General features: G+C 39.8%; 2 protein-coding genes across 2 annotated transcripts; both read right to left on the reverse strand.

Moving 5' to 3' along the window:
• Positions 1-7,180: 7,180 nt before the first annotated feature.
• Positions 7,181-33,180, reverse strand: P3H3 (prolyl 3-hydroxylase 3). The gene is made up of 15 exons (XM_070935342.1): positions 32,740-33,180; positions 30,702-30,854; positions 29,433-29,619; positions 27,741-27,872; positions 27,503-27,636; positions 24,072-24,161; positions 23,286-23,338; positions 23,020-23,078; positions 21,088-21,212; positions 20,882-20,977; positions 18,707-18,857; positions 16,264-16,381; positions 8,687-8,762; positions 8,252-8,392; positions 7,181-7,980 (listed from the first exon to the last, which is right to left on the reverse strand). The coding sequence occupies exons 1-15, from the start codon at positions 33,163-33,165 to the stop codon at positions 7,762-7,764; spliced, it is 2,160 nt and encodes a 719-aa protein (XP_070791443.1). The 5' UTR covers positions 33,166-33,180; the 3' UTR covers positions 7,181-7,761.
• A 7,129-nt stretch (positions 33,181-40,309) lies between these two features.
• On the reverse strand, positions 40,310-49,366 carry GPR162 (G protein-coupled receptor 162). Its single transcript, XM_070935343.1, has 4 exons — positions 48,503-49,366; positions 45,027-45,216; positions 43,182-43,333; positions 40,310-40,882 (listed from the first exon to the last, which is right to left on the reverse strand). Exons 1-4 carry the CDS (start codon positions 49,364-49,366, stop codon positions 40,310-40,312), a joined length of 1,779 nt encoding a protein of 592 aa, XP_070791444.1.
• Between the last annotated feature and the right edge of the window lie 22,723 nt (positions 49,367-72,089).

Below are 72,089 nucleotides of genomic sequence, written 5' to 3' on the forward strand. Positions count from 1 at the left end.
GAGTTCCATCAGTACACTGATGACACCCAGCTGTACATCTCCACCCCAGGCCACCCCAACGATGCCCTTGAAGTGATGTCCCAGTGCCTGGAGGCTGTGCGGGCCTGGATGGGGAGAAACAGGCTCCGACTCAACCCCTCCAAGACCGAGTGGCTGTGGCTTCCGGCGTCCCGATATAGCCAGCTGACGCCATCGCTGGATATTGGGGGTGAATCACTCGCCCCCACAGAGAGGGCTTGTAACTTGGGCATCCTCCTGGACGCACGGCTGTCTTTAGAATATCATTTGGTGGCCGTGGCCAGGGGGGCTTTTTATCAGGTTCATCTGATACGCCAGTTACGCCCCTTTCTAGATCGGGACTCCCTACGCACAGTCACTCAGGCACTCGTCACTTCCCGCCTGGACTACTGCAACGCTCTCTACATGGGGCTCCCCCTGGTCCAGAATGCGGCCGCGCGGGGGATTATGGGGGCGATGGGGCACTCCCATGTGACACCTCTCCTGCGTGAGCTGCACTGGCTCCCAGTGGTCTTCCGGGTGCGCTTCAAGGTGTTGGTGACCACCTTTAAAGCGCTCCATGGCTTAGGGCCGGGGTATTTACAAGACCGCCTTCTGCCACCAATAGCCTCCCACCGGCCAGTACGCTCGCACAGAGTGGGCTTCCTCAGGGTGCCGTCCGCCAGACAATGTCGGCTAGCAACCCCCAGGGGGAGAGCCTTCTCTGTGGCAGTGCCCACCCTCTGAAACAACCTCCCCCCAGAGATACGTGCAATAACAGACCTCCGGATTTTTCGTCGGGCCCTGAAAATTTATTTATTTCAACTAGCTGGGCTGGCTTGAGTTAAATTTTAAACTGATTTTAAATTGGGTTGTTTTTAAATTACGGCCAAAAATATTTAATCATTTTAAACTGTTTTTTAAATTTTGTATGTTCTGTTTTTTACTCTGGCTGTTCACCGCCCTGAGTCCTATTGGAGAAGGGCGGTATTGAAATGGAAACAAACAAACAAACAAACAAACAAATAAATAAATAAAATATACAGGCACCCGTTTCTTTTAGTTTGGATCCCCAGGTCCAACCGCGAAGACTAAAGCCACGCCGTGTTCCCTTGGCGTTGCGTCCAAAGGTAGATGCAGAATTGGACAAACTCATTGCACAGGGCGTCCTAGAACCTGTTGATTATGCCCCCTGGGAGACCCCAACCGTCATCGCCATTAAGGCGGATGGTTCAATCCGAATCTGTGCAGACTACCGGGCTACTATTAATCAGGCATTGTTGTCACATGCTTATCCCGTTCCGGTAGTGCAGCATTTGCTACATTCCTTGGGAAGCGGATCAGTCTTTGCCAAGTTAGATTTAGTACAGGCATACCAGCAGTTGCCTGTGGATGATGAGACGGCCACTGCACAGACCATTGTCACGCATCAGGGAGCCTTCCGATGCTGCCGCTTGCAATTTGGCGTGAGCGTAGCCCCGGGAATTTTCCAAAGTTTAATGGAGAGGCTCCTCCATGGAATTCCCGGAGTGCTACCATATTTTGACGATGTGCTGGTCTCTGCAACCAGCACATCTCAGCTGATGGACCGCCTTCGTTGTGTCCTGTCCAAATTTAGGAGTGTAGGACTCAAAGTTAAGAAGTCTAAGTGTAGCATTGCTGTACCTCAAGTTGGGGTTCTTAATTGATAGCAAAGGAATTCATCCTATGGAAGCAAAAACTAAAGCTATCCTGGACGCTCCCGTTCCTACGTGCAAATCTGAACTTCAAGCCTTCCTCGGCCTTTTAAACTTTTATGCTGTTTTTCTACCCCATAAGGCATCCATGGCAGAGCCCCTCCACCGGCTGTTGGACCGGGGTGCTCCATGGAACTGGACCGCGAAAGCCGCTGCTGCCTTTCGAGCGGTCAAACAATTGCTTGTGTCAAATTCTGTTCTAACTCAGTATTGTGAAAATCTTCCACTTATTCTAGCTTGTGATGCCTCCCCGTATGGGGTCGGCGCCGTCCTTAGCCACAGGTTTCCGAATGGGTCCGAAGCCCCTGTGGCATTTTTTCCCGTACCTTGGGTCCCACTGAACGGAATTACTCACAACTGGACAAGGAGGCTTTGGCACTTGTGGCGGGGGTAAAGCGTTTTCATTACTACCTTTATGGTCACCCGTTTACCTTAGCTACGGACCATCAGCCTTTACTAGGTTTGCTTGCGGGTAATCGACAAACCCCCCAAATCCTGTCCCCCAGGTTTACCCGTTGGTCCGTTTTTTTTGGCTGCTTACCAATATACACTTACCTACGTGCCTGGGAAGCATCTGGCCCATGCAGACGCTCTGAGTCGTTGCCCCGTGACCACCTTCTTATGTGACCCAGCACCTGCTTCGGCTGTGTTTTTGATTGACAGTTCTTCTTTTGCCTTAACTGCTGCTGACATTGCCCGCCACTCTGCTCGTGACCCTGAACTCTCTCAAGTCCTGGACTGGGTTAAAAGGGGGTGGCCTTCAGGGAAATTGGGGTCCCTCTGGCAACCGTATGTTTCCAGGAAACTGGAATTAACAGCCCAAGGGGGTTGTTTACTCTGGAGTCACCGGATGGTGGTCCCACAGCCACTTCAAAAGACTGTCCTTGTCTCGCTACACGCCGGTCACCCCGGTATTGTCTGGATGAAAGCTATGGGAAGGAGTGACGTCTGGTGGCCCGGCCTAGATAAAAGCATCACAGATTGGGTGGCCTCTTGTCAGTGTTGTCAGGAGTCACGACCACTGCCCCCTAAAGAAGAAGCCCGTGAGTGGGAGGAACCTATGGGTCTGTGGTCCCGCATACATTTAGATTTTGCTGGCCCTTTCCATGGGGAGATGTTTTTAGTGGTTGTAGATGCATATTCGAAATGGGTGGAATTGGTGCTAATACACTCCACCACATCCGACGCTGTCATAAGGGTTTTGCGCGCACTTTTTGCCACACATGGGTTGCCCGACCTTCTGGTGTCGGATAATGGTCCTCAACTGACGGCATCAGTGTTCGAGCTGTTCCTGGCAAGGCTGGGCATTCGGCATTGCCTCATCTTGCCTTACCACCCAGCGGCTAACGGCCTTGTAGAAAGGGCTGTTCGCTCAGCAAAGGACACGCTTGGCCGTATGGGCCCGGGTGCGTGGCCGGAGCGTTTGGTTGAGTAAGTAAGTAAGTGCAGCACACGACACCCTGCCCGGTCACGAACCGGAGCCCCGCAGAGTTACTTATGGGCCGGCGTTTAAGGACCGTTTTGGATCGTTTGCATCCTCTTTATGCCCCTAGTAAACCTCTGGACTCCCATAGTACAACCAGACCCTTCGGGGTGGGGGATTCAGTTTATGCCAGGAATTATGGGGGTTCCCCTTGTGGATTCCTGGACGGGTGATAGATGTAACCGGGCCGTGTTCTTATAAAATAGATATGGGTCAAGGTAGAGTCTGGCTTCGGCACCAGGATCAAATCAGGGCTAGGAAGGTGCCGCCTACCGAGCTTAGTGAACAGACGGACAGGGGTATGGATAGGGTTGAGCCGGGGTTTGGGGACACCCATTCTCCCAATCGGAATAACGAACCGTGCAATCCAACACCTACCAGTAGCAGAGGGGCAGTTCAAGAATACTCACCCAGGTTACAGGAAGACAGTCCAGGGCCGGCGCATGTTGATCCAGTTGAAGATCGGTCTGTGGAAAGTCCTAGGGGTAGGAATGTCCCTGTCCAGCCAGAACACCTGCCTAGGGCGAGCCCGAGGCGCTCAGGGCATCTCCGACATCGACCCGCATACCTCGAGGATTATGCATGCACCATTCCAGGGGAAAGGGGTGTTGTGTTCTGAGCATGCTCAAGAGAATTGGCCCCTGTTGGGATCCTTTGTAACGTTGGATGTTCCTATTAGTTAAGCCGTCTGACAGTTGGTATAAAAAGAGCTGTCAGGCTGAATTCGAGGTTCTTCGTATTGTACTTCTTCTGAATTGTGTTAGAGCTGTAGCTGTGAGGTAAATAAATACTTACTGTTATAATCCACCTCTGTAATTCATCATCTGCTCGAGAACACACCACCTGCATAAGCCTCTATGGTGTCCACCAGTTTATTCACCAACCTGGCATCTGTATTCCTACCTTTGGAGCCTGATAGTTTACCCTTGCAGGGTTTTCATATGACTTAGGGTCCTTCTCCATTTGTATCTAAAAATGGCACAAACATGCCCTGGCAACATCTTTTTTCTAATGTATACCTTTGATGTTGCATTCTTCTTGTCCCAACCCTTTGAGTGAGTCTAAAGTCATCTTTACCTCTTCTTGGTTTGACACAGTATTTTCCACCTTATTTTGACACATTCCAAGGATAGCTTTGAAACTGGATTAAATCTTTGAGACTTGGGTGTGTTTAAGTAAGAGGGATTGCAACATCTGGAACAGAAGCAATAGAAGCAAGATAGGCTACAGGGATAACCAATCCATTATAGCCCAGTTTACCTGCCATTCAAGCATGGGTGGAGATAACTTCAACTAAATAATGGGGAAAATTCCTTTGTATGTTATGTGTTCAATATATTTTCTGAACTTAGAAAAATAGGTCAGTTCAGTAACTAAGCACATTACAGAAACATAGCCATTATCTCTACTGCCACAGACCAATACAGGTAGTCCTTGACTTACGATCAATTGCTTAGCAACTGTTCAAAGTTACAATGGACATCCCTGGGGAGTACTTACAACCAATATTCGAGGTTCCTTCCCTTCACACCCATGGTCATGTGACCACATTTCAGGTGCTGGGCAACAGGCCCATATTAATAGCTGTTTGTAGCATCCTGCAGTTGCCTGACCTTGTTTTATGATGGTTCTGCTGAAAATTGGCATTTACTTCTGGTTTTTGGCAAAACCAGTCTGTAACGAACTATTGATTCACTTAACAACCATCGCAAAAAGGGTCACAAAATTGGGTTGGTGATGTGGGTGACCTGATTTATGACCATCATGACTTACAAGTGTAATGGGTAGACTCTATTATGGTCATAACTGAAAGACTACCTATTATAGTTTTTCAGTGTAAAAATAGTGTGCAGGGGATCTGTACATTTATATTGTTTTTGCAATCTTTAAACGCTTTTGTGCTGTTTCAAAAAACATACATTATAGCAAGGAAAAAATGCCAAGCCACTTCAGTTCAATACAAATGACAGAACTATTCATTCTTCTATATCTACTAGATGTTTTATACATTTTAATTAATTTTATATTTGATTATTATTACTCATGATTTTGCCATTTGCTCTTTAAACTGCTCAAAGCATCAGGATCTTCCAGTCATGCCACTGTCTTCCTTACAGTGGCATCTGAAACAAGCAAGCTCTTTTTTCTAAAGAAGTTTTGCTGATCAGTACTCTGATGTCCCTACCTTACAGGTATTCAGTGTTTCTATTCCATGGTCATTAATCCCCCACAGTAAGATGGGTGGCAAATAAATTAACAAATAAACTGTGGGTTTGCTTCCTCCCTACTTTCTGCCCCTCACTCTTATTCCTACCAAATTTTCCTTTTAAAACTTAGTGAGATCAGCTGTTCAGAAGCAAGCCTGGATCTGGGAACTGGTTCACCAGTCGCCTGAAATGGCAGGCTAGGGAATATTATAATAGAAAAATGGCAGGAGTGGTGTGAGATCCTTAACACTCTTCTTCTCAACCTTTCTCTCACTTCCACCGCCAATCTTCCCAATTCCTCACTCTCTGCTGTGTTGCCAGCTGCATGTTTTTCATCACAGAAGTCAATTAGTTCCAACGGAAAATGCAAAGAAAAAATAGCTGGAAAAGATAAAGTATCATCTCCAACCTGCTGTACCTCTGATCCAGACCACTACTTCCCAGAGTTTCACTGTTGCTCCCTTCAAAATATTTACTTTGACCTCAGTTTCACTTGCATCCTATTTACTTTTTGACTTAAAAAAAAAAAATTAGAAAAAAAAAACATCTACTTCCAAAATAAAAACTGAACAATGCAAATATATCCAAATTTCTGGAGTCTGTGTTTCTGTTACTTTCTATTAACCCAAGCAATTGCAGGGGGGGAAAAAAAGAATATAGTACTGGGTGCTGAATTCTACCTTCTAAGAAAAAAGGTTTTAAAAAGCATATTATTAGACTATCTAGAACAGGGTTGTCAAACTCAAGGCCTGGAGGCCAGATCCGGCCTGCGGGGTGCTTAGATCTGGCCTGTGGGGCCACCCTAGAAACAGCAAAGGACCGGCCCGTGGTGCCTCTGCCAGTGAAAATGGAGTTCGGGAGGGCCACATGTAGCCCTCCCAGGCTCTGTTTTTGGCTGCGACGGCCTCCTACCGCCCTCTGCCAGTGAAAATGGAGCCAGTGAAGGGCAGCCTCCCTGAGCTTTGTTTTCATTGGCAGAGGGCGTAACGGCTGAAAACAGAGGTCGAGAGCCCATTTTCCCTGGCAGAGTGCTTGGGTCACCACAGATGCCGACACAAGAATTGTCAAGCTGGCCACGCCCACCCTGGCCTCTGAGGTCAAACACAACCCTGATGCAGCCCTCAATAAAATTGAGTTTGACACCCTTGATCTAGAACCTGAGTATGAATCTGTTTTGGAATACATTGCTTGAATAAAGAACTCGTAGTAATTCTGTTTCTTAACATTGTTTTTTGTTTTTTTTAATTAGATTTATATGCCGCCCTTCTCCGGAGACTCAGGGCGGCTTACAATGTGTTAAGCCTTCATACTTTTGTATATTTTTTACAAAGTCAGCTTATTGCCCTCACAAACTGGGTCCTCAATTTACCTACCTTAGAAAGGATGGAAGGCTGAGTCAACCTTGAGCCTGGGGAGATTCCAACATGCAATAATTGCAGACAGCTGAATGTTAATAACAGGCTTTTAGTCTTTTGAGCTATCCATTTCACTTGTTTTTCTGTGCTTTCTTGGATAATAATTGGATCACCCTGGGTTCTTTAACTGTACATTTCCCTTTTTGTAATCCAGATGTCTAGTATTTATTTATTTATTTATTTATTTATTTATTTATTTATTTATTTATTTATTTATTTATTTATTTATTAAATTTGTATACCTCCTTTCTCCCTGAGGACTCAGGGCGGTAAACAGCCAAGTAAAAACATAAACTACAAACATTAAAATACAATTAAAAAGATATATATAAATTTGGCCCCATGATTAAAAACAATAACAAACAATTAAAAACATTTTAAAATGTATGGCTTGTCTGTTTTCATGCATCCCATCCCAAAGTTCACACAAATTAATATTATTATTTTCCCAATTTTGATTCCTTCAAACGTGGAGGTGGAAGAAAGCTGGAAGGAAGGTATTTAAATTTAATATAGCACTTTAAAAGTAATACAAGTACATTTTATATTATCCCTGTTCCTCTCAGAAGAGCCCTGCAATCTAGGTAGATCTGTATTAACTGTGTCTGTATTGTAGATGAAGGCTTCTGAATGAGAGGGGCTAGTGCCCTCTGTGAATATGGCTGATCTGAACAGAAGATTTGCGTCTCAGTTTGTTTTAGCCATAATGTTACATTAGTTTACAAGCTTGGCATCTTTACTGGGATATCATTATATTCGGGTTTAAGTAGTAGCTGAAGTCCAGGAGTATCACTCTCTGATCCATACTTTGTGTGTCATAAAGAAGCAACTCTTTAACTCAGGAGCTGCAAAAGTTCTCAGGCTGGCCACTTGTACAAGTCACTTAAGAGTAGCTGCAAAAGACCAGGTTGCACTGAATGTGATCAGAATTCATCTCTGACTCTCAGCCTCCTGGACTTCACTCCAGACTTAGAGTCCAATTTAATATTTCGGCTTGTGGATCTAGCTCTTCCCTTTGGAGTAGGAGGCTCTGGTGAATCCCCACTTTTAGGTACAAAACTGCTATCCTTTGTGTCGTCTTCATGTGACTGTTCCTGTTCTGCCTCTTTCTGTCTCATCAGCTTTTCTGCTTGACCCCGTTCCTACAATCAGAAAGAACATAGGAAGTGGAAAAAGAATGGAGGAACCTGTTAGAAAAGCACTTTGCCATTTGATGGTCTTCTTCTTACTATCGCCTGTTCTCAATATTTGTATGAGAAGTAATGTAATTTCAAATCAAGACACTTGGAAATTTATCCAGTGATTCTGTTCTTACACTTCCTCGCGGTAGCCTTATTGGCAGCCCTTACTTTTTATTTTGCCTATGGACTTGGGTCCGTTTCCACCCCTTCTCCCTTTTCTTTGCTTGGTTACCTGCTCCGCATGCTCTTGAGAAAGGGTATACCAGAGGGCGATAGCGCAGCGCCTCCCACGGGTCACAGCCCACACTCCATGAGGATTATCTTCACCAGAGCTGAAGGCCACCAGCCTCCCGCATTTAGGGCGCACTTGAGCCTGCCAAAAAGAGAGGGGGAAAATGATAAATCAACAGTTCTCCCCTTCCTTGCCATAGAATTCTCTCGAGGTCATACGATGACTGTCAGTTATACTATAGATTTACATTTTCTTGTTTTGGAGACAAGACGAGAATTGCTCAAGCCCAGTACGGAGGAAGTTAATGTATCTTCCAACATAAAATTTGCCTGAATTTGCCTGATTACTGTTTGTTAGGGGCAAATACTGCGAATTCAATTCCAGTTGTCCTTCCTTCTCTCCTAATCCCATATCCAAGGCTTGAGGCAGACTCACTGTAAGGGTTACAGCATCCATCTCAGTGAAGAAGAGATTTCCCCCTTGGAAGTCTTCATTCAGGTAAAGGATTGCACTGTAGAGAAATGAGAAAATAAAGAAAGCAGTTTTCCATGAACCTTCCTTCGCCTTAAATAATCAAGCTTCATATTTAAATTGCCAGAGATGGACATTCTTTTAAGAGAATGCTTCCACAAAGTATGTTGCTAGAGCAGATTCAAAGGTTCACTTGGGAAAATGTTTCTAATTATGTTTCTAATAAGGATCAAACAAATTATTCAGGGAAATGTACAGGACCTGAAGCAGCCTTCTTCAAACTGTTCCCCTACAAATGTGTTGCGCTACAACAACCAACAATGTTGTCTGGATGCCAACACATTAGAAAAGGTTCATCTATATTCAGAGCCAGTGGCAACTGTCAAATCCACTTTCTTTTTCTGTTCTGTGTGCGCATTCTGTGTGTGCTCTTCATTTATTGTCAGCAGTTAGTTGAAAGCAAAGTTGGTCTATCTGTGAGCTGTCTTTGACATTCCATGTTTACTGTTCTGCTTGTTTGTTATTTGCAGAACTGCAACATGGATATTTTCCATACCACCCACTCCTTTTACATGTTTTATTGTAAAAAAAAAAATCCATTATATCTTGGATATAATGCCTGTACCAGCAGGCATTAATACAGGGGACTAATTTAAATTTGCATGCCTAAAAAGAAAGCATACTTAAAGAAATACATGGGAAATTGCATGGGAAGAAGAAAATATATACTGTTCTCCCTACCTTCCTACCGTGTCTCATTTCTCCAATGATTTTCCCTTTACTCTTCTAAGCTTTCACAGGGAGCTACCCAATCTCTCTCTTCCTCATTCTCTCCATCAAAACACTGTGAGCAAATGAGCATAGGTTCATTTTGGACATGTCTGAAGTTCTTCATCCATTTGCAGAAACAGCTTTAAAAAAACAATTAAAACCAGAATTCCAAAATTCAAAATATTCCAAGCATATGATCTTTTGGATGAGAGCCAACTGCAATGTGGAACTGATCCACTCTCAATCAATGACTGCAGGGATCATTTTCCTGCCATGTTTAACATTGTTCTCTTCCTCAGCAGCAGCAGCAGCACACATTAATTAAAGCATGGATCAGCTTGACATGAAAATCACTTCCATTCCCAGACTCCCTTCACACAGCCAATGGCTTCCATCCACATATTTTCATGCTGCTGTGTGGCATTCGGCAGAGATTCCCAACTTCTCCTTTAGCTATCCAATTAGAAACAAGAAGCAGTCCCAGGTATGGTCTTCACTTTGGTGTATTAGCTCCTTACGTTGAGAAAAGAAGGGAGAGAAAAAAGTTTCTTTTTTAGTTGTAGATCATTTCTAAAGATCTAAGTGTCTGAGCCCACTGTAACAACATTGCCAAAAAGGCATTAAGAGTTGTTAGCCTAATCTTGCGTATCTTCTTCTCTGGTAATGTTGTACTACTAACTAGAGCATACAAAACGTTTGCTAGATCAATTCTTGAATACAGCTCATCAGTCTGGAACCCGCACTGCATATCGGACATAAATACAATTGAGAGAGTCCAGAGATATTTTATGAGAAGAGTCCTCCATTCCTCTAACTGCAATAAAATACCTTATGCCACCAGACTCCAAATTTTGGGCTCAGACAACTTAAAACTATGCCAACTTCAGTCTGACCTAAGCATAGTACATAAAATTATCTGCCACAATGTCCTTCCTGTCAGTGACTACTTCAGCTTCAACCACAACAATACACGAGCAAATAATAGATGCAAACTCAAGGTAAACCGTTCCAAACTCGATTGCAGAAAATATGACTTCAGTAACAGAGTGGTCAATGCCTGGAATGCATTACCTGACTCTGTAGTTTCTTCCCCAAACCCCCAAAACTTTAACCTTAAACTGTCTATTGTTGACCTCACCCCATTCCTAAGAGGTCTGTAAGGGGCGTGCATAAGTGAACCAGCGTGCCTACTGTCCCTGTCCTAATATTCCTTTTTTACTTACTCTTTTCATGTATTCAAATTATGTTTATACTTTTACCTGTTATCTTATATATGCTTGACAAATAAACTTATGATTATGATTATGGGAGGAACCGAGCTATGTTTGATGAGGAAGAAGAGGAAGAATGAACCTGCAAGTCAATAAGAATCCCAGAACAGGGCTAGACAGAAGTTACTACCAACAGGGCACATCTCTTGCCCAGCAGCTCTAGAGGAAGAGCGCTAAAACAATAATCACAAAGCCATTCCTTCTTACACAGAAGCCAAATTAACTTGCAGAGTTAATCCGCTCAGTTTCCAATGAGCAGACAGTTTGATTAAGAATATACAAGGATGACACCAATCTTAAACTTGTTGCTCTCTTGAGCATGGAAAAAGCATCACTGTATACTTCTACTCTAATCATAAAACTATGAATGGTAAGCAAGAGGTCTCTTTGTAGTTTCAGACTAAGAAGCAAAATACATGGCAGCGATTCAGTTCTTTTCTTTTGCTAGTTTAATGAATTCCATGATAAAAGAATTGTTTGCCAGGAAGATTGTCAACTGATACATGCACAAAGCAGTGTTTCTTTTAGCTTGGATGAGTAAGATAGAAAGAAATGTCACGAAGAAAAGCTTAGAGTATTTTGAAATTCTAGAATTCTATTTTGAAAAATGATAAAAGGTTCATGAGGAGGAGAACAATGCCTCCTCAGAATAACTAAAGTTGGAGGGAGGGGTGAAGACTCCAGTCCCATATGACTAAAGCCTGTAAGAGCAAATAGGAAACACCCATACATTTGCCGATTAGAGTCATTATAACTAACTGAATTATTCCTACTAAGGGGAATAATATTTGGACTGATTACAAAAGAATAACATATCTGGATGCTTCCTGAAATTACATCAAACATTAAAATGGCTGTTTGGATGCCATGTAAAATTCTCCAGAATTCTCCTACCAATTTACTTACTGAAAATATTTCTATATACAGAACTGCAGGTAGTCCTCAAATTTTGACCACCATTGGGACCAAAATTACCATTGCTAAGCAAGGCAGTTGTTAAGTGAGCAAAACAATATGTACAGCTAGTAATTGGTTCAGAATTGAATTTAAAAATACTGAAATCCTCCTTAGATAGTGAAGTAAGTCACCTTTCCATCTCATGGCTCCAAATTAAGAATTATCAATGAACCTCAGTTGAATTTATGGCATCTGCTTCCCTTTCTATTCTGGTAGAAAGAAAGAGGGCGAGAGCAGGTATTGAATTTTTTCTATTAATAGCCAGAAATGATGTGGAATAGAAAATCTCTCTTCTTGGATAAATCATACTACGGTATTAGATAATTTTTTTCACTATTGGATTATAATGTATAGTTAAAATACATAATTTTTGTGACACAAAGTTATTACAATATGAATTTATCCAACAAAAATTTGGTAAGCCTTTTAAACATCCACAAAATTATTTTTGTTCAAATACTTTTTTTTTTTTTTACTAAAAATGGTTACCTTTTTTAAAAACATGCACAGAGATACTTTAAATACCATAAGCCAGAAAAATGCTTCAAATATGTTATTCTCATGTTATATTATAGCTTTATAAAATTGCACACAATCTGTGAAATTGTGCACCCTTTGAAGGAAAAAATGTTTTTTTGGTTTTCAATTTATTGTGATCCAAGTGTTCGGTCTAACTGTTTTAGGACTATAAATCCCAGTATGTGCCACCATTCCTACAAGGTTAGAGGGCAGCAGTTTATGCAAGGCTACTGCAGAGACACATACAAGGTAAACCTCTAAGTTCTGTAAAATATTGGTTTAATTTTGGTGTAAATCCTGCTCCAGGGGGCTCTTCTTTCTGCAAATTGCTTGATGTGGAAAAATCTGTATGGAACAGTTTCTATATTAAAAAAAGTCAAAACTTTTCTTTTGCTGGATTTGCAATAAATTAATTTGTACTTATTATTTAATTAATTTATATGAGCAGGAGTAAGGTAAATAATCTACTTATTAGCTTCATGTATAAAATAAACAGTAGGTTGTGAATAATATCAGATGATGTCTTCTTTTCAAAGCTGTGAGGGAATGGTCAGATGAAGAATTCACGGATCAACTTTCTCTATTGAGAAGGCAAAGCCAATTAGATAGATTTGTTGTTATAGAAATCGCTAGTTACTATTATTATGAAAAAGTAAAAAGTTGAGGGTAGATCTTAATGCTTTATTTTACTGCACCAAAGGAGTCGGAAGTCAATGCCTTTTTTTTCTTTTTTCCTTGCTTTCCCCTACTATTACTTCCCTTTTTCCTTTCCTAATTTCCCTAATATTTGCTTTTGTATTCTCTTTGTATGTCATATTATAAATTAATAAAACTATTCAAAGACAAAGAGAAGGCAAAGCAAGAGGACAAAGGTGCTCTACTGCCTTTGGACAATAGATGGCAGCACAAATTATTGGCAATAGCAGTTGGAACCAAAGCACTAGCACCACCCAGCACAAAGCCGAATGACAGAGTAATAGAGTTGGAAGGGACCTTGGAGGTCTTCTAGTCCAATCCCTGCTCAAGCAGGAGTCCCTATACCATTCTCCATTGTGGGTGGAGACAGCAGCCAGCATGGGTTGTACTCGCAGGTTCAGATTGATGGACTGAGTCTGTCATAGCTGTTAAGTCCCGCCCATGTTACTGGGCAGATCCAGCTTTTGACTCAGTCCGTCAATCTGGACAGGCGTGTGGGTCTCTTGCTCTGACTTTTAGTCAAATTATTATCTTCTTCCTCCTATCTCATGGTTGGATTTCTGGCTTTGACATCCAATCTCTTCTTAAAAACCTCCAGTAATGGAGCACGCACAATATTTTGAAATGTTTCTATCTTTCTTTAACAGTTTTATTATGGTAAATAAAAAGACAGAAACAGCAGTGAAAAACATGGGTTATAAATAGATAGGCATGTCAGTACCACCCATTGTATGGTCAAGCCAGGTTTTCAACACTGTAATGTCTCCTGCCCAGAATCTTCTCATGGTGGAAGAAACTGTGTAGAACAGTAGTAAGTAGATTCTTGACTATAATGATAAGTGACATCATACCAATGTCTGCAATGAGAGAGGCAATTGTGATGGAAGATTTAATTGGAGGAGAAGAAGGGGGGAAGTCTCAGCAAGAGCATTGTGGTTTTCCAGGGAGGAGACAATATATTCCATAAAGAGGCCCAAAATAAAAAACTGCAGTCCTGAACTGGGTGGGGGAGAGAGAAAGAGGTTCAGGGTAGCCACACTCTAGAACAGTGTTTCTCAACCCTGGCAATTTTAAACTGTACAGACTTCTAGGCGATCGCGCGCAAAGCACGCATACAAAGAGAACCGGTAGTAAAGCCGGTTAGAACCCACCCCTGGACCAGGTAGATGTAAATGAAGAAAGAAGGTCCTTCAAATGAATTTAAAATAAAAGAAATTCAAAATTCTTACTTTAGTACCCAAGCAACTGCTAATGACTACATTATTATAAACTGCCAGAAGCTTAAATAGTTTCAGTGGTATATTTATTTATTTATTTTATTTATTTATTGGTTCGATTTATATGCCGCCCTTTTCCGGAGACTCAGGGCAGTTTACAATGCATTAAGCAATAGCCTTCATACTTTTGTATATACCTGCTTAGTAGGGCTTTTTGGCCCCCCCAAACAGTGTTCTTTTTTTATACAAAGTCAGCTTATTGCCCCCACAATCTGGGTCCTCATTTTATCTACCTCGAAAGGATGGAAGGCTGAGTCAACCTTGAGCCTGGTGAGATTTGAATTTGCAATAATTGCAGGCAGCTGGTGTTACTTAACAGTGTTTTGGCTGCTGCACCACCAAGGCTCTTGGTCATATTGGTCACATCAACCAAACAGCATAAACTCCCTTCCTTCCAAATTGCTGAATGGGGTTTGCAAGTCTGTTTAAAATTTATCATCTTTAATTATAAATAAATACCGTATTTTCTGGCGTATAAGACGACTGGGCGTATAAGACGACCCCCAACTTTTCCTGTTAAAATATAGGGTTTGGGCTATACTCGCCATATAAGACTACCCCTCTTCCAATGCACACCAAATAAAAATTAAAAAACATCAACTGGCTCACCTACAATGTAAAAGCAGCTGTGCTAGTCCCAAAATGGCCTCTGCAACAAGCAGGAACCTCACACAGCCACAAAAAGCCCCCCAAAAAACTTTCACACTCTACACATACACAACTGGCTCACCCACAATGTAAAAGCAGCTGTGCTAGACCCAAAATGGCCCCTGCAACAAGCAGGAACCTCACACAGCCACAAAAAGCCCCCCCAAAAAACTTTCACACTCTAAACACACACAACACAACACAACACAACACAACTGGCTCAGCCACAATGTAAAAGCAGCTGTGCTAGACCCAAAATGGCCCCTGCAACAAGCAGGAACCTCACACAGCCACAAAAAGCCCCCCAAAAATCTTTCACACTCTACACATACACAACTGGCTCACCCACAATGTATAAGCAGCTGTGCTAGACCCAAAATGGCCCCTGCAACAAGTAGGAACCTCACACAGCCACAAAAAGTCCAAAAACCCAACTTTCACACTTTACACACACAAAATTCCACATACAGCTTTGTGAGATTTTGTGTGTTTGTGTAGTTAGAGTGAAACACTACAAAAACACACTAAATCTCAGAAAGCTGCACAAATATTATTTTATTTTATTTTATTTTTATTTTTATATGAAAGCTAAATTTAAAACTTCCTAAACTTTAAATGGCTAGGTCTAAAAAAGAACAACTAAAAAACCCCCCAATTGTAACCCCAATTGACTATTTTTTTTAAAGCTCCCAAAGGGGAAAAAAACTTACCCAATAGAACAGAGATCTTCAAACTTGGCAACTTTAAGACTTGTAGACTTCAACTCCCAGAATTCCTCAGCCAGCTTTGCTTTGCTGGCTGAGGAATTCTGGGAGTTGAAGTCCACAACTCCCTGCTTGCTTGATTGCAGGCAGGGAGTTGCTTGCTGATGGAATAGATTCAGGCAAGGAAGCAAGGCAAGCGTTGCGACTAGCAGCTGAGGTAAGCAAGCTGGAGGGGGAAAACTTTTTTCCTTTTACATGGTTTCTGGCGATCCCAGCTGAGTTGCAGGGAACTCAGCTGGGATCGTCAGAGTAAAAGGGAAAAAACTTTTTTCCTTTTACATGGTTTCTGGCGATCCCAGCTGAGTTGCAGGGAACTCAGCTGGGATGGGATTGACCGTCAGAGCTGGGACTGTCAGAGCCATGGTTCTGGCGATCCCAGCTGAGTTGCAGGGAACTCAGCTGGGATCGTCAGAGCCATTTAAGGCTCGTCAGAGCCTTTCGGGCTGCTCTGCCTGGTTACAGGAGAACGACATCCGGCGTATAAGACGACCCCCGACTTTTGAGAAGATTTTCATGTGTTAAAAAGTCGTCTTATACGCCGGAAAATACGGTAAACAAAATGTGTATCTAAATAATTTAAGTACGAGAGGCTCAGCATGAGATATACAGTATATCTGTTTTCACTCTGAAGCTATTACCTATAGTCTCTGTGTATGTAGGCAGGGGGTTCTCTCCAGCAAGTGTTTCCTTCCGGATCCAAGAGGCAATTATCAGCATGGACTGGATGGCTGAGATCCATGCGGCCTTCCTGTTCTCCTAAGGAAGAACAACAAAAGTCGTAACTGTTTTGTTCCCTTGAACTGCATTTTATTGCTCAATAGGCAAAAGAAACCCAAAGGCTGAGTCCTCATTTTTTTCAATAACTACAGAATTTACAGTACATAGTACTGGTAGTCCTTGACTTACAGCCATTCATTTAGTGACTGTTCAAAGTTACTATAGCACTGAAAAAAGTGCCTGCACACTTATAACCATTGCACCATCCTCAAAGTCAGGTGATCAAAATTCAGGCCCTTGACAACCAGCATGTGTTTATGCAGCTTCCTGGAGTTATCACCATTTACTGATTTCTGACAAAGTCAGTGGGAAAAGCTGGATTCACTCAACAACTGTGTAATTCACGTAATCAACTGCAGTGATTTGCTTAGCAATTATAGCAATAAAGGTCATAAAATTGGGTGCAACTTGGTAAACCGTCTTGTGAGCAATGGAAATACTGGTCCCAACAGTTAAGGACTGCCTTTATTTTCTGAAGAAACACACCCGGGTAATATCTGGTATAATTCTAGTAGGATGGAACTGGCTTGAGACTTTTTAAAAATGTATATTGCTATCCATTTCTCCTCCAGCAAAATTCCTCTCAATGTATCAACCGGGATGACTTAGGAGAGATAGCAAAATCCCAGTTTCAAGCAGAGCCCCAGTTTATCATAGGACTGCTTTATCTGACTTACACACATAGCAGTCTATATGTTTTCCCACTAGTTCTCGTTCTCGTTCTCTCTCTCTCTCTTCCCCTCCCTCCCTCTCTCCATGCTTTATTAGCAATAGTAATAGCATTTAGACTTATATTCCGCTTCACAGTGCTTTTACAGCTCTCTCTAAGCGGTTTACAGAGTCAGCATATTGCTCCCAACAGTCTGGGTCCTCATTTTACCAATCTTGGAAGGATGGAAATCTGAGTCAACCTTGAGCCATTCAGAATCAAACTGCTGGCTTGCAGTACTGCATTCTAATCACTGTGCCACCATAGCTCTTGAGTATTTCAGTGTGGTGGATTTAGTGTTTTCAAGATGGAGGATTAGTTTAGCAATCCTTTCTTCTATACTTTCCTTTGACCTTAGGATTTGATGGCAGAAAATACAGAGTTTTCTTATCTTTGTTTTAATGGAGACTACTTTTCGCTGTATATGTTCTGGGAAGCATCACTCTCATTGACCACATTATCTTTATTTTTAAACCTGCCTTCCTTCACTGATATCTATGTGCATGTACAATTAGCAGAATTTAAGCTTATAAAAATGAAATTTTGAAATAGCACCGTAACTTTTCACTTCCATTCCAATTGGAAAACTAAACTATAGTCTCTATTAGGCACCCAGCCTATAAATTCAAAGGATAAAACATTTATGACCGTACACTTTTGCACCAATTTCTCTTGCAATTAAATGTTATACATAGTTATATGTGGCACATTTTCATCAACACAGCCTGTATTGTACTGAATTCACGAATATGCCTATTAAGAATAACCCCAGTTGTAAAATATACAGACATTGTGATACCAAATAAATAAATGGGATCCAATCTAGAACACAGCCCACACTGACAATTCAATATTATTTTATACAGCATATGTATGAGTTTCTCTTCCTGGATTGAAAAAGGATAGTGGATATGAGTTTATGGGACTTTGTATTTGATATATAATACTTACCAATAACACTTAGAATTATATACTGCTTCACAGTGCTTTTCAGCCCTCTCTTAGCAATTTACTAAGTCAGCATATTGCCCCTGACAATCTGGGTCCTCATTTTACTGACCTCGGAAGGATGGAAGGCTGAGTCAACCTTGAACAGTTCAGAATCGAACTCCTGGAGTGAGCAGTGAGTTAGCCTGCAGTACTTCATTCTAACCACCATACCACTGTGTCACCATGGCTCTTTATACATTTAAAAATCAAATCATAATGTTAATCTTAATAAAACAGTGGATTTTTAATTTTCAGCTCTGAAACAGAATTCATATTTGAAATTTTGCTTATAAACTAAAGAATGAGAAAGTGGCATATTTTGAATATCCTTAGAACTGTTTTCGGCTCTGATATTTACTGCTTTATTAATAAACATGAGATGCATTTGCCAAAGTTATATAACCAAACCTATGTTCGCTACGCATTCCAACATGAATAGGTTGCATTATTTTCCTTTCCTATTTCTTCAATTGATTGATAATTTGTGCAATATATTTACCAGAAATACCATGTTACCTGTTAGTATGAGATGTATTACAAATTGTCATCATAAACATGAAACTCTTACATTGCAGGTCTCAAGAAAGTACTTAAGAGCTCCTTACCTTCTGTAGCTGTGCGACACACAAGATGTGTGAAAGAAAAATAGAGATTTTTCCCAGGGGTAAAATAGGATTCCACAATTTTCCGGGATTTCTCACTGGCTTGCAGGAGAAGTTTAATATCTTTCCAGTTCATACTACTCTCCTCAGCCAGCTATAAGAAAAAAACAAATCAGTGCAATACTTAATTTCTATTAAATCTCAGGAAGATCCAGGGATATTTATGAAAAAGAAAACTGATAAAGACTCATTATGTTCTTAACAAAATAGGGTGGAAGAAGTGGCTTCTTTTATATCAAATCAGAGAAGAAATTCAGATGGTGACAATTTTCTTATGGCCCTAGACCAGGGGTGTCATACTGGCGGCCCGCGGGCCAGATGCGTCATACACAGGCCACACCCACCCCAGCTCCGTGAAGGGAAAAAATGTCACGAAACATCATGTGACGGCAACATGACACCACAAGTTTGACACCCATGCCCTAGACCAGTGGTCCCCAACCTTTTTATCGCCGCGGCCCGCTGAGCGCGCGCAGGGGTGGGGGCACGGCCCAGGAGCTTTTGCGCACAGCCCATTGCGCACGGCCCAGGAGCCTTTGCGCTGCAGCGTTCATGTCCCCCGGCCGCTGTGCGGCCCGGTGCCAGGTACTCCACGGCCCGGCACCGGTCCGCGGACCGGGGGTTGGGGACCACTGCCCTAGACTGTCAGTTAATTGTGTATTTATTTTATAAGGGTATCAATAAAGTGAGAGACAAAAATATATATATACCTCCTTTCCTGGCTCTACTTTCTGCTTTTTGTTTACCTTGATACGTGATACTAAATACAAATGTTCATTTTTTTTTCAAAAAAATGAGAATTGAGCGAAGATTCCACCACTGGTCATAAAATGCCTTACATTTTTTTATCTCATCATCACTAAACTGTGTCTGCCTCTTTGTGACCAGCCCCTGCCCCCCCCCGTCTTCCACTGTCTCCCAAAGTTTGCTGAAATTCATATTCATTGCATCGATGACACTATCTAACTATCACATCCTCTCCCGTCCCTCTTCTTCTTTTGCCTTCAACCTTTCCCAACATCAGGGTCTTTTCCAAATGCATTCAGACTTGGAGATGCATGTTAATTCACTCATGGGAGCAAAGCAAAGGTAGTAATTGTTCTCCAGGTTTCTGTTGTAGGCAAACCAGGACTGCAAAATAGGCAGAAAACCCAGAAGCTAGACTGAAAGAGCTGTTTCTTCAACCCTCCTCCTCCTTCGTGCACCATACATTGTCCAGATGGAAAGTCTTGAGCTGGGATTAGAGAGAAAATACATCTTCTGGCAGGAAGGACCAGAAATTTTCCCTCCAGAAAATATATCTTCTGGAGGGAAGGACCATGCCTAACTAGGTGGCTCAGTTGCTAAAACACTAAGCTTGCCAATCAGAAAGGTCAACAGTTCAGTGGTTCGAATCCCTAGTACAGGTCACCTATGTGAGCAAGGGGGTTGGACTAGATGGCCTCCAAGGACCCTTCCAACTCTGTTACTGTTACTGTTACTAAAGGCTCTTCAGGCTTTAGGTTGATCTTGAGATATTCTTAGGTAAAGGATGAACGATATGGACTCTGGAAACAAGTGCTAAGGTATGTTTGTTGTATGGATATGGCCATACACGTTCCCAAGGTTTAATTTATTTTTTAATTTGCTTTTTTATTACTACCTTATTTCCCCTTTTAATTTTATATTTCTTAGTTTTTACCATATTTTGTTTAGTCAATAAAAGAAAAGTAAAAATAGAAAATGAAACAAGTTTTGTATTGTTTTACACGCTGCATATTTGCTCCTTCGTGATATCTTTTTCACCTTATTCTAATCCTATCTCCCATTCAAAGAGTCATTTTGTTTTGTTTCAGAAAGAAGGAAAAGTTAAGCATTTGTTTATCACTTCTCAGTTGAGACTTGCACTATCCTTTCCCCCAAAAAAACAGCATCTGGAAATCTTTTCACATTTATTTGCATAATACATACAGTTTAAATTTTAGGAAAAGGATGAGGAAGCTATGCATGTGTCCTACTCGTCTTTAATATTCACTTTGTAATATATATTTATGTCTAGAGTCTGTGAAACTGCGGAGGGTGGAGAGGGGGAAAGTCCTGCAGGACCAGGAACTTAGCTCATTCTAAAATCACTTTTACCTGCAAAGCTTTTGTCACTGTTAACCCTTCAAATCGCTCATGTGGAGTATGAGGGGAACGTCTGCCACGATAGCCATCTCCTGTTCCTCCAGCTGCCTGAAACACGCACAAACGTATGAGAGATCTGGTATTGTCCTTCACCAGTGAAAAGCTTCTCTTTCTGTCAGACGGGATCACGCAAAGCATTTGCCAGCTCCTATCCTTACCATGGACAGACGAAGGATGTCTTTGCATTCTGATTCAGTCAGGACTCTATCAAAGACGACCCTCTGGGTACCATTGAGTTGGTGAGAATCCATGGTGATGGTGATGTCCTCAAAAGGTAGTGGTTCTGGAAAAAACAAGGAGGGCAGAAGTGTATATAGAGATGCCATCAAACATTACTGTTCATCATGAGTACAAAAGAAGAAATAGGCCTCAATCTATGACCACAATTGAGCCCAAAATTGTTATTGATAAGTGAAACATTTGTTAAGTGAATTTTGCCCCGTTTTACAACCTTGTGTGCTACAATTGTTAAGTGAATCGCTGCAGTTGCTAAGTTAGTAACACAATTAAGCTACTTAATTAAACTACTTGTTGGAAGGTCGCAAAAGATGATCACATGACCCTGGGATGCTGCAATTGTCATAAATATGAGTCAGTTGCCAAGCATCTGTATTTTGATCACGTGAGCATGGGGATGCTGCAACAGTCATAAAGTGTGAAAAATGGTCATGTCACTTTTTTCAGTGCTGTTGTCACTAAACGAACTGTTGTAAATCGAGGACTACCTGTATGCTCTAATTTGCAATCTCTGAACATATGTGTGCCCTTCTTATAAGTTATAATTGGTATCTGCATAAGGGACTTTGAAAGACTCCATGCCACTAAACAATCCTCACTTGCAAATTATTCTTTGGAAGCTGATACCAAAAATCTACTGCTAGGCAGTCATTATCCATCAATTTCAGAATTCAGATGCAAGGTTACTGAAACGGTCTGATACAAAGCTTATAGCTGTGTTACTGACTCAACTGTTATCACAGGTACCTTGATATGTGTAGTCTTATTATTATACTGTATTATTTGTTTAAAATGTTGTTTCTTTTATGGCTGAACGCGATTTCCAATGGAAAATAAAAAGTAATATCTAAATTAAATTAAAAACAGATATCCATTTAATAGAATTAGCAGCAGCTATTACCCAGGGCCACTTAGCAACTATTGAAATTTCAAAATAGTTAGATGTTACATTTTAAAAATCACTGTAAAATCATAGCTGCTATAGTCTCATTAGTGATATAATTCCAAAGTCTTGGGAAAACAGAGGTAAAGGTCCTTACAGCACTCATCGTCCTTGACTCATGCACTATTACAGTTATAAATCAAGGACTACCTATAGCCAAATAGAGAATCTATCTCTGTCTGTTTGTCTGTCCCCCCTTGTCTTTTTGTTTATCTGCCTTTCTGCCTGTCACACACACGCAAAAACACACACAGCACACACCAACACATAAAGAGTTGACCAATGAATCTTTTGAATAGATACAATTTAGGAATCACTGTACTTATTCAAACAGAAATATAATGCATCTTATCATAGTGGGGTAGACTGTGACCCAGTGATATCTGGCTGTTCTCCAGCTTCAAAGTTATTTTCTCCTCTCTGCCTACCCAAGCCAATACTTCCAAATATGATGAATTAAAGCACCTACCATCCTTAATCAGCATGATGGAAGTTGTATATCAACGTATCTGAAGGGTAATAAAATGGGAAAGACTACACTTTATTTGAAGTAGGATTCATTGGCTGACATCCAAACTGAGGACAGTCCTCTGTGGAGAAGAAGCTGTGGCCATCCTATTGTTGATATGCCTCTATGCCCAATAGGCACTCTGAATACCTTTGGTGCTGAGGTAAGTTCTATAGCTTTTCTATCCCTTTGGGTCCCTGTGGCAGCTAGTAAACTGGAATCCCAAACAATGCCAGGCTTCAGCAAGTGAACTTCAGTACTGGGAAGGAGACTTACTCCATCTCCTCTTTAGGAGAAACTGTGGAGTCATCCTGCTGGAGTCTCCCTCTTCTCTCATTATGATAAGAAGAAGAAACATGGTAACCTTTCTTCCTATTTATCAATTCTTTTTCTGGTACTCACCATTTTGATCCCGTTGTTGCATATAGGAGGCCTTCAAGCTTCGTTTCTCCTGATCTTCTCTTGGGATTAATAAACAAATATAGAAAAGGCCATGAGATTGCCTCTTCAATTAAATAGCTCAGCAATAAATCAAATCTGTTATAATTTCTATTCTGTTACATTTAAGGACTCTTTAAAAAATCTTTCCTAACAGAGCTGAATCATTGCTTTTTATTAAGGTGCCCTAGAATTGCATCCATATCTTACATTTCTGCTCTGAAACTTACTTGTGTTTCTCCTTCATGCTTTCAGGGATCAGTTCCTCAGGAGTCCATAAATCCTAAAGAAACACATCCAGGATTTAGCACTACAAAATTAAGTTTATTGGCCCGTTTTCTTTTTTCACAGGATTGCACTAGAGCAGACACCTCCTCACCACAGCAGGCACATGTGTCCTACTTTCTGGCTATTCTACGCAGCAGAAATATTTGTGAAAGTCAGCAGACTGGGAAAAAAAATCATCTGTCCTGTTTCCTGTACTTCTACAGGCAATGTGCTCCTTCCCACACAATCAGTAACAGCTTTTTAGAAACACTTCCAACTATAATTAGCACTTTTACTGTGGTAGCACGCCACCTTTGAAACATTTTTTCTATAGATACTTGACCAGCATTAAAATGCTATCATTTTAAAGACCTCTAATTGACATATATTTTAAAATTCTATGCTGCTTTATGTTTACTTTGGTATATGATTAGCATTCTTCTGATTTATTTTTGTCTGGTATTGTTTTAGAATTTTGTTGTGTTGTTAAGATAGCATATCTGGGATGTTATGCTTCTTACATATTGCCCTGATAGTCTTAAGATGACATTGGCTGAAAAAGGCTTATAATAAATGAATATATGTCCTTAAAGCATAGCTTCTTTCAGTTCATTTTAGGCATCAGAAAAGGAAGCCAGAAAGAGGATCCTATGTACTATTTTATCAAGCAGTATTCGATAGATGAGATCAATGAATAGCTTTGTGGCAAGGAGGCCATGAAGAATCTTTGAAGAAAGACAACCACTTACTGGATCCTTAAAAGTTTCATCAAGGTGCTGTACTGCATAATAGATCAGTTTCTTTTCCATAAGGGATCTTTGCACATAACGGCGGATATTCTGTGGATTGAAAGCAGATGTTACAACATGGTAATATAAAACAATGTACAGAAATCATAAATGATTTGAGTGTTTCTTGTTCAAGAAAACAAGACACAAAATATACACAACCATCTCTGCTGCAGGCAATCTACCTTGCCTTCAGGTCAAACAAGATGTTATATTCAATATTAGCTTCACATTTCTGTCTTGTTGTCCCCGTCATGGCAGAGACAGGGATTAATGCCACCCCATGCTGCAACCATCCTTGGAGTTGTTACTTTTCCCTGAAGGGAAGCTGCTAGTCAACAGCAATTTAGGGCAAACAGCAGTGATAGCACTTCTAAAGGACAAGAGAGAAAAAAATATCCACAACTTTCATCGTAGACTTCTGAAAATGCAGTGCCCTAAACTAACACCAGGTTTTGCACCTTGGGGAATCAAAAAGGTGAGCTGCAATAGATTGAAATGGGTAAGAGCTTACTTTCTTCCCAAACAAAAGCAGTTACTTGCCAGCTAAACAAATCTTAGTTGATTCATGGTCATCAAATTGTGTGAGCATCAGAAAAAGAAGAAAGAAGACAGTAAGGGTACACAGATTTCTTGCCAAAGGGATTATGGGTGACAGGCTAAGGATGAGCTGGAAACACTTTAATCTGGTGCCTATCCTTCTCTTTGCTTTACCAATTCATTCATTGGGGGCTATCTTAATTTCTTGCCATTCACTCTGATGAATTTATTGCAGTCCCAGACCAACATTTAAGAGAAGATAATTTTATAACAATTAAATATTATATATTCTGTATAACAGGACTTATACAGAAAGTAATAATGTAAAGGATGATCTTTGCAAACTATGGCTGTTGTTAAAAATTCAGCAACCTTACTGGAAATAATTAAATGTAATTTAGTTAACATTTGGGGTAGAATGATCAGCTCCTGCTCAGAGGAGCAATTAAGATTGCTAATGATTGGTGTCATGAATTCTATTGTTCATTTATTTCAAAGTGTAGCAATGCATATGCAACAGATTCAACTTCTATATCTACTGATAAACATATATCAAGGTGATTTTCATAGCGTATATTGATATATCTACCCGTTTTTGCTCTTATAGGCAATTTGTCAATTTCTAAACTAATGCTAGAAATGAAACAAAATAAAAGAAAGGATCCTGGGGTATAGCTTTAAAAATTGGTATTGGATAGCTTCCAACCTAGAAGCATTCTTATAAATACATAACTGAATGCCATATACTGAGCCCAGTACTTTAGCCTTGAATGTAGTTGTTACTATGCTGACATGCATATTTAATAATCGCAAAGGATGCTTTGGGGGCTCATATGAAAAGGTCCTTTGCTTGATTGATCCAGCAAGTAAATGATTAGAAGTGGATGCATAGGTTTTTAAAAGTCATGATTTGTTCAATACTGTAGTTCTATCATTAATCATCCACTTAATTGAGTGCTTGAAACACTGGAGAATATTAAAGCCTTCCTTTTAGACTAACTGGTCTCAAGGTATTCCTTATGGTAATAGCAAGATAATGCTTTAAGGCATCTAACATAAACCCACTTGGATTATGAAAGAATACCTTTATTATTGGCACAGAGAGGAATGGGTACAGAGCAATGAGTAAGAGTTGGTGGATAAAATTCTAACCATATTATTGTTTAATTTATATATTAATACATGTTTTATAACAAAGACCACTTCTATTACTACTGCTAGATGGGATCAACATAATTGAGCGACTGCATCCAGTGAGAACTTATTAGTGGCTTACTTCAATTTATAGCAAGAAATATGGAGAGGGGTGCCATAGGGTCCAATCCTGTAGTGTTCAATATTTTTATCAGAGACTTGGGTGAGTAACTGATGGGACACTTACAAAGTGTGGAGATGGAAAGGATGATTAATATTTTAGATGAAAGAGTGAAGATGTTAATAGATCTAGACAGGCTTAAAGAGTGGGTTGAAATGAATAGGATTGAACTTAGTAGGGAGACATATCAGATTCTGTATCTTGGTATGAAAAATGCAGAGTACTATAGAGTGGAAGAAAATTTGATTGTCAGTAATACATGTGGAAGTGACCTGGATGTCCCTGTTAAACACATTAAATATGGTGCAACTGCTAAAAGACAAATGCTACTTTGGGATGTATTAACAGTAGCACAGAGTTCAGATGATGGGAAGTAATTGTTTCACTCTATGGGGCCTTGGTAAGCCTCCATTTGGAAAGCTCTATCCAGATCTGGGTCCCACAATTGAAAAAGGATAGTGACAAATTGAAGTAGGTTTGGAATATGACTATCAAGATGGTGAATAGTCTAGAAACCAAACTCTATGAGGAATTTTTAAAGGATTGGAGTACATTTCATCTATAGAAAAATATTTAAGGGAAGATACAATAACAGTTTTCAAACATCTGAAGGGTTATCACACAGATGAGAGCGTGGACCTATTCTCTATTGGCCAGAGGGCTGGACCAGAACCAGTGAATGAAAATTATAAGGTGCCAACTAGACATCAGGAGGAACTCATGAGTTCATAGACTGTCAGCAGTGGAACAGGTTAGCACATGAGGTGGTGAATTCTCCTTTGAAAAAAAACTTCAAAGGCTAGATAGTCATCTGTCAGGGATCTTCTAGTGCAGGAGTTCAAACTCAATTTCATTGAGGGCCACATCAGGATTGGGTTTGACCTTGGAGGGCTGGGTGTGGGGTGGGCATGGCCATGGTGGGTGTGACATGGAACTGCACCTCTGCAGACATGGTTTCATAAACTTATAAAAATAGGGTGGCGAATATTTCTGTGATTTTGTTTTTTTAATACCTACTTCATCTACTTGATCACCTTATGAGAGAGAGACCAGATAAAGAAACTGATTCTATAGGAAGACTAGAACTATAAATTATTGACATAGGCTAGTAGCAGAATCTTGCAAGCCTGAAAGGTAAAATATTTTACTTTTCCTCCCTTTTATAACCTTCTGAGTTAAGGATGACCTCCTGCAGTACTCCGGAGGCCCCATTTTGGGCCTGAAACTTGGAAGGCCTCCTGGGCCACTCTGGAGAGTCCGTTTTGGGCCTGAAAGGCCTCCTGGACCACTCCGGAGGCTAAAAGTGGTTGCCCCATTTTTGCTAGCAGAGGCACCGTGGGCCAATCCTTTGCTATTTCCAGACTGGCCCCCCAGGCCAGATCTAAGCACCCCGCGTGCAGGATCTGGCCCGTGGGCCTTGCATTTGACACCTCTGTTCTAGTGGAACCTCCAAGACCCCTTCCGACTCTATGATGCTATCACTGAAACCTTATTAATTTGTCAAAACTGAGAAGATAAGAGAAATGCTGCTGGTTACCTCTCTGGCTGGAATAGCTATTTCTTTTCCCAGATCTGCTTGGTACTCTTTTAACCTCTCCAGCATTTTTTCATCTGATGGATAGAACAGCAGGAAGGTAGCTGCACATTCAGCAGCAACAGTCCGATTTCCAACTAAAAGAAAGAAAATGTTCTTCATCATCATGTTTTTTCTGTCTGTCATTCTGGCAAAGCTTGACCCCTTACATGAACTTCTCAGCTGTTCATTTCCTGCTTACCTCTGTCATAGGCAAATTGCAATAAATCAAAATGAGATGGGATGAAATCTTCTATGGAAGACACCCTGCCTGGCTTGGTGGCAATATCAAGGACACACTCTTGCCTGCATTTCAAGACCTGGACATAATGAGCTGGAAAGCAGAGAGAAACATAAGGGGCTTTGGCGTTTCAACTACAGAAGCACTGAAACAAATATTGCTAAGATTCCTACATTTTCTGTGTTTCTTATTTCACCATTCAAGCAATGCATGTTAAATTTAAATTTACGTAGTTTTAATGTGACATTTTATTTCAAAATCTAATTCTTGTTGGCCATCTACATTGTTTTGGCTTGTGTCAGTATGACAACTTGTGCAGTGCTGATTGGCTATACAAGTTAAGTGCAGAATGCTATGTTGTTTATTATTATTTTAAAAAAAGTCTTAGATGAGCTAAGATTGGAAAAAATGGTTTCAATTTTACTGGGCCAAGGGAGACGTCAAGACTTCCATGTCATGCAAAATAGAAAAAGATAAAAAGAGTGTGGATCAGAGATTGGAGATTGAAAAGATCCCCATGGAAACATATCCAGTGCCTGAATTAGTTAGCAGTTAGCTGGGTATCATTTTTCAGTGGTAGCATTTACAACCATGTTTTTCATCCAGTCAGACCAGAATTTTTGTATGAAAGGATTTTGTGCTGGGCTCTGATATTGACTAATAACCCTCTCCTAATTTTCCCTAAAAAAAATGGAGACCTTTTTTGATTATTGATATTGGTACAAATTAGAAAATCTTCAAAATTTACTGCATTTTATTCTGAGACCTATTATTTGATTTCCTCATCTCAAAATGCTTTTTAAAATCCTGGAGCCATATATTCATTTGAGATGCCTCCCTTCTCATTGGCCCCTTTTAAAACTGACAGAATTTCTAATTTGTACGATTGTTCAGAAGTGCAGCATTTGGAGGATGAAGGAGACTAGTAATGAAATTTCCCAATTTTTCAATGTTTTTTTTTTTAAAAAAAATAGCCAATAACTTAATTTTCTCCAATATCTGATTCCAAATTTCAGGATTCTCCCCTCTCCCCATTTTTTTTTTTTTTTTTTTTTTGGCAAAAGCTATTATACCTATTGTGAGAACATGAAAAAATGGCAGTTGTTTCTCTTTACAGGGACACTTTTTCTAATCAGTTTTAATAAGTCCACAACAACATCCTTACCCTGAATATTTAATCATACCATTCAAACTATTTCTTCTAAAAAGTAACTGTACAATTTCACTGATTAAGAGCTATACCTCACCTAACTGCTCCTAATTTTGGGGAAAAAACTTTTCCATTGATCTCCCATGTCATGCTCAAGTATGCTGTGCTATGCAGTAAATAATTTTCCTCACTTAGATAAACAGGCTACAGGATTTCCTCAGTGAAGTAGCTTGCATCACCTCGAAGCTTTGTACAGTAGTTCCAATACTCAGTTCTCTTTGGTTATTCCTGAAAAGGAAGCCTCAGAAGCAAAATGCTATGCTGCTTTGTAAAATACCTTCAAAAGCATAATTTTGCTCAATCTTTTGTCCAAGTGACATATTCCTTTGAAGATCTGCAAATCTCTTTTAAAAAAAGATGTTTCTTTCAGACAATGGCTTATGGTTTTCACGTACTTGCCAGCTCACACAATTCATCATACTTTACTAAACCTTTGAGGATACCTGCAATGCTTTCATAGAGGCCTAGTTGTGTCTCTTCCTTGTCGTCTTCATCTTCTCGGGGCCCTTCACAAAGAGCTCTGCAATTCTCCAGTGCCAGCAGCCCCTCTCTGAGCGATTCTTCCAGTTTTGCTGCTGCCTGCTGGTAGTCATCCATACCATAATGATGCATCCCAGCTTCATAAGCTACCTGCAGAGTCAGAGAACCAAGCCACCTTTGTTAAAGTCCAAGGATTGTGCAGGAGGTGACTATTGAATCCAAAGAATAGTACAATTATGTACTCAAGAGTACAAGTAGTCCTCAACATACAACCAATCCTTTAGCGACCATTTAAAGTTACCACAGCATTGAAAAAAATGACTTACAACTGGTACTTGCACTTATGACCTTTACAGCATCCCCACACTCACAACAAGTGAGCACCCTGTGATGTTTTGTCTACTGCAGTGATCCAGTAGAGCGTATTATCTCCAAAAATTTTCAGATCATTGTTAAAAAATATTTCTGGATTTGCCTTACAAGTATTTGTATAATTTAAATCCTGCTCTACAACAATAATTTAAAAACACATTTTTAAAGTTTTTTTAAAAGAAAAATTGGATACAAAGAAAAATATCATTTCTAGAGATCAATAACCATTCAATCTAAAAAAGCAGTTTGCTTTTTTAAAAACAGTTGTTAGATTTCTGCTAAATAATTGTTCCATTTGGGGCTATTGCTGAAGTATAATAATAATAATAGTTTAAAGAAGATTAAGTCAAATTTAAAATTTAAAAAGAGACCACAATGAAGCCAACTGGAGAGAAACAGGTACGGGTAGTAACAATATAGCATATTTAAACATCAGCAAATTTTCCTAATTTTGTAGGCTGGTTTCTATTGTTCTGCTTGTTTTAATTTACAGAGGAAGTTTTATGCTGCAGTTCTGTTCTGAGAACTTGCAGAAGATATATGAGGAAAACACAGGAGGACAATGGTTTCTTACCCCTTAGAAAGCAAGGACTAACAGCACAATTATCTATGAGAGTCGACATACGCTTAGGCAGTGATGGGATTCAGCCAATTTGCACCACTTCGGGAGAACCGGTTGTTAACTTTCTGAACAGTTTGGTGAACTGGTTGTTGGAAGAAATCATTAGGGCAGAGAACCGGTTGTTAAATTATTTGAATCCCATCTCTGCTCTTAGGCCTTTAGAATCATGACTCCCAATCTCTACACAGCAGCCCTTCTGATCTGTTCTATAACATCCAGTTTTCCAAAAATATCTCACCCAATGTGGTTCAGCTTCCAGATCCCGAAAGCTTTCAGATTTTATCCCTGCCATGCGCTGGTATTTCTCCATATCCTCACGCATTTGTAGGTGCTGTGGATTGGCTATGAAGAATGTATGAGCTGAAGAGACAGCTTCATCCAGTTTTTTTAACTGTTGAAAAGAGAAAATAAAATCCTTTTTGATTGAATGTAGAATACAAGGGAATCATCTCAGTCTGGGAGCAGGAAGGTTAAAAAGGAATACAGCAATCCCTCTGGTTGGATCCATTTGCTCCCAGATGGTAATACTATTGACTAAAGTATCTGTGAAATAATGTTTATTATATCATAATTATATCATAATTCACATGCTAATTGTAATTAGCAGACACATAGATATACATGCATGTGCGCACCCCCCCCACACACACTATAATATACCGTCTCATTTGATTTTTAAAATCCTTATTCTGTGTAGTCAATCCGCAGGAAACCTCATCCCATGTGCATTGACAGCTATGTGGCATCTGGGTTGAATTCACATGATTAACACTGACATGTATAGCAGGCAGTTTTATTTATTTTATTAGAATTAGAAAGCCTAATCATCATAGCCCCTCCCAGTTAGGGTGGAAAAAATGCTTTTTTAAAAAAACTAGATGGAGAACTCTAAGAAAACAGAGGAACAAGGAGTCATCTCAAACTTGAGAAACGGAGAGGAGTCTTCTCAGCTACTGATTAAAAATATAAACTAGCCACAAAAAGCTCAACAACAATAACAACAACAACCACAATCAAATAAACCAAGTTGAGGACTGGAAATCAGGTATTTCAATAGAAACAGGTAAAATCTAAGCAGCATTAAATTTAGAATCATATTTTTACATTCTATGTGTTTAAGTCATTTTTCTTCCTTTTAATTTGTCAAGAAAAACAACACTGACTGTTGAAAGACCTCTCAGTCTTAGATAGCGATGGATGCCAACTGATCCTCACCAACCCCTGGAAGGAAGGAAGTGGTCTAACAAGCTTCCAGAGCAAGACAAAATAAATAAATAAATGGAGTTATGATGTGTAAACCCAAAGTGAAAAGAAGTTCAAGATCTCCAACTTTTCACCCTGTAGGATCAGCTTTGCTAACATGGTCCCCAATGAGAATGCCAACAGCAAGTCAGCCTGAGACATTTTGCTGATTGAGGAATATAGTGTTTTCTCACAAATTAACATGATTACAAAACACAACTATTTTGTCATCTCAAACAGATGAAACAAAAAAGCAGCATAAATGTAACATCAGTAGTAACAGCAATGCTAAACCAACATTTTATTGCTCATTCATTGGCTATCAAATTATTGTTCATTCCACATTGTGCATCTCAAGAACTCTGAATTAGGATGCTGTGAGAGTAGTTCTTTCCTTCTGAAATGGCCCACAACCAGTGCTTTTTATAAGGCGGCCCAAGCCCAACATTTGAAATCAATAGATGGATCAACATTTCACGCAAGGCAGCAGTACAAAATAATTTAAATCTGATGTCAGGAATTTGCTCAACTTTTATCAAAGGAACTCAATGACCTGACTACTGGTTTCAATGAAAACAAAAAACAAAAATACAGATGCAGTGAAAATAAAGTTGGGTGGTAGCGCTGAGATAAATGTCCTGCCCTCTATCTCTCAAGAGTTTGCAATAGAGTTTGCACCCAACAGATAACTTTAAACCTGCCCCTCATAACCCATCTCTCTAAGAATGTCTCAAAAGAACAGAAATACAATATTAATGCAAAGAATGTATTAAAAACTGGATGGATAAGGGACTAGTTGAAATTCAAAGCCATGAGAGTCTCTGCAGGAGAATTTAAGAGCTTCCCGGAATTTAGGAAGGTATTAAATGTATGCTAATACTTTGGTGAGGGTTGGACGGTCTCGGGGGGTGGGGTGGGGGGGTGTAACTGTTGCGCTGTTCTTCTAGCGGGCGTGGAAGAGGGGGGCCGAGGACGGGTAGCCACATCAGCAGCTGCTCCTGCACACAGAGGGTCCCGCCCTCTCCGCCGCTCACCTTGAAGAAGGCAATTTGCAAGTAATTGTAGGGCTCCCTCTCTTCGAAGTCCTGTTGGATGGCGTGGCTGGTTCGATAGCGGGACGGCTGCCCGCCCAGCCTCCGTCCCAGACATTCCTCCAGGCATTCCGCTCGCTGCAGCACCCGGTCGAAGAAAGTGGTCTCCCACGAATGGAAAGGCGACTGACTCCCAAAGGCGGCTTCCCTCTGGCATCCGCCTCGGCACTTTCGGCGCGCCTCCTGCAGCTGCGAATAGCTGTGGAGAGAGCGCTGGAGCAGCTCGGAGGCCCGAGGCCAGTCCTGGGCGAAGTACGCCCGCACCCCGTCAGCGTAGAGCAAGTCGAAAGGGGCTACCTGGCTCGAGCCTGAAGAGAAGCAGCCGCAGCTTCCAGCGAGGAGGAGGAAGAGGAGAGAGAAGGGGAGCATGGCCGAGCCGAAGAGGGGACGCCGGGAAGCGGGATTCGAGGGAATGAACGCCAGAAGGAAAGCTGCAAACGTAGCTGGAAGGAAGGGGGTGGGCGGAGAGAGAGAGAGAGAGAGAGAGATGCCTCGGCTGCTTTCCGCTCTTCTGCTTGGCTGGGATGGAAAGGGGGCCTGCTGGAAGGAAAGAAGAAGGCGGAGACCCAGAGGAGGAAAGAAAGGTACGGTACTCCAGAGCCGCCCGTGGCTGGAAAGTCCTGAAGCGGAGGGGTTGGCGAAGGAGCGGGAGAGCCCTGAAACTCTGGGTTCGAGTCATTCATTGGGCGAGAGAGGAGAATCTCTCCGAAGGGAGGGAGGACTGGATGGACGCTTAAGCAGCCATCTCCCCGCTCAGAACACAATAGAAGCTCCGGCCTTTGAAGTACTGTATATCCATAAATGCCGTGTTTAAACGGAAGTTCGCCTTTCTTTGCAGATAAAACGTAGGTACGATTTATTACTTGCATTTTGCTACAGATGCTTTGGCTGTTGCTCGTGTGAGCTGAAAGGTCCTTGAATGAGCAGCTATAGAGGTGAAAAAAGAGCTTGAGCCTTAATTCCCCCTCCCCCATCTTTGCATATAACAGGTGATTCAACTGAGACTGCTGTGGAAGGTGCCCATCAGTTATTTTAGAGGCGATGGTATCACAGCAGGGGGCAGCACCCGGGTTGACCCTGGCTGGCTGGAAGCTGAATAGGGATGCATGGAGAAAACCTGCAGGAAATTCCACTGCAGTAATGTGCATTTGACCTCTTTTTCGTTTTACCACTTGCACACTTCTTAAAAACTCAGTCCTGCTATTGCTCAACTTACTTTTACATTTCTCTTAACCCACTCACTTCCTACTATATAACAGAGCAGACCTATGTATGTTGCTCACTCCCTGCCCAGCCTAATATCATTCTGCACCTCCTGAATTTTGCTCACTGATTCTTTTTGTATTCTTTCAGTCAGAAGCCTGTCAAACACTATTCCAAGTACATGTAACAAATGAATCCACCTGTAGTTTTTGCACTCATCTGCTTTGTATAGAGGAACAACCTTGGTCTTCCTTCTGATATGCCACATTGCCACAAGTTCAATCAAAGCTGTGTTTTACTTCATGTTGTTCAATGCAAGCTAAGATTTCTTATGCAGAAGCTATCTTACAAGCCAGTGTACTGTTGCCCTTATTCTGCCACCTAATATGTACACACAACTGTTGTTGGACACAGATACTACAGTCGAGAATGAGTGGCTACTGAATGAATGTGGACTGAGCACAGGCATGAGTGACCTGTAGAAGAGAGGCTGGTTGATATGCATTAGTTGTCCAGAGAAAATGAAGAGGATTAAATTGCAAAATAGTTATCTGAATGAAGAGTGCACAGATCAAGAAAAAGGGGAATGACTAGAAAATCATGGTTGGACAGAGTTGGAAAGTAAGAAAGATACATGAACAGTTTGGTGTGAAGGAGGCCCTTTTTGAGGGAGATGGGCAGTTTAGAATATGAAATATAAGTAAATACAATAAGTTGTAGCCATATTTCCTTTTCTGTGAATTGCTACCTTTAATTTCTTATTTCTTTCTGCATTTTGCATAATACTTACTCTAAAAAAAGAACCTTCTGATGAATATCTCTGCATCTCTTTTTTCCGCGAATGTCATTCTATGAATATACACCTTGTGAAGAAATGCTCCTTTTAATCAGTTCTGAATCATGCACCATTTAGCTTCATTGGATGACCCCAAGACCTAGTATTTTGAAAGAGTAAGAAGTCTGCTACATGTTCCAGCAACCAGATACACCAATAAGTGGGGATTAACACCAAACAATGAAGCAGAACACAATTGCATAATCGAGGACCTATTAAGGAGGGAAGTTGAACTGTATATAAACAAAGAGCAAACCCCACAATCACTTGCACTGATGATGTTACCTAGTCAGGTAATGAAACAACTGCAAGCTAACAGTCAAGCTTAGAGATACCAAGGACAGCACAGTTCAGTCCTGAGCTACATACCGGTACATTTTATTTTATATACCTCTCTTGTGTGTCCTCTTTTATTTGTTTTTTCTCTGTCAAAAAGCATTAATCTTTTTCATAGGAAAGTTCTTTCAATTCTTTAATGATTTTGATTGCCCCTTTCTGCAGTTTTCTGATCAGTAAAATGTCCTTTTTGAGGAGGTTGTCAGAAAAAACCCTGCTTTAGTAGACATTACCACCACTATTCAAAACAGCACAATTTCAATTATGTTCACCATCTTCAGGATGCCTTCCCTATAGGAATTTTCTGAAATGTATTTCCTTATGTGACCTTGCTTCTTTTTCCTCACTGTTGTGCACTTTCCATTTATTTAATTTCCATTCTGAATAAATGGCTGTAGCTACTTTCCTTTTGGAATGACAGATAATGATGTAGAATGCCATATTGGCCAAAGTCCAAGAGATGTTGGTCTTCTCACCAAAAAGGCGACTCTTACTGGAGCTGCATATAGCAGGAGGTCAGCTTTCTCTGACAAATCCCTAACTTTTGGCTGAGGTGCTCCCAGATAAATTGAACCCAGCTAGGAGTTTAAATAGAGCAGGACTCAGCTATTATTTCCCAAAATATACCTCCAGTTTATTATTGTTCAATCTAATGTTTTAATCAGTGAAACTTAACTGCTTTATCATTTATGTATAAGACAATTTGGAAAGTTGGTTTAACTAAAAGATAATTTTTTGTTTCACCAGTTGGAACACTAAAGTTAGAATAACTTGACTGTACAAGACAGTTAACTGATGTCTTCCTAAGGTGGCTTTTACACCGCAAGACATGTGCTTTACCCAAAGAACAATGTTAACAACTTGCCATCCAACAGGAAGCCCAGATGTGGCTCTCTATTCATCTTCTCTGTAATGCATTTTATATATATTCTGGAACCTGAATTATTCATGCAAGTCTAACACATTTAAACTAACTTTATGAATTTTATTTGCAATTCTATATGTGTACTTATTACATTCCAGTGTTCTTCCTCTTAAATTTCTTCTGTGTATTCCAAAATTCTCATTAAAATCTTCCTTGGGCAGAAGGTTGTACAGCTATCACTAGAGCTTTTAGGGTACACATAAGGTTTTCTATAAGGTTTGGCATTTCTGGGTTTGGGCAAGAAAATCTCATGCATTTGTTTCAAGTTTTGCCCTTTAGAGATGGAGGGCAGGAGAGGCTTCTAGCAGAAGGACTAAGATTTTCCCTGAATATGTCAGAAGATTCAGTTTGACTGGTGTCTATTAGCGGTCATTTTTTAAATGGGAATTTCTCATCAGGCATGGTTGCCTCCCAATGTATTACAGCTGGATTAACAGAGGGTTTTTTTCTTACTACCCATAGGTATCTAGATTGTTAACATAGTAGATAAGGTTAAAAATATGAGTCAGTTCATTACCATGTGAAAAACAGGCACCTAGGTCAATAGATTTGAGTTTTTTACATGTTGTGGGTGGAGGAAAGCAGACATTTGTTCCTGATCTATCAAGGAAAATACTAAGTAGAAATTAAGTAGGAGGTATCTAAGTGACATGGTCAAAAAAAGTCAAGATGGTGACTACAACAGTGTGGTTGAAGTTCCGTCTTTTTTTTAATAAATATCACACTAACTCCTAAGACCAGTTGCAGGTGTTTCAAATTAAATACTCTCCAGGACTATTAAGAATGTGAACAAAACTTTGATATCCCTGTACAGTATTTAGCACATTCTGAGTGGCCATCGGTAAACTAAGTATCTCTTAGTTGGTGACCTGTGAGTAATTGTAACAGTTTGCTGACTTGTAAGATAGTCTTTCATTTAAAAATCCATGGAATAGGTTTTTGGAATAGTGTAAATTGGAATAAAATTGGGCTTTAATTATACTAGTGGCATATTATCCTAAATGAGCTAAACTGACTGGAACACATTATTTTATTGGTAACCCATTATGTGAAAGCCACAATAGTAGTAGATATCAGTAATTATGGGTTTATCTAGTGACAACTGTGGCATATGAAATATTGTGATTTGTAGTGTAAATGATACAGATAGTGCATTGTTGAATGAAATTGATAAAAGAAAAAAGACACATGATGTGCCTGTGAAACTTAAGAGAAAGGGGAAGGATATAATAAATTTGAATGAAGGTAGCTTGATTGTGGGGAATTAATGAAAACAATTACAGAATTCACTGTGAATTGCAAATAAAATGTATGTAAGAAAAAATGAACCAGTATCATTTATTTTGTTGTCCATATGACAATAAGAATTCATAGGTTGGTGATAGTGTGTTCTAATGAATATTGATAATGGTAGAATTGGGGGTTAGTTTGGGGAAAAACTTAGCAACTTTCTAAATAAATGCAGTCCTGAGGAAAAGGTATTAATGCTAGATGATATGAATTGATGGCTGAGATGAAATAATGTAGAAGAAGTGATTAGGTTATTTTGAGTCCAAGAAAACACAAGAGAGATGATTGGCTAGCATCTGTTCAGAAAAAGGCCTATTTGTGACTTCCGAGGAAATGATAGTCTGAAGATGGCTCTGCAAAAAGTGGAGCCAACAACCACAGTAGAGTGAACAACTGGTGAGTTCACTGGCTCTTTGATATTTCCTCTTCAAAGAGTGAACTTGAGATCACCCACAAGTGCTCCAGACATCTGCTCCCCTCAAGGAGACCAAGACAGCATGTCTGATGGGTTGAGAGCTCTGGAAAACAAGAAAAGAGTCACCTTGCTCAAGCCATAGTTGGCAGCTTTGCAAGGACACTAAGATTACATACTACCTTTCTAATCATTTTCAGAAATTGCTTAATTTCTGTTTAATTGCTTTTTAGCTATTAGGGATCTTTCGATCAAACAGATTTTACACATCAGATCAGTCTTCCTACAATCCTTCACAAAAGAAGTTTTAACTACAAGTTCAAGAATTACATAAATTGGGGAGGGGGAATAACCAGCAAAAGGTGAATAAAACTTTAATTTTAGAAAGTTACAAATGAACTAAGTGGACTAAGCACAAATGAAATTCGGTTTTGGAATTAATTCTAAAGAATCCTTCCCATAGGAAAATGCTTTTTTTTTTATTTTTTTCAAAACTGAATTTTCAAGATAAGTAAGACTTTAAAAATTGGATACTAGAGGGAACTAAAAATTACAATTAAAGGAGAAATCTCAAATTCAACTTACAATTACAGAATGAAACAAAATTAACATTGGACACATTGACAGTTATTTTTGAATGGATGCAGAAGTTAATTTTAAGAGTGTCATTATAAACCGTGTTTAATAAGATGTGATGGAAGGTTTTACTTGACAAGTTTGAGACTGATTTGAAAGTGGGTTTAAAGATGATAGGCTACAAGAATGATATGGAAAAAGATCTTACACTGGACATACAAAAAAACAACTGATTGTCATAATTTGTTATTTGTATATCCATTTTAATTAAGAGAAATCCTGGATATTTTTCCTATGGATTTACAAAAGAGGTTTGTAAAAGCTTTAAAGAACTTTGTGAAAAGGGATAAGGAAAAAAAATGAAATCAAGTTCCACAAGATTATTTGAAGGGACTAAAGATCAAGATCATTAGAAGTAAAAGGAAGGAATAAGAATCAAATGGTTTACAAAAGCTATCTTCTAGGATGTTTGATGAGTTCCCGGTCTAGACTACTAGCACTTCCTGGTAATTTCTATCTAATTACTAACTAGATCCAACTCTGTTTAGCTTTTGGGGGATATCAGTCAAAATCAGGTAGTTGCTACCATCTGCTACAACATAGGTGGATCACATATATATGTTCCCCCATTACCAACAAAATGTAAGTGAACAAGGCATGATATATCCACACTCAATGTCCCCAAATGGTTGTCTCTTAAGTAGTACCAGTCAAAAGGCACCATGCCACTATTCCATCTTTCTTAATGCATTTTCTTTGGTAAAAAATAGTTGTAGGAAACATGGAAAACTGACTGATGGAAAATAACATTTTCACCTTCATAAAATTCTAACTGCACACTAAAAGCATCATCTGGAAATACTTCAACTGTGAATACAACACTAGACAAATCCCTTCTTCCCTTTCCCCTGAATTAACTACTACCCTCTGGGGATAGATCTGGCATAAAAATAAACTCTGAATATATGAACCCAGACAAGTTCAGCTGTTTGTAGTATCTTTCTTCCAATTTTTGGCACTAGCTTTGCTCATGTTTGCATCTGTGATGGAATAATGATAAAAGATAGCTTTCAAAGATCTAATGAAATCCTGCTTTCATCAGTCTCTGTTGATGGTGACTGTCCATTTCGTTCTTGAACATTTTTATGTCTCCCATTAGCCCTTCTCATCTGTAATGTATGGATGATAATGCTTTCCAAGAGACCCACTGTAAGAACTGTTGTAGTATTACGTGTGAGCTACTGGTCTCTAGATGTCAACAATGACTTGATAGCCCATAATCAATCAATCAACATTGGAATGCATGATAAACACTTTCATGATCACTGCAAGTGATTCCTCTTTTCACATTTAATGCACTTCATTGGTAGGTAAGGTTAGCTGAGGGTGATTCTTCTCAGTTTCTCCTGCTAAGACTTACTAAGCACTTGATGACAGCACTCTCTTATATACCTTTGTGGTGTGTCCTGTAGTTTTTAGGGGAACTAATTTCCAGCTAAGTACATATCTGTTTGTAGCCTGAATCACTTTAATAGCACAAAAACATGATTAATTAACACTAAAACAAAAACCAGACACGTGACATTCCATATATATATATATATATATATGGAATATACCTTCCATATATATATATATATATTCCTTCTCACCACACCCGATTTTTTTTCTCTCATGAGTAGAGCTAAGAAAGTTGCGAAATGGATAGTGTTAACAACGCTGCCAAAGATAAAGAGTGCCCTCAGTTATCTAGGGTGATCTGAATTCAAGTTGTCCACTGAGAGCAGGATGCCATTGTGCTCTCCAGCCGTGACATTTTTCTACCCTCTCACTACTATTCTCCCCTCCATATCAGGTTCCCTTATGGCATAACTCCTGTCCTCTTGGAGTATCAAGAAAAAACATGGGAGCCTAAATTTTGAGTTCTGGGATTTCCTTAAAAATCCACAGCAGAGCTATTGCCTTTGGTACCATTGTATAGGCTGACTTCCTGCAAGGATTGTGCCCCATGAGTTGCCATGGTCCATTTGCCAGGCCCCTGTTCTCCAGCACAGAGGTATAGACTTTCACCATCAGTCAATGAACATTGTTGATTCCTATCAGGGCCTTCTAGTTCTGCACCGTTTAGGGAATGGTGCCTCTCACGCTGTACTGTGAATGGGAGGCGTGAGTGGCGTGGGGTACTGTGAGGGGAGGGCACCGGTGTTTCATCAATAAAGGTCGTAATCTCATCACGGAAGAAGCAAGCACTGGAGCCAGGTCCAGGTCCCCGAGCCATTCCAGCTTCTAGAAACTGCCGAAGTGTCGTGAACTCATCCTCAGGGGAACGTCGACGGGGATGGTAGCTTCGGAACTCTGGAGGCAGAAAACTGGAGGGTCCTCCATGTTTGTGTGGAGCAGCCACCCGAATGTCATCAGATGAGGACCACTTGTGAAGGAAGGAAGGAGTTGAACGATGGGAGGAAAAGATATTGGTTTCATCATGAGACATCCTCCGGGAGATAGGAACCTGAAAGGAAAGTCAGTGGAGAAACAGCAGCTGAAGAATATAGATTGCTCTCCATTGATAAAAATGTCCAATAGCTTAAACATTTTAGGAGTCTAAATGAAAGAAAGAAATCTGAACTACCTAGCATATTCCTCTCTTCTCTTTATATAACAAGTCCCAGATGGTTCACAGGCAGATGTCATAAGGGATCCATGGTAAAGTATTTAAAGTAATAAAAGTTTGAATTTTCTTTAATCAGATGTTAATAGTATGAAACTGAAAAGATTCTCAAGAATTTGTTAATCACTCCAATGCCTCCCCACTAATTGGCTAGAATGCCTGATGCAAAGATATTTACTTTTTTCAATGCAGTTAGACTGCTAACTCTCTTTTCTCACCATGCAAAAACCATCTCAAGATGGAGAAGATCAGAGAAGGCACCTGTCAGATATATTTGCTTTGAAGTGTTTGGTTATTTGAATTTCCTAATTGTTCTTTATGTGAGTATAACAAATAGCACCCTCTGCTCATAATGCTGTTTTACAAAAAATGTAATTCCCATCCTGGTTCTCTCTCCCTCCCTCCCTCTCTCCCCCCCCCCTCCTATACATGCTTTCTTATACTAAGTATTTGGGGAAATGGGGGAAAGTACCTTGTTGAACCACCATTCTCTAATGGTGGTTTTATTCAAGGGCTTCATTTTGCAATTTGTAGTTTCAAGGAATTTTAGAAAAATCCAGATGGGGGTCCTTCGGTGTTTTCTCAGATACCCCTTTTCTGGGCATAAAATTCAATTATAAAAGGAAAGCTGGAATAGCTACCATATCCACATTACTCTGGAATGTTAATCTTCCAATATGTTCAATAATTAGAGGAGTAGCTCCCCAGTTCAACTCAGTTCTACATTTTTAAGTAGAGCGGATAAAGCTTCTACCATATTTCCCTGCAGTGCTACATCAACCTCCCAATTGTTTTTTTCCCATGATGTTCCCTAAACACACAAACATGAATTATTGCATATAGCTCAACTGCTTGGAGGAAAATTGTGCCATATTCCTACAAGAGATGTAGAAACAGATGGGAGGGTGTGTGGATTACACAGTACGAATTTTTAAAAAAGCTCTATATTTAAATGTCTTTCTCCAGATGATTGTGAAAATACACCCATAATTATCACATAGCAGTTTGGCATCAAACTGGGAATACTCTTTGGTTAGTTACTAATGCCCCCTTATGAAAGCAACTAGCTTAGAAAACAGGTCAACTATGTACATTCATCAAACTAATAAGTTTAAATGCCTCGGTATTCTCAGAAATAATAAAGACCCATTTAGTTTTTAGCAAGTCTCTAATTATGAAGTAAATTACAAAATAAGAGTTGGAAGGGACCTTGGAGGTCATCCAGTCCAACCTCCTGCTCAAGCAGGAGAACCTATACCTTTCCATACAAATGGTTATCCATTGTCTTCCTAAAAAGCCTCCAGTAAATTATAGAATCAAAAGCAGAATCCAGTTTTAGAGTTCAAGATCGATGCCGTGTGTTTTGAAATTCTACTTAGAAAAGAAGATCTTCAGTTCAAATCTAATTAGCCATAACATCTATTAAATGTCTTTGGGCCAGTCTCTCAATCCAATTTACCATATTAGCTTACTGTATTATAAAGAACGGGAGATAAACTTTTCCCCAAATACAAAGGATAGTGAGTTGTTGCAATACAGTACTTTGAATCTAAGAGAACATGGTTAGGCTATACTGGCCTGTTATACATGGACTGACTCAGTCTAATAGAAGACCATGTGCATATATTTAGAAGTGTAATTTATTTTTTTGTGCATCAGGTTTCTGATACACAATACACAATAGAGCTGTGGTGGCACAGTGGTTAGAATGCAGTACTGCAGGCTAACTCACTGTTCACTCCAGGAGTTCAATTCTGAGCGGCTGAAAGTTGACTCAGACTTCCATCCTTCTGAGGTCAGTAAAATGAGAACCCAGTTTGTTGGGGGCAATATGCTGACTCTGTAAACCGCTTAGAGAGGTAAAACACTGTGAAGTGGTATATAAGTGCTTTTGCTATTGCTATTCTATCCTGTTTGTTTATGCGCTCATGGTGGCGTGCAAAGCAATCCCTCTTCCTACTTTGCCCCACAATAGCAACCGTCAAGTAGACTGGGCTGAGACTGCCTGTTCCAAAGTCACCCAGTGACTTCCATAATTGCAGGTGGACTAGAATCTGCAGGTCAGTATTTTTACTAACAACGCTGGCTCTTTATTCATATGGTAGTTGTAACCAATTATCACTCAGAGCAGGCAGCTTACCTGCAAATAATGTACCCTGTCGTGGGGCAACAGCATATGGTGCACCGGCAGCAGCTTAACATCCCTAGGATCCTGCTTCATGGCTGTAGCACCATTGGCATTGAATCGCACCTTGCAGATTCTCCCATCTCCATAATCATCACCAGGGCCATCTATACAGGAGAACAGGAGAGCTAAAAACCCCTTTCAGACTCAAAGGTCTCCCCTTCACATCTCCGTCCTCAGCACAGAGAAAGCACATCTGCACATTGGCATGGCAGGATATCATTTGAAAGTCATTGTGGCTCACTTCTCTCCCCTCCCACTTCAATGCTCTTTTATTTACTTTTGTATTTTGTATTATATAATATTTTATAACTTAGTAAAAATGTTTTTTTTAAAAAAAATCATCGAGGCTATGTTGTTGGTTTCTAAAAAATATTTTACCCACCTAGGGTTCTAAGTCTGTATTGTGCTGTACTAGTCCTACACTTCACAGTACAGACCTGCTTTTGTTAATAGCTTGCAATAAATAGTCCATGATATATTCCAAACTCTTTTTAGTGCTGTTAAAAGGTATGCTATGTATGCAAGAGAGGTTGCTGAGAAACCTAAGCAATAAACAAGCTGGATTATGTTCAGTTCCTTGATTTCCTGCTTAAATGACTATTCTTGGGTAGAACGATTGGAGGCAATTCTTGTCTCATTTGGTGCAAATGTGAATTTATTTTACTACTAGGACTAATGTTGCAATCTATTCTATAATTTTACTGGATGTCCAAATCCAGATTAAGAGCTGGTTGTCGAAGATGCTTATAGGGTCAGCATCATTCCTAACCTTTAATCAGCACATGCAGCTCAGCAATTTAGGGACAGATCATGGGATGAAACTTCAGACAGAGGCATAGGCCTACAATGTTCTAATCTGGTATTGATCTATTAAGAACAGCAGAAATGCAGATATAGCATTTCTTTCTCCAGATTTGTAGTAATCTAGTAGTTGTTTAAGAGCATATACTGTAACTAATATATGCAGTTAAGAGCAAGATAGTTGCTCTTAAGATAGTTGACTCAGTATACAACTACCTACAGGGTATGTGCTAGGGAAAAAATGAAATAAGGGTTATGCCTTGAATGTGACTAGAATCACGTTCTAGATTAGGACTCTAATGTTAGTTACTAAAAAAAGCACCTGTGTAAGTTTGATCTTTCAGATATTTTACCTGAATATTAGTTGATGTCATCTGATCAATTGATTTTCTACAATTTGATTTCAGTAACATGTTGTCATATATTTTAACATTGAGAATGCCACAAATGGCAACACTGTCTTTTAAATTCCATCTTGGTACCTGACTGCTTATAATTGCAGAAACGGACTGGCCTCCAGGCTTCTAGGAATAAGGATTTACTCTCTAGACCTATTGCCTTCTTTTCCCTGTCCTGGATATGGAAATGACAGGGTTGGATATGAAATCGATTGTGCATATTGAAGGGGGCAAGTATAAAGCTTCTAATAACTTGCAAACTGTTAATAACATGTTAACGTAGCCCTCATCCTTAAAACTAAGGTAAAGTAAGGAACTATTTTATTTTCCTCTGTGGAACACATTGCAATTTTAGGAATTATTTAAGGTGGCACTCTGTGAGAAGACAGACACATAAACGCCATCTAAAATATGCAAATTTGCAACAGATAAAAAGATAGCTGCTCCTCTGATGAATCTCCTGACAGGATACCTAATTCTGGTTGCTGATCTCACACTTCACACCTTTGAAGCTTGTGATTATTCCCCGCCCCCCCCCTCCACAGTATGAAGCTTCCTCAATATATCATACAAAGACTGAAGTGGGTAGGTTGCTCACCGTCTTCCCCATCATCTTCTGACATTATTGCTACACATTGTTCCCAGACAGTCCGGACATCTGCCCGGTAACGTTCACAAGACCAGATGAATGATGGGAGTAGCAGCGTCTGCACCATGGAGCACCAGAGCACTGCCAGCACCATCCAAGTGGGAGCAGTGTCATAGCGTAGGCTGAAGAAGCTGACCACCTAAAACAAGGAGAGATAAGAGTTGGTGTGGGTAAAATTCCACAGTTGGCTCCCTGTTCATGAGCGTTCTGGAGAACACTCCAGAGACTATCAGAAAATTTCTCAGACCGCTAAAACAGGAATGCTACTCGTGTTCTTTTAACATTCAGAGAACTGATAGGCTTTGCAAATGGAACATTCTCAAAAAACCAAGCAGTCGAATCAGTGAAAACACAGCTAAACATAAACAGGTATTGTGGGAAATGCAACCACTCTCAACATACTTTTAAAATCATTGTCTGTTTTCTACTCCAGCATTACAAGGGAAGGGAAATGCTCACAAATACTTTTTGGCAAACAGCTTCCTAATGGCTAGTTCACTATATGCAGAAGCTGAAATTGTATGTCTGGAAAATAATTTCAGTATGTGCTGGCTATTGTCTTACAACACATTACAGCATTATTATTATTTTTTAAAAGAAAATAATGCTAATTACTGCTATCAGGTAAACAGCAAGAGCTGATCAAGTGACATCAGCAAAGGGCAGGATACCGGTTTTTTTGGACTCTAAGACGCACCGGAGTATAAGACACCACCGGAGTATAAGTCGCATCTTAGTTTTTGGGGAGGAAAATAAGAAAAAAATTGATTGGGGGTGGATCGGTCTCCCGGAATACCCCCAAACAGTTCTTCCCAGAGGTGAACTTTAGCAACAGGTTCGTTGGCTGTGAGCTCTGCACTTGCTTTTTCAGCCTCTTAAAGGGAGGTTTCAGAGGCTTTTTTCAGCCTCTCAAAGGGAGGTTTCAGAGCTTTTTTCAGCCTCTGAAACCTCCATTTCAGAGACTGGGCAGGGCTACATTCAGACTATAAGACGCACCCAGATTTTCACCCTCTTTTTGGAGGTAAGAAAGTGCATCTTATACTCCAAAAAATATGGTAATTGCCTTACAGAAAAGTCTAATAGCTCAGTTACTCTGGTCATACTCAGTTACTCTGGTTACTTTTTCTGCATTCTTTCTTTACAAAAGAAGTCTGCAGTTTTCATTTATTCTGCTGGATTTAATAATTATCTCTATGGAGAAAATACTGTTTTCCCCATAGCTTTTAAATAGCAATGTATTGGTTGTTGCAAAAATTAAACAATTATGTATAATTCTCTCAAATGATGTATGGCACATGATTGCACAGATGTTACAAGCACCAGATAATACTTGTGACCTCTCCGGATCAATGCTAAAAATAACCTCCATGGATATCTATACCCTAAAAAATACTATTGATATTTAAAAAAAACATTTTATATTATTCTAAAATTCCAATTAACAGTAGATCCATTTAGTAATGTTTCCTGTCAAGTTTGCTGGCATTTTTCTTTAATTATTGGCAACTCTGTTAGGCTGGATGAGAAAAAAAATTCAGTAAATGTGAATTGTGAATGAAAATTCAAGAGATAAATTGAAATTGACAATTGCAATATTTTTTATTCTTACCACCCTCTTAAAGGGTGGTAAAGGAATTCTGTGCTGTGTTCTCTTAAAAGTGATCTGTAAAACCATGGCATAAAAAAACCACAGTTCAGGTTTGTCTTGAAATTGTGGGGAAACCCCCCCCCTCCAGCTGTAAAGGCTTATCTTTGCTCTATCTTTTGACTGTCTGGAATTTCTGAAAAAATGACAAGGAATATTTGGAGATAAATGCAGGGATTTTCTACTATGAGTGAGAAATACATGTAAAAAACAACCCGTGCATTTAAAAAAAATTCAAAAAAAAGTTCAAAAAATAAAATGATAAAGCACTTATTAAAACATTTAATTTAGAATTCAGCCACACCTTAAAGCATCTTAAAGCAAATGATACTACATCCATGCAGTCTTTTTACAATATAACAGAAGTGAATTTCTATAGTTTTCTTCTAGGTTTTCTTTTACTTCGCTGTCTAACCAACAATCCTGGCATCACCAGGCACTACCTCTGGCCAAATATTTATCTTCTGCCATCTGTCAAGGTTGGCTGAGTGCTGCCACCTGCTCAGATTTGTTTCACATTAGCATTAGGATTTAGAATAGAGGAATTTCATTATTTTTATTGTTAAATAATTGCTGATCTAGCACATGTCAATCAGGTGGTCTACCAATAAATATGGACTTTTATCTAGCCCTGGTTTCTTAGACATATGTATAGAAATAAATAGCCCCCAAGATTCAAACATTTTTGTCCAGCATGAATGAAACCATCAAACTTGCAATAAGACTATATATCTCAAAAGGCATATACATACAGTGGATTATCAGTGCTTCCCATTAATTAATTAAGATATACTCTACAGCACTGCTGAGAGGAGATCAGAATGGCGTTAAAGACATTAAGACAGATTAAGCACTTCCCCCCCCAAAGTGTTCCAAAATATCTGTATTTCCTTTTTATCCACCCATGACATCTATTTACTTTTACAATGAAAAATGAATTACTACACCCAGAAAACAATTTTGATTAGAGCATCCAACCTTGATGCCGGATGACCTGTCTTCCATGGACAAGGCACCTGAGTACCACATGTGGTCCAAGAGCCCCCAAAGCTTTGAGTGAAATCCCCAGATCTCTCCAGAGATGGCCACCAATTACAATTTTTAACAAGACAAAAAAATGTACCAAAAATGTAATATTAACTATTTTATTAATTTGCAATGTTACTTCTGGCATACTCCTCAAAGCCATCCATGTATTACGTAATTGTCCACCATCCCCCGCCTGCCCTACTTGGTATATAATTATAGGTTCCTTTTGAAATACTATTAAGGTGTTTGGTATTAGTGTAGTGCATGTTTAGGAACTGGACCTAAGGACATAATTTATGACTGATATACACAGTCCCTGAACACTATAAATGAATCTGTCTGTCTGTCTGTCTGTCTGTCTGTCTGTCTGTCTGTCTGTCTGTCTATCTATCTATCTATCTATCTATCTATCTATCTATCTATCTATCTATCTTCTTAACCGTCCATCTCCCTCATACAGGGGCTCTGAGAGGTATACAATTTTTGCCAGGAATGGATAATTTTAAAGAGATAATGAAAAATGACTTAGATTTGAAACATACTCAAAAAACTTCGTTATCATTCTATTTCAGAATATTAAATGTCTTTATTTCAGGAAATGTCTTTGTACATGCAAAGTGGGGGAAACTGCTTTGTTAAAGTGATTTTGGTTGTGTCAGTCCTAACAGAAATTAAGGATTCATAACTGGATTTTTGCCTTCTAGAGACCCTCCAAAACAACAGGTCAAAAATAGGAAGGGATATTTCTTACCAAAATGGGTACACCAGTCAGCGTGTCATACAGAAAAACAATGGCGCTGATGAGATTGGTCATCTGCATGGAAGTCTTAGCAGATTCAGATCCATCCAGTGATGATCTTCTTTTGCCTCTGACATCCTCTACTACAATGGCTGGCACATTGAAAGTGTTGTGAACTGAAGAAGGACAAGAAGAGGCATCTTCTGTTCTTTGGTGATGGCATCTATGATGCCTTTGGTGTGCCCATAACGTCTGGTAGAAAGTTATACCCACACACACCAAGCCCATGACTATGCCTCCGAGAAGAAGCAAGCTGAAGCACACACCAAAGCCTAAGCCGATCTTACTGACAATAAACTGGCAGCCACTGGCATAATAACGCTCTCCATTGTTATGCCAGCCAATGGATGGCAAGGTAGAAAGAATGAAGGAGACCATCCAGATGCCCATCACAGCATGCAGAGCCTGCTTCTTGGCATTGCTCAGCCGATAGTTGACTGGCCATCTTACCATCCACATACGGTGATAAGATAAAGAAGCCACGGTGAAGCATGTGGCCAAGGCCAATGTATAATAGGTAGAGACAAAGACCTTACAAATGCTTTCGTTCCAGTCATAGTCAGAAGATTCACGTCGCAGCTGTACTACTGCATAAGTTGTAAGTGGCACAGCAGCCATGAGGATGTGTGTCCCTGCCAGAAAGCAGAGCAGGAGCTCCAGGGGCTTGTGCTTCTGTTGCTTCGCTGTGATGCTCAAGATTATCCAGGAGTTGGCTAACAGCGCAAGAAGCCCACAAGCCAGCCACCAAAGTGAGTTAATGTGCAGTGTAGCTTTGGATAGTTCCTCCATGGAGCTGCTGTCACCTCCACGATTCATTCTGCAGCCTCCTTCCTGGGATATGAATCCACACAGAAGAGAGAACCCAATGATTACTTCCGTGGCTATCTCCTAAACAGGAGAGGGATGCAGAAAAAAAGTCTAGCTATTGCCATGAGGTGCATACAATGTCTTTCTTCACTCCTTGTTGTTCTTTTAACCTACTTTTTTATTACTGTACAGTGTTCTGATCCATATGTTTCTCTGACATGGTTCTGATCCATCTCTTTTTTCTTTTGATTATTTTCTCTTTTTTAAAGAAAAATATTTTTATTCCAGAAAAAATGATTTGTATAGAGCAAAAACTAGGCCATGACAACACAAAACTGAATTGCTCTTATTTGCTGTGAAGACACTGCTTTGTTTTCAAGGAAAGTTAGCATCTTCAGTGAGCTGTAGGATTCCTATATTTTCTTAAAAGGAAAGACCACTATTACTGAACAGCTTCTACATAAGGATATTAACTTATGTCTGTCCCACATGTTTTTTTGGGGGGGGAAAATATAAGGTACCTTGATGTTCCATGTATTAAATTGCTGATCTGTATAATTGCTGATTTACTGTAGGCTTGGATAATAGTTTTTGGGCGTGTTATATATTTGTGCTATTTGTTTTATCATTCAGATGACTGCTGCAATTTCCTTTAAAAAAATTAAGCTGCCACCAAATATGTGTCAATTAACAGTGCATCTTAAGAAAACTAAGTAAATAAAGGATAAAGATTTTTTCCCTGTTGCCATCTTTTCTTCTGTTGTTGCTTTGCTTTCTCTATCTTCAAAAATTAACTTTTATCGGTAATCACATTTGATGTTGCCTCTCCAAGATGAATTAAAATTTAACAAAGGGTTCTTGGGGGACAGGGTTGGAAGAGTTCACTTGGAAGCAGGATGAAAGTCTTGACTTTTACAAGGCACCACTGAGCCGTTGATCAGAGAGCTCCCGAATGACCACACATGACCAACTTCCTTTGCTTTTCTGCCAGGCACTTGGGCTGGCTATCCACCAAACCTTGTCCTCTGGTTTGGAATCCATAGATACCCAATCAACAACTGCAGGAAACGTTTTCATTTCCCCAAGTTCCTTGGCCAGTTAGAGTTTATAGAACCAGTTGTACTGTAAAAAGAAGAAAAAGGAAAAATGTAAAAAAAACACAAGAAGATACCTTTTTCCTGTCTATTCTCCTGCCCTCACAGAAACCATTCCAATTCATCCACCCACACAAATGAGTAGGTAATGGAGAAGAAAAACTATTGTGTTATAACACTGGATCAATACAACACTGAAAGACTGAATTCAATCACATGGCATGGCATAAGGATCTATTGTAATCTGCTTTTTGCACCCCCGGAAAATTCAAACCAAAACAGTTTTGTGAAAGCTTCTAGTGAAGAGGAAAAGCATCCTAAGTTCTATTTCGTAAGTACTTCTCTCAATCTTCTCCTAGAGTCTGATAAGGCCCAACTGTTTTTCTTCCTACTGTAATACATGGCAAGCTAGTAACAGAATAACAAAGTTGAGAGGGACCTTGGAGGTCTTCTAGTCCAACTCCCTGCTCAGGCAGGAAACCCTATACCATTTCAGACAAATTGTTGTCCAATCTCTTTTTTAAAACATCCAGTGTTGGAGCATTCACAACTTCTGGAGGCAAGTTGTTGCAGTGATTAATTGTTCTAACTGTTAGGAAATTTCTCCTTAGTTCTACCTTGCTTCTTTCTTTGATTAGTAGATTTTATGTGTCATGAAGAGTGGCAATGCAGTTTTGGTCCATCCATTGCAGTGTTCTGGAAAGTCCTGTGCAAACCTCTTTAAAATGCCCAGAGTATGATAGATTAACAGGATTCAGCTAGGAGAACATTTTGGTCACTTGTGTCTCATTTTAATGCACATAAAAGCAGAGAGGAAACTGAACAATTTAACAATCTTGGATGAGGACAGCAATGTCTCCCATGGATTAACCAGTTAAACCAGGAGCAAACAATAAAATTGAAGGGAGAAACAATATCCCAAGGATCTATATGGTGATCAATATTTAAAAAAAACATGTTTTAAATAATCAGGAGTCAGGGAGGAGCAGTTAACTCAGTGGTCTCCAATCTTGGCAACTTTAGGATTTGTGGGACTTCAACTCCCAGAATTTCCCCCAGCACAATTGCCTGAGGAATTCTGGGAATTGAAGTCCATAAGTGTCACGAGTGTTTTCAGGATTGCTGTAGCTACTTGATCAGCTACAAACAGTATGGATCCAATCAAGCCATCTCCTGTTTGCAATTAACTGCAAGCCTTCCCCGCCCTAGTTAATTGCAGGTTAACTCCCCATATAAGCACGGACCTTTCTGCTTGCTATTTGGGCCTAGACACTGTTTAGGTCTAGATGCAGAGCCAGTGCTGAAGCACCTGGACGCAGAGCTGCAGAAGGGAGGAGAACTCAGATAAGGAGTCCTGACGGCTGCAGCAGAAGAGGAGCCGAAGAGCTGTGTAAAGATACTCCCATGGAGCCAGCTGCAACTGTGAGTTGAGATGGCCTTGAAGTCTCCAATTTTGGCTTTCCTTTTGCTGAGTTGAAGCATGCAAGCCAACATCTGAACTGTTGCTGCTGCTGTAGCTACAATCGGAGGAAGAGCTGGACACTTTCCCTCCCAGGAGCTTCAAGCCACGTTTGCTGATTGAATTGTTTTTCACAGGTGACTTTTAGCTGTGAAGCCTACGCTGCTGCCCTTCTACCACCTCAATGATGTATCGACACCGTAGCTGCTTAATGTCATGTTAGTTTTTTCTTATGGACTGTTTCAGTATTGTGGAGAGGAATTTAGGGAGATGGCCTGGCTTCATTTAACCAAGATAAGACTTTGTTATTAATGTGCATTTTTAAAGATATAGTGTTTTTTAAACATTTTGAAGTAAAGTATATTTTTATACAAGACTCCTTTGCTAGTTTTATTTCAGTCCTAGTGTGTTTGCTCGTGAGCTGGTTCACGGTTCGGGGACAACCCTCTACCCCATCCTGACAATAAGTCTTAAAGTTGTCAAGTTTGGAGACTCCTGAATTAACTGTTCATCCCTGACTCCTGGTCATTTAAATGATTAAAGTTGCTAACTATATAACTCAGGGTACTAAAATCAAAGAGAGGTTTGGGGTTGCAAAAAAGTTTTAGAGGCCTCTTTCTAAACTGAATGGGTTTTTAAGAAGAGAGATGCATTCTGTGTATTGTAAATGCAGAGTGATAAACACTGAAGCAAAGTATCTGAATTTCACTTAAATATTAACAGAATCTAATCTTGCAACGAGAATCTTGAAGTCATGGTGGGTAGGTCAAGTGAAAAGATCAATGAAATGTTAAAAGTGATTTCATGCTAACTAGGAAAAGACAAATTATGGAATTGCCAACAGATAATGTAAATAATGAAAGTCTGCTTAGTATAGTTTTGTTACTACGTCTCAAGTACAGCACTGAATATGGTACAAAAAGGCAACCAAACAAATTAGAGGGCTAGGATATCTCTGCTACAGAGAAAGATTACATTGATTTTGGTTTCTAGAGAAATGTGACAGAAGTATATAATAATATCATGTATGATATAAAAATGTGCATAGACAAATATCTATCTTTCTAAATATTATTATTTGGAGACTGTTAGGCTCAATAGAAGGAAACTTTTAAAAACTAATATCTGAATGTGATGATGGCCATTAATCTAGACTTTTTTTTTAAAAAAAAAGTAGCTAGACAAATTGAATGAATATTTAATATTTCTGCTCTGTCCCGAAGGCAGAATGCTTTAAATATTAGCTGCTGGGGAGTGACTGTGAAAAGAGAGCTATCACCTTCCTGCTTTTTTTTTAATGAGCATCCTGAAAGCATCTAGTTGACCTTTATTTTTCATCTTAAAACCTACTTACTGCCAGTAAAATTGGCCTGCGGAGCAGTTGGCAATAAAAAATAAAAAACAAAATTACAATTACAAAGTTTGCTCAACCACAAAACACAATTTAAAACCCACAAATAGCAGGTAATATAACTTTAGACAACTTCAGGTATAACTACCATCTGATTAACAATCTGAAAAGCAAAGTCCTAAGGGGGAAGTTTGACCCTTTCTTACAACAAACCAGGAAGGGAGTTGTCCAAAGTTAGAGAGGGAAGAAATTCTAGAAATATGGTGCCACCACTGAGGAGGTCTTGACTGTGGTTATTTTCAGTCTGATTTTAATCTGGAAATTAATGGACAATCAATGTGGTTTTGCCAGAGCAAATTTCATACAGTATATTTATGCTGTGAAGCTCCTGACTAAAGTCTGGCCACCATATTCTGGATCTGCTACAATTTCTGAATTTCCTTCAAGGAAATACCCACCTAGAGTACATTTTAATAATCTAACTGAAGATAAACAATTAATGGATAGGAAACAGATGAGATCAGGAAGGGATATAGAGCAGGGGTTTCCAACCTTGGCAAATTTAAGCCTGGTGGACTTCAATTACCAGAATTCCCCAGCCAGCAAAGATGCCTTAAAGTTGCCAAGGTTGGAGACTCCTGATATAGAGAATAAATCAAACATAGCTGCTATAGGTGCTCTTCATCACAGCATTGCCGAAGGCAAGGAAGAACAATAGAAGTTCAAACAGCACTCCCCCAAATTGCATACATGAAATAGCACTATATACACAGACAGGCTTCCAGAAGGATCCAGTGGTGATCTTCTCTCCTAAGGTCATTTGAATGCTCTGTCTTAAGCACCTGAATATCATTGTCATAGATTATCCCCATGGCATTTGTTGGTGGAGAAGAACTTTAAACTACTGCAGAACAATTCTTTCTTTCAATAAAAGAGAATATATGTAGCTCAGGGTTCAAATAAGGGATCCTTAGTGCTCTCTAAGCTTGGTTGTTTTCTTGAAGACATTTCACTACGTAGTCTGCAATAAAACAACCAAGCTCAGAGAGCACCAAGGTAGGACCCCTCAACTCTTCCTTCCTCCTTACTTTTGAAGCTAATGCAACCTGCCTCCCAAGTGATGTTTGTGACCCACACACAACCAGCAGCTCGTGGTTCTGCCAAGTCATTTATTCCCCAAGTAGCAGAAGCTACTTCAATTAAAACTTTCATTTCATAAATTCTCAGTGCCCACATGCTGTTCCTATCCCAAGCTCCCACGATGATGATGGTGCTACTATTTCTCAAGCCTGCTGATTGTTCTCATTCCAGCTCAGCTCTTGTAAGCTGCATTCTGTCTTAGGTATTGCCCACAATTAGGTATTTGTCCTATTTATTTATTGGATGGAAAACATCCTTCAACTAAATTCTTTCCCTGACCTTAATGTTTTTAATTCAGGACATGGACTGGAATAAGAAAGAAGGGAGTAGAGACACTTTCCTAGGGCTATAGTTTTGTTGGAGACATCTTTCTCTCTCTCTCTCTCTCCCCCTCCCTCCCTCTCTCCCTCCCTCCCCCCTCCAAATTTGTTTTCCCCAAAATAGATAGCAATCCATTTACAATCTATCATGCAAATAGACATGAATTTGAGAATTACAACATGACCTGCTCATAATCAAACATCTTAAAGGTTAATTTTAAAATGCTGCCTTCAATCTACTTGCTGGTCTTCATTACTATTGCTACCAGTAATATTTGGTCAGGAACTCTGCTGGATCAGGCCTAGTTCCCCTAGGAAGCATTCAGTTTCACACAATGGCCCACCAAATGGATCTCAGGAGCCTGCAGACAGAAGATGGAGACAACCTCCTTTCGCATTGTTACTTGTGTATTCCTAGTCAGTATCATACAGGCAATAATTTCTCTCCTCTTGTATTACCAGGATCGATAATTTTTCCAATTATTATGGGTCCAGCATCGCACCATTTTCAAATGTCATTAAGGTCTATATTTAGCTTGGGTAGCCCATGTATCTGCTATTCACATATAATGCCAATAAAAGAGTTGAGTTATCTTTAGTTCTAGGGCTATTTTGCACAGTCTTCCAAAATGACAAAGCTTTCATTAAATACAGATTTAAAAGAGTAGCTATTACTTTTGTGCTGATGTTTCCTACAACTTGGCCAAAATTGTTATATGCCCTAGTTCTCCTGCCTTTTCCACCTTCATGTATGAGATATGGTTGCCTCCTGGTTTCCAGCAAGGCTTCTGCCGGCGATTACCCGCCCCATGTTTCCTGTTAAATGCCACCTCCCACTATCCTAGCCGTATTTCCAGATGGGAACTTTTTTGTGACTAGGGAAACAAGTCGCTCACAGGCTTCTGACTGAAGGGGAAGATGCAGGAAAATGAGGGGGAACAAGTCACAGAAATGGGGAGGGTGGAGATGAACAAGGGAGCTTAATAAGGTTAGACTTGAGGCCCTGCTGCTCCTCTTCCTCCCCAAGTCTTAGGAAAAGGAAGGCAGTAAAAATGAAAAGGTTCCTCCCCTCAATCTCCCATTCCCCAATGCCTTAGCCTTTGATCTTACCCTTAAGTGCAACTGCCAGTGGCCTCCCAAGAAGTTGCTATGGCACTAGGCCTGGGCAGAGGGAGGTCTGAGCTGAGAGAAAATTGAAGGGGTTGAGCCTGGGAGTCCCCGTCCCCGTCCCCCCCACCCTCGGCTTCTTTTTTTGCCCTTTCCTGCAGACCAGGAGCTCTGAGGTCCAGCAAAGAAGGGAGCAACGCCAAGGCAACAAGGAGGAAGGTTAAGTTAGGGACAGGGGAGGTTGGGGTCCTTATGGCAGACAGTCGGTTTCCTCGGTAGGGCTAGAGAGGATCAAGTCAAGCGCTGCCCCATCCCCAGTTTGGGCAGGCAGGGCAGAAGAAAAGGACCTGCGAGCAGCCAAGAACGCAAAGGCGAGCGGGAGGAGACAGTCGCCATTCACAGACCGCCGCGCCGGTTAAGGCCATCGTACCGCCACCACCAGCTGCCCCTTCCCGCGCTTAGCCTGGCTCGGCGAGGCTGGAAGAAAGCAGGCAGCCGAGCGAAGGGACCCATCTTACCTCTTGCCGCTGCTGCTGCCATGGCGACCGGAGCATCCTTTGCTGCTTCTGCTACCGCCGCCGGGAGCAGCTCTCTCGTTTGCTCTCCGCGCCGCCTGCCGCTGTCCGCCTCCCAACCCGAAGCGACGGCAGCCACGTCAGGGCGAGCGAGCGAGAGGCAGCCCGCGGCAGCCGGCGGGAGGACAGCAGCGGGCGAGCAAAGGCAGCTGGGACTCTCTCCCCCAGCGACGGAGACGGAAAAGGGCGCTCACCCACCGGCGGCGGCAGCGGCAGCGGCAGCGGCAGCGGCGGCTTTAATGGCTGCGGCCCGGCCCCACCGCCTCTGCCAGTGCGTGCGCGCCTGTTCCCTTCCTTCGCGTCCCTCCTCCCCGCCGTCTCCCTCAGGAGGTGGCAGCTTTCCTGCCGTTGTGGGCTGCTTGGGGATTTGGTCCCTCCGGGACGAAAGAAGGGGAAAGCGGGGAAGGGAACATTCCAGGCTGGGCCTGCCCCCTCCGTGTCCAAAGACGAGGGGCTGGGGCCGGGGCTGGGCCAGCCGGCGGGCCAACAGGTGGTTTGCAGCCTGCAGGTGGAAGAGGAAGACGGGGAGGCTCGTGGGCAGGCGAGAAAGCATAGTTAAGACTCGGGCTGTCTGCACCTTGCTGGAGTCTGCAATAAAGAGCCGGGGTAAAGTTGTGTGGATCCACGTGCTCTGCATCGTGACCTCGGTTCAGGCTTTCCCCCATTGATCCACGGGAGACCAAAGTAGCTTGGAGAAAACAAACACTTTTGGTTGGAAGGGCTGCTCCAAGAGATACTTGGTTGGAAGGGCTGCTCCAAGAGATACTTAGTCGCCCACCCTCTTCCTTCGGTCCTAGTTGTTTTTCAGCTCTTCATGAGACTGTTCATAGGTCTCCTCCGAGTAAGCAGGCCAGGAATTAGCAAGCAGGAGACCTTTAGGACATACTAGTCAGGCAATCAAGACTGGCTGCAGTTTGTCTGGATATAGAACCGGAAACTAATAAAACTGGATTTCCTGTAGTATAATGCACAGAATGGACCTTGTGTGCATTTGTGTGTAAATGACTTTTTGGAAGTTCTAACTTTGTGGCCATCGACAGATAGAAAGAGACTTCGCTTTGTTATAGTGAGCAGAGATGGTGACTGAAATGCAAGATTTTAAAGGAGATATGCAGTGTGCTTCTACAAGAGGAAGTGAGCATCTTCAACAGGATGGTGTTTATAGGAATCTAAAATGCCATGAATCGTAGGACTGCAATGAAATGTAGTCAGTGAGAAAAGCTGTAGGTGAATTATGATTTTCAAATCATTCCAAGATTTATTTGCATCTGGAACAGGTGGACACTTGTGGCATTCTATTGATAACCTGTCACTCATCCTTCTAGTCCTTTTATTGTGACTGGAGTCTGATGCAGTTTACTATGTGATGGTAGTATTGTGTTTAGGCAAAAATAAACAGTAAAATACATGAGTGAAGCATCCAAAATGCTTCATATAATATAATATTTTATTTAAAGAAAGGAGATGGAGACAATGATAAAATATGGCCTTCTTTTTTCTTCATTTTATGGGGAAATCTCTGAAAAAGTGATGACTTTTTAAAAAGATTTGTTAGCCAGTTATTACAGCATTTCTGAACATTCTGGCATGTTACAGATAAGATTTGATAGAGCGATGCCACTCCTCCCCTTTTCAGGACTTGAACTCTGGCCAGGCAGATTTCAGTTTGAACTATATAACCCTAATTTAGCCCTGAGTAATAAGCAGAGGCAATGAACAGATTCCAGTATTTTTATTTCCACTACAACGAAGTGGTACACATAACAAATATTTGTACGTGTAATTCAGCAAATACAATATAATAGCTATGTATGGTATAATTCTGAATTAAATTTAACCTAAACCTATATGTATAACATTCAGTTATTTGGCCAATATGTCAATTTATAACAATGTGCATCTGTGCATGTACACAAGCAGCATATAAACCGCTTCCAAAGGCAAAAGGCACATCTGTCTGAGACCAGCACCATGCTTTCATCCTCCCCACCACACCGAAAGTTCTGGTGATCTTCATATTTCAGTTGGCTCAGGTCCTGGTCCACAAGAAATATGATCATATTTTAACAGCGCTTCTTATCTAGTGACAGGGCTGGCAGAGGATTTTTGCCTCATTGCTATTCCTTTGATCATCTATCTTCCACTGGCAGCCAAGGTGATTTGGTCTCCTCTCTCCCTTGCTATTCCTGGCAGCTCTGTGCTGCAGCTTCACTATTAACCTTTAGATTTGTTTACATGTTGTTCATTCTGCTTCTAGATTACAAATCTACCAAAATAAAGACTGAGGATGAGAATGGATGGGATTGGGTTGAGATAGGGCATTATCTGTCTACCATTTTTTGAGTTTCCCTGTTGACATGCCAGGAAAGGGCTGGTCAGCTCAAAGGGGGACCATTTAGGTATTGATGGTGTCTCAAAACAGGTGACTTGGGAGGATGAATTAGGGGTGCTCCCTAATTACATCTACTTGTCCCATCAGGTTCAGAAAGAGGGGCATTTTGCCAATCCTGTCAGCCAGGGATTGTCTTTTGGTGGAACTCAGGAAAGGAACCTTTTCTGCCATGACATTATCCCTCTGGAGATCTGATTACCCCAATCTTGCTGGCTTTTTGCAAGGCCCTGAAGATACAGTTTTGCTAGTGGGGCCTGGAGACATGGAATTGTGATTGAGCTGATTAGTAGCTTTACAGGTTGTTTTGATTAATGGGATTATGGCCTCTGAGTTTCATGCTTTTTATAATGCTTTCATATAATGTTTTTCTTGTTTTTAAATTGTTTCATTGTTCTCTTTTTTGTTTGTATTTATATTTTGTATTGCCAGGAGTTTGGTCCTGACTGGCTCAAGGTTGACTCAGCCTTCCATCCTTCCGAGGTGGGTAAAATGAGGACCCAGATTATTGGGGACAATATGATGACTCTGTAAACTGCTTAGAGAGGGCTATAAAGCACTGTGCAGCAGTATATAAGGCTAAGTACTATTGCTATATTTGTTTTAATTGTTTGTAAGCTTCCTAGAGTCATACATATGAGATGGCCGATTATATCAATTTGAAATAATAAATAAATATATAAATAAGAAAATAAATTTTCAGTTTTGGAAGTGCCTGCAAGTATAAGAAAAAGGAAAACATCTTCAGGTTGTTATTGGAAACAGAGATTTTCAATTTTTCAATTTTCAGAAGGAACATTAATGTTAATGTTCCTTCTGGATTGTGAACCCAGCCTCCTATATCAATGCACCTATTTGCATGTAATGCCACGTCTAAATGGCAATGCTCTGTAACAAGGAAACTGTTGTTGGCGGTGACTCCAAATTTATTTAGGGACCCTGGCCATTAGAAGGAGAGATCTATTTGTGCAGCAAAATGCAGTTCTGGTTCCTTATTGCATCCTGGAGAACACTTGATCCACAAGAACATAGAAGTTGTCCATGGCTACTATCTGGATTTATATTAAAACTGAGCTGTAACAAGGAGTTACCATTGCTAAGAGAAGTAAAGTTCTGCATCTGAAATCCAAATAACAATTGCTTGGATGAACAGAATTGGTGTTTTCCTTTCCTATTAAAGAAAGGATGCTAATGTGTTATCCCAAACCACCTTTGAAACTTTCCTCACTATTAAATATATGTCAAATAAAAAAACCACCTAGCAAACAAAAGTAAAAGTAATGGAATTAGATTGGAAGGAGCCATTCATGCCAGGAAAACTAAACACTGTTCAGTGCAGGAATTCCTGTTGAAACCTCCAGATTAGGAAGGCAACCTAATCTTCCCTTGATCATTGTCTGTGAAAGTGAGCCCGCTCTCTCTCCACATAATTCATGATTCTTTAGATATTGGTTTGCCTCTGCATAAAAATTCCACTTAAATAATTTTGGAGGGGAATCTAGCTAACTCTGATTTCTTGCTATTGATTGAATATAAACAAATAATGTAAGAAGCTATTCATTCTCCTGCCACCAGTACAGGAAAAGCATTTTGTATGAGAATGAAATGAGTTAGATTGAAAAGGAAGCCACATCTCATGTTCACAACTCATTACTGCAAACAAGAAGAGCAAATAGCCTTAAATGAAAGATGAGAAATATAAATAGCAGTACTTATGAGTCATTGGGGAAACAAGTATAAAAGGAGGAGCAAGATGGGCAGATGTCTCTTTTACTGACAATTAGACAATCTCATCACAGTGAAGTATGTAAAACGTATTTGCACTAGACTGCCGGAACTCCAAACAGCTCCCGGAATAAATGTTGCAATAAATGTGGGTTTATATCCCCAACACATTGCACAGTGGATCTATTCATCTAGGGACATTTAAATTTATTTCCTTGTTGATCTTGCTTCTTGGCCTTAAGCAAATCTTTCTCAGTCTCAATTCACTCTGTGCTGAATAAGTTCTTAATGACTCATTTTGCAAGATTATTCTGAGTTTGTAAGAGAGGAGCAAAGTACTGTTCACAAAAAAGGTGCAATTAAAATGAATAATAATAATATTCTAATTATGCTTCAAGATTTCTTCCTGAATTTAAATTGTAAATGCATGTCACGAGCGGTTTCACATTACTTGATTTAAACCCAAGAAACCGAGGATAATAAAATCAAATGAATGTAAACAAGCATTAACATCAATAGTAAACATATTGAAACGAGGTGGAAGGTTGCTTGAGGTCATAATGAACTGGCTTCTTAGGCTGAATTAAGGCTTGGGACCGGAGGTTTCTTTGTCCTTATATGAACGGGTCTTAAGTTTACTATAGGATTAGGAGTTAACTAAATCATTCCCTTGGTGTTCATGAATATCCTGCTAATATCTGTGTTTTCCTTTACTGCCTAAAATTTGATTTAGGAAATATGTTTCCAAAGGGATTTTGAAATGAAATACTGCTCCTTCCGGCCACCCCCTATCCTAACTTAACAGATTTAACAGAAACAGAATAACAGAGTTAGATGGGAGTTCTTCTAATCCAATCCCTTACTCAACCAGGAGATCCTATACACGTGATGGCGAACCTATGGCACATGTGCCTGAAGTAATGCATGGAGCCATGTCACCTGGCATGCTCAGCATCACCCGCTCCTCTTCTGGGTTTCTGGTGCACATGCGCCCGTGACGATCAGCTGGCCTTTGTGTGTGTGGCAGTGCTGGAAACAGGAAGAGTGCTCCCTTTTCGGCACTCAGTGCCAAAAAGGTTCACCATCACTGCCCTATACCATTCCAGATAAGTGACTGCCTAGTCTCTTTTTAAAAGTCTCTAGTATAGAGCACCCACAACTTCTGAAGCCAAGCTGTACCACTGGTTAGTTGTTCCCACTTAGTCCTAGGTTGCTTCTCTCCTTGATTAGTTTCCATCCATTGTTTCTTGTCTTGCCTTCTGGTGCTTTGGAAAATAGATACACCCCTTTGCATGTAAATCCCATGTTGACCTAGAGGTGTCCTCAAGTTCAGCTCAAATTGTGATGACTCCATGGATACATCCATGAAGTTTATTTGGCTAAAGTGATTTGCAACCACTTCCTTCTAGGGTCCTTTTCCCCCCAGCTTCAAGCACATTCTTTGATGATTCCTCCTTTGAATATTTACCAGACCTGAACCTGCTTGGGGTTTGGTGTGGGGACAGCCAAAATCTGAAAGATGCTGAGACATAATATTAATTATATATAACAGAACTTTTGACAGTAATACTAAAGTAAACTTGTACATAGCTTCAGCTAGCAATGAAGTATTGGAATACAGTACACTTCTCTAGAAACCAGAGAAGTTTTATTATTTCAATCAAAAAGGACATTCAGCTAAGACAATAATGAGCAAGCTTTTGAGAAGCTTTAAGGTGACTATAGCAAGCTTGAATCTGTCCCTGCTGAACTAGAAGAATGTATCAGACCTATTTGGTTCTAGTCTATTATTCCCTGCTTGACTTGTAATGGCAACTTCCATGACACCAAATGAATCAAATCTGCAGTGGTAAGTTTCACTATCTATCTTAATAATTAGCTATGCAGCTTTTTAAAAAAATCTGTGATGAATTCTATTGTAGGTTCCAACCCACCAAGATCCTGTTAGTATCCCTCCCTGTGATTTCTCACACCTCACAAGGATTTCAATTTTGATATTTGTTTGGACTGGAGACTTGCCATCTGCTTCTTGTATTCCTCCCTAAAATATTGACCATCATGAAAAGATCATCCTTGTTCTATTAATTTGACCAGGTTTACTTTACATGTCCTTATATTGTTTTTCCTATTCTTTTCACCATATGTGAGAGTGAAATCACGAGTTACATTTCTATGGATGACATTTGTAAATAAAAGCCTAGCTGAAGACTAGAGAAATACAAATGGTTGGTGCGGTGAGTGGTACAAGAATTTAATTGAATAGGAAATCATGGAAATGTTTGCAGAAACACACAAATACAATAAAACCAGATGAAAGTAGAAGTGTGAACTGTGCATAATAGACATTTGGGTTCCAGTGAATGATAACAGAGGATTGATTTTCTATTTGATGCTTCTATAGTACTCTACAAAGTAACGATGTTACAAATGGAAGAGATGGGCTTTGGAAGGAAATTTATTCAGGCAATTGAAGCCATATATACGAAACAGACGGCAAAGGTAATGATTAATGGAGAATTGACTGATGTTATTGAAATAGAAAAAGGTACTCAACAAGGATATCCCTTATCCCCATTGCTATTTATATATATATTTTTTTTTAATAAAAAAGTTTTTATTTTCTGATCAAACAAGTATACAATATAAACAATCATTCAAACTATCATCAGAAAAAAAGAAAAAAAATCAATTTAGTAAACTCAATCTTCAACCCCTCCTCACCACCCCCCACCCCCGACTTCCCAGAACAAAAACAGGGCATAGATTTCACCAAACATTCGCTAAAATAAACTAGCTAACTGCAAGATTTAATAACTCCCAAGACCCCTTAACTCCCCTTTTACAATTTCATCAACCTCCCTTCATATAAACACAAAGTAACATGTAATCCAATAACTCTAAGAATTTTAAAACCATTAACAAATCTTAAACATTCAAACCTAAAAACATTTTCCCCCTCCTACTTTTCTCAAAGTTCAGATATTTTGAAATCTCATAACAAAAAATAAACCTTAGATATTCACTAATTAAATTTCTACATTTTTATAATTAACCATTAGTACATTAACTAGAAAACCAAAAAAGATTAATCAACCATTAATACATCATATTTAAAAATCAATATTCAACTTTATACTTTTTCCCCCTCAGTAGTTATAACACCTAAAACATAATCAATTTTAACCATGAGTAGAACAACTGCAAAGCCAAAAAAAAAAAAATTAATCTTCTTATTTTGAAATCTCATAACAAAAAATAAACCTTAGATATTCACTAATTAAATTTCTACATTTTTTAAGTTTCCAAATTTCCCCCCTTCATTATTCCTCCCTCCAACTTTTAAAATTTGAAAGATAATCAACAACATAATTAACCATTAATACATAAACTAGAAGACCAAAAAGAATTAATCAACCATTAATACATCATATTTAAAAATCAATATTTAACTTTATACTTTTTCCCCCTCAGTAGTTATAATACCTACAACATAATCATTTTTAACCATGAGTAGAACAACTACAAAGCCAAAAGAAAAGGTTAATCTTCCATTCTTGCTTTCTTTTTATATTTTTTCCAATCTTTCTGCATCCCTCCTACTTCTATTTTGAGGAGGTTTTTCATTTTAATTTGAGGTTGATATAACTGCAAAGATTGTCCCCTTTTTAAAAAAGTTTCCTCTGATTTAGAGCCCCCAAATCGCCTCTTCATGCTTATATAAATCAGTTCATTCCTTCGTCTGTAAAACCAAAGTTTATCAAGAGTTTGTGAAGAAAAGTTCAATTGTTTCTTTTCTATTAAATGTATAGATGCCACTGACAAGTCTCCTTCATCTTCTGAAACTTCGAAAGTCTGGTCATTTACTACTTTTTTCCAAACCAAGTCATAATTTTGAAAGATTCTATCAATTTTTCCGAAAAGAGCGGAGAGTAAGCTCGAAAATTCTTGAGAAAATTCTTCCACCCTCTCTGCTGCAATATCTCCTGAGTTGTCATCATGCTCCGTAGTTGTTTTGGTTTCCTCAGTCATTTCTGTTGTTATCCCTTTAAGAATTGCTATTTGGTTACTTATAGCTGCAGTATGATTATTCATGGCTTCTTTTATAAATTCTGTAAGTTCTGCATCAAAATCCTTACAACTCTGTAAATCAGACAACTGTTTCGTTTCTGACACCTCCAAATAACATCCAGCACTTTCAAGATCTCCTTTCTTAGAAGCCATTTTATTTTAAAGAAATTTTCTTTCTTCCCACAACCATAAAATCATAAAGTCAGAGCCATCCTTTTGAGCAGCATTCAGCAATTTCTTTATAAATAATCTTTTCCCAAACAGCTCTTCAAAATCTATTCCAGCAACTTAAAGCCAGTCTCTGAGCACGAGTCTATTAGCAAAAACTTTTTCTAACTTTCCCTTTTAAAATCGCAACAAAGAAACGCCATCTTAACTTCCAGCTCAGAAAATCCAATTAGAAACATTGTATCCCCGGAGTTAAGTGTTATACTTGCAAAAAGCTTGTCCTCCTGCTTCTGTTCCGCCTGCTTTTTTGAAATCATTTAATCTTCTGTTTGACAGCAGAAATTGGACGCAACGCCTAGCTCTGTAAAAAAAAACAGAGTCCCCCCGGATCCGGAGCTTCAGTGGGCTGAACGGGGATCTCTCACCCTCCTAACCCCTGGAATTAATCCAGGGGTTTTCAGGGAGCTCTACCCTCACCCACCTGCTCTCCTCCCCTTCTTTTCCCGAAGGGGAGATTTTCAAGCCGTTTGACAGCTGATTAACGCTGTCAGAACGGCTCAACGGAATCACGGGGGCGGCGGTCTAAAAAGACCGTCAATGGCGCTGCGGAGCCAACCCGGAAGTCCCCCATTGCTATTTATATTGACGTTGGAAGTGTTGAATAGAAATGTTAGAGAAGAAAAAGAGATAAAAGGAATGAAAATTAGAAAGGAAGAATATAAATTACAAGCTTTTGCTGATGACCTGCTTTTTATTACTGAAGAACCATTAACATCAATAAATAAATTGACAGAAAAAATAGGTGAATTTGGGGAGGTTGCTGGTTTGAAAATTAATAAAGAAAAGACGAAGATAATGACCAAAAATATGTTAAAAAACAAAAAGAAGAACTGAGGGAGATTTCAAAGATGCAGATCACAAATAAGGTAAAATAACAGCAAGGATTTGGTGAAATGGGGAAACTTGCAGTTATCTTTGATTGGTAGAATTGCAACTATTAAAATGAATATTTTACCTAGAATCTTGTATCTTTTTCAGACAATTCCTGTAAAGCTGGGTAAGGAATTCTTTGTAGACTTAAATAAAATGGTTTTGAAATATGTTTGGCAGGGAAAGAAGGCAAGGATAAAACTCAAACTGTTACAAGATGCTAAGGTGAGGGGTGGTTTTGGATTACCGAATTTTGAATTATACTACCAAGCAGTTTGTTTAATGTGGATTAAAGATTGGGTAACATTGAAAAACACTAGATTATTAAATTTGGAGGGACAAAGATAGATTGGTTTTCATACATGCAAATACTTTCCAGATATCAAGAAGATTTCAAACAAGAAGGTATTTATAATGTTTTGACTGGTTTAGATAAGATATTAATGGGTTTGGATGACCATGTAATTAAAAAGTTATATGGATATTTGCTTGAAGTAAAATTGGAAGAAGAACAAGTCAAAGAATCAATGATAGAATGGGGGAAAAACTTTGGTTATAGTATTGATTTAGAGAAATGGCAAAAATTGTGGTCACATAATTATAAAATGACAATGTCGACAGTATAGAAAGAGAATTTGTATAAGATGTTTTACAGGTGACATTTACCCCCGACGAAGATAGCCAGAATGTTTAAGAATAAATCAGAGAAATGTTGGAAATGTCGTCAAACTCCAGGATCGTATTACCATATGTGGTGTGTGGTGGACATGCGTGGAAGCAGGGAGATTTTGGACTAAGATACATACGTGGTTAGAAAAAATGACAAAGAGACATATTGATTTTAAACCAGAGATATTTTTATTAGGAATTTTACCAGAGACATTTAATAAAGAATTACAATACTTAATTGTGAACATTTTAACAGCGGTCAGAATTGTATTTGCCAAAAACTGGAAAGGAGAGAAGATAATTACTGATGAAGAAATTATTATGAAAATGTTGGACTGTGCTGAAATGAGTAGATTGACATTTGAGATAAGAGAACAGGAAGATAAACAATATTATTTGATATGGGAGATATTTTATCAATAGTTTGACAAAAAAGTATGGAGATGAGATAACATATATGAAATGTTTAAATATTTATCTTCAGTTCAAGTAAAGAATAGTTGTTATATGATGAGATTTGGAAAATTGTAAGCACGAAATGATTTTAACCGATTGAGATGCTGTCTATAATTGTTTGTAAGGATGATATTTTTATGTTGTCTTTTTTTTTATTTTAATCTAAAATAAAACTTTTTTCAAAAAAAAAAGTAATGAGAAAAAATTTCTTCACATACTCCCCACCCCTGGTTTCTCTGAGTTTGTGATCATGTGCTGATTGTTAAGAATCTTCTCATCATTTAGCTAATGTATTCTTATATGTGGTTACATGCATATGATATATGCATTGAATTTGAGAAAATTTTGTTTACGCTGCCATGCTCCCCCTTAGAAAGGGGATACAGATTTTTTTAAAAATTAATAAATGATATTATTGATTCTAACTATAATAGTCCTTGACATACAATCGTAATGGACCCTGCCCTTTATGAATGCGTCATGACAGCCATATAATGGATGACTAACATTATTTTACAGCATTTTTTGCAGTGGTAGTTAAGCCAATTACCGTGGTTATTAAGTGAACCAATAGTTTGCTATGGCATGGTTTTGCTGAAAACCAGAAGTAGGTGCTGATTTTTGGCAAAACTGCATTAAATATGGTCACATGACTTCAGGACACTGCACACAACTGTAAATACAGCTATATTGCTGAGCGCCTGAAGTTTCATCGCTTGTCCATGAAGGGGGCCCAACTGTTGGATCTTTGATCACAGTCATAATTCTCCCTTTTTGGCATCAATGATAATTTGAATAGTTACTAAGCAACTAGTCATAAGTCGAGGACTACCCAGTGGCTAGTATTAGTGTTGTATTGTGAGTCTGTCAACTGTTGGTACCAAAAAGATATTTTAGAATAATTCCATCTTCAATCACAAAAGGAAGACATATTCTTGCTTCTTTATACTTCGAGATTTTCTCTTATCATTATTTCCTACTCCACAACCCACATGTTGGCACAGAATCTCTGATACAGAAGCAGATGCGACAGAGAAGCGTGAAAAGATTTGGGAAATAAGATAGGGCTGTTTTCTGGAAATTTTGAGAGAGTAGAAATTGGGCACAGGTGAATTTGGTATTTTTCCCTGATAATCACTAGCCCTACAGAACAAAAATAGGTATACTGAAGCCAGAAATTGCAAGAAAAATTATTTATTATTAAATTTATTTTCCGGGGGGGGGGGGGGGTGAAGGGCATGGGAAGAAGGAAGGCTGTGTAGAAGGGATGAAAAATGTACATCCAAAGATTCAAGTTAGTAAACTCCAAAAGGGGTTATGAAGAGCTCCATCTAATCCTCAACATGACAGATTAAAATCTGTGTTGATATCTGCAGATTAATGCCCTTTGAGACAATAATCCCAAATGCATAAATGTATGTTGATAATTCTGAATTGGCTTTAATGCTGTCTGTGTGCTCAGAATTATTCCGATGGGATTGGATGTCTCAAGCGGGCACTCTAATGCCATTATATAAGTGAAGTGCATCCATAGCAAGAATACTCAATGTGATTTTAGTTATCCAGTTTGAGCCAGACTGATGATAGAGGAGGCATATTTTTCTTCCAAGAAGACAGGCTTAAGTAATTGGGGAGTTAGAGCCTAGAAAAAAATACACTAAAAAGGGCATACTTCAAGAATACCATCACACAGAGTCTACTGCATTAAGGATAACTAATGTGCAAGCTCCCTCTTGGAAAACATAAACCATTGATTAATATCAAGCTAAATGCACTGGAGGGTTTATGTAGCCAGTCATAAAAGAGGATGACATTGCCATTATGTTTTTCTCTGTTGTGATTAGTTGATACGTAGCCAACAGACAGATTGCTGAACTGAACTACACTGATCTTTGGCACAGAGCGGCTGCTAGGGGCGTGAAGGGCTGGTGCTGCAGATGCTGTTTTTGACTTGGCCATGGCACAGCAGGAGAGCTCCCAATGGTGCCAACTATTGTCTGGTGTGTGCCTGACCCCCTGCAGATGCTCCTCAGGAATCTTCCTCCAGAGGCCAAGATGTTGGGATCAACTCCAAAAGTGTCTTTGACCAATTAATTTCTGTTTCTGGATGTTAACATTTTCACTAAGTTAGGCAAATTATACAGATGCTGGTCTTACTGACCAGAAGATTGTCAGCAAGAGGCACCGTATGATGGGGTGAGCTCTTGTCACTTGCCCCAGATCCTGCCCACCTAGCATTCCCAAAGCATGAAATGTGAATAGATAAATAGGTACCATGTTGGTAAGAAGATAGCAGTGTTCCATGTGCCTCGGCTCAAATGACCACAGAAATGTCCACACTGGCTCCCTCGGCTAAGAAACAGAGATAAACATCCCCCTAGAGTCGGACCCAACAGGGCAAGGGAAACTTTTACCTTTTTACTTCTCAATTTTTAGACTTTGAATGGTGTTGAGCCAGCAAGAAAGAGTGACATTCAATATAAATTGTGCTGGCCTTACTGGCAAGCCCTCTTTTGGCCCTTCTGCCTTAGTGGAGAGAAATTCCAACTAGTCTGATACAGGACAAATTATGAGTAGCCTAAACTTGTGTATGAAGGATTTGACAGGAGTTTCTAAAAACAGCAGCCAAGCATTTTGCAGGCAGCTGTTTTATGGAAGCCAGCTGTCTAATTTCTCTTGCACCTAAGCCAAAATGGTCAAAGAGACCAATCCCAGGAGTCAAAGAAACAGGGTGCCTCTACTGATATTGTCTATAATGGGTGGAGAATTGAGCTAGCCATCCTGGCTCAGGAATTCTGGGAGTTGAAGTCCACAAGACATAAAAGGGCTATAATTCCCCAGCTCTGGTCTATAATATCAAAATCTTGAAAGCCTGGCAGGGTTCTTTTTCTCTCTCTCTTAATTCCAAGAGAGTCAGGATGGGCCAATCTTGAGTTTCTCCCTCATTCAACTAATGATTTTGTAATGGCTGCTGAATATTTCCTTCAAGGCCATCTTTATATTTCCCTATAGGCAATCTTTTGGTGGATAAGGTTGTAGTTTATTTTCTGAGAAACCAAGGACTATAGAGAAATGAGTAGAGCTCACCGGGCCTCAAGTACTTGTTAGTGGGACCTATCCTCCCCCCCCATCTCAACATCTGTATAGTTAAAGGGTTGGTGGCTGCATTCCACTAAGGAGACCTGTTCTGGTGTGTTGGACTCAAATACAAATCAGTAATGGTGACTTTGGGCTTGTTATCCAGGATGGAGTAGCTTGAGCAGGTTACATCAGTACAAGGTACCAGATCTGGGTAATAAAAAAATAATAATCAGATGACCACTTTTCTGTATCTCTTTGCTGCCATCTTATGGTTGATACTGATGTATCGGTTTGATTTCCAATTCATGGAAAGTGATTATTTAAATAATCTGTTTAATAAAATATAACAGCTGGGGCTGCTGAAATATACATCCTCCAGAAAGGGAGAAGAATCTATCTTGTTTCCCAGCTGGATATGGCAATTCTTGGCGATGACTCAGTTCTGAAGCCTGTGGAGGTACAAAAACATGGTTTCCATTTCTATACAGGGATGGGACTTTGGCTATCCTTCAAATGAAAATGGAAGCGCAAGGTCCCTGCTGTTCTCTTGCTCTCCCTCTATCTTCTGTGGAGCATAAGCTGGTTTTCTTCTGAGTTTCTAAGATAAGGCAGTGATCAGAAGGGTTGCAGCAGCAGTGTCAGCTGTCAGGGGAGTGGGAGCTGATAGTTGGCATTCTCTATGGGAGCTCCCTTCTTCTAGAATATTGTAGCTTCCCTCCCTTCAGGTCTTCAGGTGACCCTCTTCCCTTGGCATGGCTTTCCAGAAAGTTGTGGAGATCTGGATGTTTTGGAAATCCTGGGGGCTTAAGTGGTGGCGGTGGGAGTTATCAAAACCCAAATGTATTTATCATGATTTAATCTAATATGATAATTATAGATTATGGTACCATAGTCAAGATAACTTGATATTACATTGGCTAGTTGCCGTTGTCTTTTCTGCGTTATTTACAGTCTTTTAAAGATTGAAGCAGCTCGATATGTTTCATAAATAAATAAAAAAATTGAAACAAAGCCAGTTTGTCTAATAGTTACAGCATCAGTCTAGAAAGCAGAAAAACATGATAAAATAAAATAAAAATAATAAAAAATAAAATAAAATAAAATTCTGCCATTCTAGGCAATTGCTTCTGGTATGTGGCTTTATGGCTATACCAGAACACAACCAGGTTTGGGATCCAGATAGGACTGCATCTTGTTGAAAGTCCTAAAGCAGGTTCCATTTCTGCCTTGACTATAATAAGGCTGTTGGGGTTGCATTGATGTAATAACATCTCTCTCTCTCTCTCTCTCTCTCTCTCTCTCTCTCTCTCTCTCTCTCTCTCTCTCTCTCTCTCTCTCTCTCTCTCTCTCTCTCTCCCCCCTCCTCTCACGCACAGAGGGAGGAAAGAAGGGAGGGAAGGCCAGACTTTTATTTTATTTTTATTATTTTTATTCCTTTATCAGAATAGTGTTTTTCTTTTGTAAAAAAGTACCTTAAACCTCAAGAGGAGTAGTTACATGCTTGGCCCTTTTCCAAAATTGTCAGGCATTCTTGTCTCACACATTTCCAGGCTCCTGGTCTCTCACCTCCTCCTTACAGAGGTGAAGCTGCTTTGGTGTCATATTATCATTGTATCATTATTTTAATATCAAAGGTGGGGGGAGGAATGGTGCCATGGTTGCAGAGTTCATTTACAATATCTCAGCTGACATTGTTTGCAAAGGGACCTGCCAAACTAAACAGACCTTGCATTGGGGTTAGGATGAAGGCAGATGTTTGTGCTGATGGATCAACAGAAAGGATAATATGGTATTTTCACTGTTTTAAGGGTGGTTATGAAGATGGCACTTTGTGGGGTGTGTGTCAGGGTATAAATACTCCTAAGGATTTGGGGGTGAAAACACGGATCCATCATCCCCATCCACCAAATTATTTCCTTTCTGATGTGGAATAAGGGAAGGATTATCTATTACCCTACTTTCCACCTCTATTCCAGTGTTGTTGTGTACAAAAGAGGTTTAAAACTGGCATAATCCAGAGTCTCTGTCTTTGGAATGGTTTGTGCTAATTATCCAGATGTGATTTTTCTAGTGAGTTTGGAAAGTTCTGTGTGTTTTGAAATATAAATATATCAAACATGTAGACTGTTGATACTAAGTCCTCTACCTTTTTTATCTCTAGCCTATTGCTCTCCCTCTCCCTGCTTGTGATATTTCATAA

This window comes from Pituophis catenifer, unplaced genomic scaffold, assembly GCF_029215685.1.
Source record: "Pituophis catenifer annectens isolate HBS135680 unplaced genomic scaffold, rPitCat1.0.hap2 SCAF_2, whole genome shotgun sequence".
In the NCBI taxonomy this organism is placed as follows: Eukaryota; Metazoa; Chordata; class Lepidosauria; order Squamata; family Colubridae; genus Pituophis; species Pituophis catenifer.

Excerpts from the sequence above, each read along its gene's own strand:
- P3H3 (XM_070935342.1), bottom strand. The coding sequence starts at position 33,165 with ATGCTCCCCTTCTCTCTCCTCTTCCTCCTCCTCGCTGGAAGCTGCGGC. Across the intron at positions 24,162-27,502 it reads TAGCTATTCCAGCCAGAGAG|AATATCCGCCGTTATGTGCA; the intron begins GTAACCAGCAGC and ends TTCAATCCACAG. Across the intron at positions 18,858-20,881 it reads CAGTGACAAAAGCTTTGCAG|CTGGCTGAGGAGAGTAGTAT; the intron begins GTAAAAGTGATT and ends TTTTTCTTATAG.
- GPR162 (XM_070935343.1), bottom strand. The coding sequence starts at position 49,366 with ATGAATCGTGGAGGTGACAGCAGCTCCATGGAGGAACTATCCAAAGCT. Across the intron at positions 43,334-45,026 it reads AGAAGATGATGGGGAAGACG|ATGGCCCTGGTGATGATTAT; the intron begins GTGAGCAACCTA and ends TCTCCTGTATAG. Across the intron at positions 40,883-43,181 it reads ACAGGGTACATTATTTGCAG|GTTCCTATCTCCCGGAGGAT; the intron begins GTAAGCTGCCTG and ends CTTTCCTTTCAG.